The 71,897-nt window shown below is 41.1% G+C and overlaps 6 protein-coding genes across 6 annotated transcripts; all 6 read right to left on the reverse strand.

Annotated features, from left to right (window-relative positions):
* Window positions 1-4,140: 4,140 nt before the first annotated feature.
* LOC134503874 (olfactory receptor 5J3-like) lies at window positions 4,141-5,079 on the reverse strand. The gene has a single exon (XM_063312845.1). The coding sequence runs from the start codon at window positions 5,077-5,079 to the stop codon at window positions 4,141-4,143; it is 939 nt and encodes a 312-aa protein (XP_063168915.1).
* Window positions 5,080-11,017: 5,938 nt separating this feature from the next.
* Window positions 11,018-11,956, reverse strand: LOC134503951 (olfactory receptor 5AP2-like). The gene has a single exon (XM_063312967.1). It carries the CDS (start codon window positions 11,954-11,956, stop codon window positions 11,018-11,020), a length of 939 nt encoding a protein of 312 aa, XP_063169037.1.
* Window positions 11,957-22,411: 10,455 nt separating this feature from the next.
* LOC134504040 (olfactory receptor 5AP2-like) lies at window positions 22,412-23,350 on the reverse strand. Its single transcript, XM_063313083.1, has one exon. The coding sequence runs from the start codon at window positions 23,348-23,350 to the stop codon at window positions 22,412-22,414; it is 939 nt and encodes a 312-aa protein (XP_063169153.1).
* A 16,370-nt stretch (window positions 23,351-39,720) lies between these two features.
* LOC134504127 (olfactory receptor 5AP2-like) lies at window positions 39,721-40,659 on the reverse strand. The gene has a single exon (XM_063313204.1). The coding sequence runs from the start codon at window positions 40,657-40,659 to the stop codon at window positions 39,721-39,723; it is 939 nt and encodes a 312-aa protein (XP_063169274.1).
* A 19,781-nt stretch (window positions 40,660-60,440) lies between these two features.
* On the reverse strand, window positions 60,441-61,379 carry LOC134504197 (olfactory receptor 5J3-like). The gene has a single exon (XM_063313322.1). The coding sequence runs from the start codon at window positions 61,377-61,379 to the stop codon at window positions 60,441-60,443; it is 939 nt and encodes a 312-aa protein (XP_063169392.1).
* A 5,848-nt stretch (window positions 61,380-67,227) lies between these two features.
* LOC134504273 (olfactory receptor 5AP2-like) lies at window positions 67,228-68,166 on the reverse strand. Its single transcript, XM_063313443.1, has one exon. The coding sequence runs from the start codon at window positions 68,164-68,166 to the stop codon at window positions 67,228-67,230; it is 939 nt and encodes a 312-aa protein (XP_063169513.1).
* Window positions 68,167-71,897: the final 3,731 nt, after the last annotated feature.

Below are 71,897 nucleotides of genomic sequence, written 5' to 3' on the forward strand. Positions count from 1 at the left end.
ATGTCTGCTTTTATTCTTTTGTCCATTGTCTCTAACTTATGATCTAACCTTTTTTCAAAGCCATCTATTTTCTCCTCTAATAGTTGCGTTAAATTTTGAGTAATATTTTGAATTGTTTTTTGCGTAAAATCTTCAAACGTAGCTTTCAACCATTCTCCTTCCCCGGTTTCTGAGCCTCTCCTATTCTGTCTCCTTGTGTTCATTTTGTTCATCTTTATTTACTTATCTTAATCACTACACTAATGTTATATTTATCTATATAAAGCAATGTATAATATTTATATCCAAACATACAGAGCATACAATTCAAAATAATCTTATAAACATCTGCAATATAGTCCAATATGGCATTAGAAATCAATTAATTCATTCAGTTCCTTTTAAGTGAGGACTGGCAGTAAAGTTTTTTTTGTCTCCAAAGTATAGAAAAGTTTTTTTTTTTCTTTTTCCCTCCCCTTAGAAAGTTTCTTCTTTTTCACTTTTGTAGTCAAAAGTTGTTGTTTCTTTTACTAGAGATGAAGGGGGCTGCGGAATTGCCTAGATAGTTAGGCTACTCACGCGGGTTCTACAGATGTGCTTTGGCTTCCTGGCTGCTTTGTTGTTGCGGCAAAAGTGAAGTATTGAAACAGAAAGCAAAGCTTTCGCCTGCCGCTCCGAAGCCGCTGGAGTCTTTCGCCGGCAGCGCTCCTTTTCTAGCGCTGCCTACGAGGTCTCTCTCCGACTCCGCAGAACTCTCAACCTCCGCATGGTAGATATTAATTTTTCCGAGCTGTTACAAGGCTCGACCAGCCGCCATACTCCTTCACCGGAAACCCCCGTCTGCCGTATCTTCTGCACTGTTGCTACAGCCTCCCTCCTCAATCTTGGGGTAAAGAAGGCAACGGGGAGGAAATTGTAGGAGGGGCACAGCTATCCAAACCCACCACCTGCTGCTGTTTCCTGTTCAAGGATGATGCGCAACTGGTGCTACCGTTGTGATGCTACAGATTGGTGGAATGCCAGTGTTTTTTACTTGGCAGAGTAGTTATGTTTTTATCCCAATATTGTGAGAATCAACCTCTAAAACAATGTCATCTCGGAACTGTTTTACATAAGAGATGTCTTCTACTTATTGCCAAAAATAAAATACTGATAACGCAATCCTTTAGATCACCTCCTCCAGTGTATGTGAAAGAGCTCAGATGTCCAAGATGGAATTTGTTTCCTCTGAGCTTGCCTCTCACCTCCCCTGCAACCTGCAGAACTATTTCCTGGGTGAGAGACAGCAACTTCAGACAGCCCCCAATTGCTCTGTGAGAGAAATGGCAAGGAATCCAACTATTGTAGAAATGAAACTGGCTTATCTGGCTTTTGTAAGCTGCTGGATCAGCCTATCCTGAAACCGTGGCAGCGTTTTCAGCTAAAAAGTTGGATGGAGAAAAATGGATGAAGAAGGGAAACATTTCTTACTTTAATTCCATTTCAAACTTTAAGTGAGAGTAGAAAAATATTAAACTGATTTCTAGAAAGATTTGTAAATACTATTCCTAAGTAAGTAAGTAAGGAGTAATTATTTTAACCTTAAGGAGAATGAGATATTGGGTGATATCTTAATGGACTTCTTACTTTCTACTAATTTCATTCATTCATTCATTCATTCATTCATTCATTCTTTATTACAGTCATAGACCAGTACAATTAAAAATGCTCAAAAGTGTCCGATAACATTCTCAGACATAATAAACAATACAATCCATATCACAGTTGTAATTTAGCAAGCTCACTATCACTTATAAATAAAATCAAAGGAGCAGCCTATGTTACAATATGTTAATACTTGTTTGATTAAGACATCCTATAATTATTATCAACTACTTAAATCCAATAAATGATAATATCTGAAGTTTGGATACATTAAATTATTTAAAAATGTTTACAATTAGTTATTCACCAGGTTTTGACGAATCTTTAAAGCTGTTGCGCAAAATCTTGCTACCTGTGCTGTGACTGCAGACCTCTCATCTTTAAGCAGAAACAAGATATTCAATGTCAGAACGGCCAGGGTACCTTGTAGTCATCAGGAAGGTAAATTTTGTTCAAATGTCTCTATAAAATGAACATCAAAGAAGGACATGTTCAGTGGTTTCTACCTGTCTGGAATCACAGGGACAGAGCCTTTCAGCCAATGGTTTCTGTTTATATTTGCCCTCTAGGACAGGTGAGGGGAGAACATGACATCGTGCAAGCAAAAAAGCTTTCCGATGGTTCACTTCCTCTAGCTGGCTAAGATATCTAGCAGGGGTGACAGTATATCTAATAAAGTCTGGAGTCAAGAGCGATGGGGCTTTCTCTAATGAAGAGGAGAAATTATCTTGGAGGATTAATGGTGCAAGGCCTTGAGGAAAAAAAATTAAGTTTTAGCCAAAGATTAAAGGAAGCTATACAGATTCTTGATTCAGCTTTTGTCAATCCTGTCTCCAGGTGTAGACATGTGTTTGAGACACAACTAGGCATCTGGAGAATTGCTATAATAAATTTAGATTGTGTTTTTTCCAGCAGTGTAAAACAAGAAGCTGAGGGTCCACGCTGGGTCCCATAAAGAAGCTGTGCTAGCAACTTGGCCTAAAAAAGCTTAATTGCAGCAGGGACATAGTATCCTCCTTTAGAGTGGAAGAATTTGAGGATGGCGTTAGCTGATCTTTGACCTGAGGCAACTGCATATTCACAATGCGCTTTCCTTGAGCCAGTGGCATGTATGATCACACCTAGATACTTAAAGGTGGTCGCTTGTTCTATGTTGTGTCCATTGAGATACCATGGGTGAAGTCCTGGCCTTTTAGCAAAGGCCATAATCTTGGTTTTCTGATGGTATATTTCCAGTTGATTGTAATTACAGTACTGGAGCAAGGCTCGCAAGGCTCTTTTAAGACCTACTGGTGTCTTAGAGAGGACTACTGCGTCATCTGTGTTACTGCGTAAAGCAGCAGGGCAATACTGCGATCTCCTATTTTGTGGGGTTGGTAATTTGGATTGTTTATCCATTTTACCATAAAAATTAAAAAGCATGGGGGCCAAGACTTTCCACTAATATAAAAGATAATGAAATCTGCATGGGGGACTACTAGGGAATCTCAAATAGAAATTAGACTAGGAAGGTGAAAAGCATCTCAGAAAACGACAAGGACAGGCAATTTCTGGATCACACATGGATCCATGAAGTCACCAGTAGTTGAGTTTGACCAGTGGAAGACTTTACCTGAATCTTGTACTTTATTAAATCAATGCTATATGACTTAATATTGGCTTAATATAATTTATTGAGACAAGGAAAAAAAGGTGGATACCAGATGGCTGTTTTTCAGACAGCTTTCTGGAATCAGTGGAACTGTCATATTTTAGTGTTATTATAAAGGGTGGCAAGCTATAGAGTTTCCTGGGTGACACATCAGATTCTCTGAATCGATTGTTACAGAGTTTGGCAAGTGATACTAATAAAAAATAGGACACCTATAATTTGGAACTTTATGGAACCATAAAGGGAATAACCCATCTCTGCTACCTAAACTTGAAGGAATAAACATATGGACACACGATGGAAAAGAAGTAGTAAAGAGAAAAATTTAATTAACTTGTACATATTGCTTAAAAATACAGATTTATATAAATATTTCTCACTGGAATCTATTCAGATTGGAAATCCACATGCACGTAACAGAGACTAGGCAGGTCTGGCATGCTGAATAACTGCTGTCCAGCTAAGGAAGCTAATAAGGAAAGATCAGCCTGGATTCAGCCAGATATGGAGGCTGGCTATCTTTTAACTCTGAAGAACTGGTTCTCTCTGTTCTTCTTCCTCCTTCTCTGCTCTGCCCTTTGGTTTGTAAGCAATTTAAGAGCAGAGCCTTTGCTTCCTAATTGACGGCAATCAATAGGGCATGATAGCTATCTGAGAAATGGCATAACTCTTCTTGAGATTTCAAATTTCATTTTTTGAACTGAAAAGTAAATGGATAGTTAGTACCAGAGCTCTAAGAACTTTATACACCATAATTTTTTTTTTTTTAATTTAATGAAACTCAGTGATATAACCCATTTGCTACTAGAACAGCTTTTGTCTAAAGCTGAATTTTGGTAAAGAGCAATGGCTCTAAAAAAGTATAATCATATATGTTGAACATGAAATGTTCTTGCTAGGACATTTCTGAAAGCACCCCTTACCTCCTGGTTCCTCATGCTGTAGATTAATGGATTGAGCATGGGGGTCACCACTACATAGAACACAGAAGCCATTTGGTCTAGGTGCTGAGACCGTCTAGAGCTTGGCTGTGCATAGATGAAACTACCACATCCATAGAAAATACCAATGACCGTGAGATGAGAGGTACAAGTGGACAGGGCTTTCCTACGGCTCTTGGCAGAGCGGTCCTTTGAAACAGTGACCAGGATGTAAATGTAAGAGGTGAGGATGGTCAGGCTGGTTGTTATTACATTGAACCCAACAAATATAAACCTCAACAGATCATTAAAGATAATGTTGGAACAGGCAAGTTCTAATAGGGGAGGAACTTCACAATAAAAATTCTTAATGACGTTTGGACCACAGTAGGATAACTGAGATGCAGCAGTTGTGTGCACCAAAGCATTTATGATCCCAGCAATATAAGAAAATGCTATAAGCTGGACACACTTTTTTGGGGACATGGTGACCAAGTAGAGTAGAGGATTGCAGATTGCCACATAGCGGTCATAGGCCATCACAGCTAGGATGTAACACTCTGTGGTGGCAAACAGGCCATAAAAGTAAAGCTGAGTAAAGCAACCTGCAAAAGAAATAACTTTATTCCCTTTTAGAAGATTGGATAGGAACTTTGGAGTGACAGACGATGAATAGCAGATATCCAAGAACGATAGGTTGGTGAGGAAAAAGTACATAGGTGTGTGGAGTTGAGGACTGGTCCTGATTAAGGCAATCATGCCCACATTCCCCACCAGAGTGATGGCGTAAACAGCAAAAAAAGTCACAAAGAGGATCAGCTGCAACTGTGGGTCATCGGTCAACCCAGTGAGTACAAATTCTGTCACCTGTGTGCTGTTTCCCATTGAGTCATAATAACGCTGTGGAAACTGAAACATGCAGTAATCAATATTACATGTTCTCTTAATCATTTCAGGTATGAATAGGGTGACAAAATCTTAAGGATCATTGAATCCTACAAACCCAACCCCATGGCATTGTGTCTGAATATCAGGAGAGGTCAAGGAAAGTGAGGTAGATTATTCCTCAGAAATAATGTATGTAGTAGCAGATGTCTCCACTATGAGAAATACCCACAATGGTACAATACTATGTCACAGAAATATATACAAAGGAAGAGAGAGAGACATAGACACGCACATACTGCATTGTGGGAAACGGACTTGAGTTTTAATCCAAACAAAACCAAACTAGACTAAAATACATCCTGAGGTGAAAATGTTCTTGCAGGAAGAGAATGTTGTTACTCTACATTGTAGTAAATGCAAAGAGCAGAGGTCTTCATCTTAGACTTGACCAAAGAGATGAATCAGGTCGACCACCAGGCCAGAAAAAGACGTTGGCTCAGGATGACAAAGGATGAGGAGACTCATATCATGAAGTATCAATATTCTGCTGATCTATTATCATTTCTTCAGTAGTACTACTGGAGGACAAATCAGTAAGTAGACAGTACTCCAGATAGGCAGTGAAATAGATACGAATATACCCTGATCCAAATTAAGGGACCCAAAAATATCTCTTCCAGTGCAGAAATAATAACAACAGTGCTTTCAGCTAAAATGTTGGATGGAGACTCATGGATGAAGAAGGAAAACATTTCTTACTTCAATTCCATTTCAAACTTTAAGTCAGACTAGAAAAATAATAAACTGCTTGTCTTCCACTGCAGTGAAAACCGTTGACAAGCCATTATGCCAGGTCTTGTGTTCTGGAATAAATAGGATGCTTCCTATTTATTCCAGAACACAAGACCTGGCATAATGGCTTGTCAACAGTTATTCTTAGAATAGGATGTATGAGGAAAGAATTTTCAGTCAATCATACAGAGCAGTTCTGTAAATGTCAAATTAATAGAGAGATCCTGTGAAACTTACCCTATTAGACTAAGCTCAATCACAGCTTCAACAGTTTAAGGCATTCTCTTCCTTCAGAGCTTATTTTGGGTTACTTCCATGTGAAACCAACTGCAGAATTCTTTGAGTGTCGGGAGGTAATTCAGATATATTTCAGCTCCAGGTGACTCGAGCTGTTCTTATTACTGTGGTAATCAATTTTCCCATGCGGTCTTTGGGACTATGCAGGAGAACTTAATTCTGCTGAAGAAATCCTTGGTATTCCCTAAGTAGTTCTGATCCCACTATTTGTTCTAATAATTACCAAGGGAAGTGCATCAGAGCGGAATTATAATGTTTTCAGTATATGAGAGAACAAAACACTCATTTTTAAAGCACAGACTTCTCTGTAAAATGTCACCTTGTAGTGACAGGCTGCTTGTCCCACTCAGTTCTGAAATTCCCTGCTGAGTGGGTCTTCTTGCCCCACGAACCCCTGAATGCCAAAAATACGCTTGCAGTTATCAATTTAACCTGATAATCCCCAACTTTCGGTATTCTTTTTTCAGCTCATCCAGCTCCAGTGCAGTGAAGTCTAAGCATGATTGAAGAATTGTGGTTGTTGTTATTATTATTTTTATTATTATTATTATTATTATTATTATTATTATTATTATTTCTGCACTGGAAGAGATGTTTTGCAGTGTTGCCAAAGAGATGCCTATAAATAAATAAGACCACTCCCTCTCCTTCCCCTCTGCTTTTTGCTTTCTCTGCCATCTACTCCCTCCATTCCTTTTGGAAACCAAATATTTATAGCGAAGCCATGATGGAAATCTTTTATCATTTCTTTTCCAGCTCTCGGATCAGATTTGAGCTCAAGAACTCCCTTGGTCATTTTGGTCTCAACAAGGCTACTTCCTTGAACATTCAGAAGTAGATGAACTTTCATCCTCTCCAGTCATCCTGTATTTGAAACATTGCAGCATTATGCCAGATGGTGACTTTTAAAAGCATGGGAAAAAAGACCCCAACAAGAGTGTACTTGTAAAACCCTTCGCATGAATGATTACCTCTGAGTGCTGCGTAGACAACATTTACGTACCATTCAGAAGAGACAAGAGAAAAGCCCATCTACTCTAATAAAGATCAAAAATAAAAAAGCATGTAAATTGTCTGCCATTATAGTTAATAATACAAGAAACATGAATTAATATTATTTTTTAAAAAAAACTTTAGTGATCATAATCCCAATCATTAACAATAAGTAAAGTCATCCAAAGCCAAAAGAATAGCACCTGGAGCTGTCCTCCTTGGCTCTGAAGAGTCCTGGTGCTGCCATCGGGGAGGTGGCTGGACACATAAATCTGCGTGCTAGGTTTTTGTCTACGAATTCCCGTAGTGCCTGCCGCTCTTTTTGTGTCAGTCGGTACAGTCTTCTGTCCTAGGCAGCCTCGCCCCCAGTTCCAGTTCAATGGCACAGTCTGTCCTTCCGGGGTGGGGGGAAGCTGGTTTGATTCTTCCTCCCCAAAAACTCCCTTCAGGTCTCTGTATTGTTCAGGGATGTTGTCAATTTCTGACTCCCCCCCACTCCCCGTGTTTTGTTCTTTTGATCTGAGGCTGCGCCTGCTAGTCCTTGCCTGTTGGTCTATGGGCTGTGCTTCCTCACACTTCCCATCCCTCAACCTCGAATTGCTGTGTATCCAGTCCACTTGGGGGTTCCAGGCTTGCAGCCATGACAACCCCAGGACTACCAGCAGATCTGACACAGGGGCCACTATAAACTGCAGCGCTCCCCGTGCCCCGCTATTTTCATTCAGACTGATTCAGTACAGTCCTTAGCCAGTCCACCCTTCATCTCAGTCCCATCGAGTTGAACAAAGTTGATGCATTCCTTTAGTTTTTCCAGTTTTAATCTCAACTTGTTAGAAGAGTAGGGTGCATGAGGCACTGAGTATACCCCAGTCCAGGAGCCCAGTGAGGCTTACTCTGCTTCTGCCTCCCATTGCATTTTTACCAGCATTGCTGGGCAGTCCCCATTTATCATCCAATTTGCGTGCCCCTTGTGCTCAGTCTGTTCACGGGCGCTCAGAACAGACTTGTGTTGTTTCCCACCCTTTGGTACTCCTCCTCCGTGGAGTCCCCCACATCTGACGGGGTGCCATGGGGTCTGCCCCTTTTGCCACAGCCATGGGTCCCTTGGGCTTTGCTGCTGGGGTCTTGACACCGCCTCCCACCTTGCTCCCTGCAAGGGCTGCATTCTGAGGGCAGTCTGCGATGCGGTGTCCCTCCCCTCCACGCTTAAAGCAAAGTCTCTTCTTTACCCAGCGCTCTTTCTCCTCCCCCCATGTTTTATGAAATCCGTGGTTCTCAGATTGGGGGTTGGGTGCCACTGAACACTTGCCTCCCACCTTGTTTTGCTATTGCTCCTTGACATGCACTTGCAGAGTTTCTATTTCTCCAGCCAAGCAGAGTATGGGGAGTCCTTTTTCTCAGAGGAGTCAAAGATAAACTGCGTGTCAACTTGCTTGGAGGAGGAGGCAGCTGAATGGTTGGTGGGGCTTACAGTCTTTGGGCTGCCCTGCAGTAGTGCCCACTGTACTATTTCCGACTGTAGACCCCCTTGAAAACACTGTACTTTCAGTGACTTGGGCCAACCTGTCAGCCTCCCCACTAGCTTCCTGAATTCCAGCGAGTATTCAGAGACCAATTTGCTCCCCTGTTTAAGGCGCTGCAGGTTCACTTGAGCTTTCACTTTGATCAGAGGGTCCTCAAACCACTCCGTTAGAGTGCTCGTGAATTCGTTAAAGTTTCTCAGTTCTGGGGCTCCTGCATCATGGAGCCCCACCAACCATTCAGCTGCCTCCTCCTCCAAGCAAGTTGACACGCAGTTTATCTTTGACTCCTCTGAGAAAAAGGACTCCCCATACTCCCTCATAAAGCTCCTGATGTGGGTCAGGAAGCAGGCTAGGGTTTTTGGGTCCCCATAAAATTTTGCCTTCAGTTCCTTGGGGCCGAGGGGCCCGTCAGTCCCTCATGCAGGGTTCCCTGTCCCCGCTGCACTCCCCAGGGCAGGGGGGTTAGTGGCTGTATCTTCTGTCACCTGCTGCCCCCCTCTCATTCCAGGACCTCCAAGGTCCCCCTCCAGCATCCAGTGGTTCCCTGTCTCTGCTCTGCCCGGTGCCCATGGATCTAGTTTCCACAATACTCTCTCGAGCATTGCCTGCATGCACTCCATGTGGTCTTCATCTGGCCAAGCCTCCAGCCCACCTCTCTGTCTGCTCCCAGGCCCCTGAGTTCAGGGCTTCCATCCGAAGTGAATGTTCCCATGAGCAATCCCCTTTCAAGGTCTTCCCCGACGTTTCAGGACCACCTCGGATTATACTCTGGCTCCTCTCCGTCTGCACGTTCGCTGGTTGTTGCTGTTTATGGGTTGTTTAACAATCATTCTCCACTGGTGCCATGTCGGAATAACACCTGGCCAGGGGCTATTCATGACACAACTGCTCTTTGGGAAGGGGGTGTTGCCTGCTCAAAAAGCACATCATTTTCATTTCCCTTCTACTTTTCACATATTCCCATGGTCAGTTACTTCTAAGCGTATTCAGAAATTTCCAGTCCAACTGATCATGACAGCATGTCTTGATCTGAGTTTTCAGATTATCTCCCCTTGGAATGGATATAATCTATCTTAAAAATAGATTTCAGCAACCAGAAATACCATATATACCATCTAATATTGGCTCCTCCTTACCGTCCTCTCTCAGACCAAGCACACACAAGTGCACTAAGAGGCAGTTGCAGACTTTTACTAGGTGGGTTTTTAAGCAACCAGCTAGCAGCAAAGGGAAGGTTATGTGCAAATGTACACATGCGCACAAGAGCAATCAAGTTCCCACAAGTCTGGCAAACTTGCCTCAAGAGACAGTCCAAAATTCAAAGGAGCAGGCGCAAGAGTGTTCAGGCAGATGCAGGGGTCCAAACCGTTAGCCAGGTCATCAGCCAGTTCACACTCAAAGTCGTGGCCACATGGGTTTGAGTCCAAAGGCAAGGCGCGCACAGTGTCTGGGTTTGCAAACCGTTCTTTCCAACCAAGAGAGTCGAGCTCGTAGCTCTTCTTAAATTACAGCAGCCCCGGTGTAGCTCATTTAGGAGGGTGATGCACCTTCCTGGTGAGTAATCTCACAGAGCGCCTTGCTCTACTCTCCTGGCCACCCACCGGGCTCCTGCATTGGGAGGGGTTGGTAATTCCATGCCCTCATCTTCAGAGAGCAGCAGCAGCTCTCTCTGCTGATTGCTGGCCTGCCCCGCCTCCTCTGCCTGTTCAAGCGCTGTTCATCTGGTGATACCGGAGCTGACTGCTCTTTATCCGTGGTTACTTCTGGTGCTGGTTGGCCTTCTACATCTGAATCTGACTCCAAATCCGAGCCCACAGTGACACTTGCCATATAGTACATTGGGCTGCTGTAGGCATTTGCTGTGGAAGTCGGGAACACAAAGACCATACATGTCTGAAATGCTTGAATAACTGCTGTCCAGCTGAGAGAGCTAGGAAGTGAAGATGAGCCTGGATTCAAGCAAATACATATAAACATTGGCTTTGTCCTAACTCTGAAGAACTGGTTCTCTCTGTTCTTCTTCCTCCTTCTCTGCTCTGCTCTGCTCTTTGGTTTGTAAGCAACTAAAGAGCAGAGCCTGTCATTCCTTCCTAATTGACAGCAATCATTAGGGCATGATAGCTGAGAAATGGCATAACTCTTCTTGAGATTTCAAATTTCATTTTTTGAACTGAAAAGTAAATGGATAGTTAGTACCAGAGCTCTAAGAACTTTATACAACATATTTTTTTAAATTTAATGAAACTCAATGATATAAACCATTTGCTCCTAAAACAGCGTTTATCTAAAGCTGAATTTTGGTAAAGAGCAATGGCTCTAAAAAAGTATAATCATATATGTTGAACATGAAATGTTCTTGCTAGGACATTTCTAAAAGCACCCCTTACCTCCTGGTTCCTCATGCTGTAGATTAATGGATTGAGCATGGGGGTCACCACTACATAGAACACAGAAGCCATTTGGTCTAGGTGATAATTCTGCCTAGAGCTTGGCCGTGCATACATAAAACTACTACAACCATAGAAAATGGTGATGACCATGAGGTGAGATGCACAAGTGGAGAAGGCTTTCCTACGGCTCCTGGTAGAGTGGATCCTTAAAATGGTGACCAGGATATAAGTGTAGGAAGTGAGAACAGTCAGGCTTGTTGCTATTATATTGAAACCAACAAATACAAATAACAGCAGATCATTAAGACTAACATCTGAGCAGGAAAGAGCTAAAAGGGGAGGACCCTCACAATAAAAATTCTTAATGATATTTGGGCCACAGAAGGACAGTCTAGATGCAGCCACTGTGTGCACCAAAGCATTAATGATCCCAGCAGTGTAGGAAATTGCTATCAGCTGAGCACACTTTCTCTGGGACATGGTGACCAAGTAGAGTAGAGGATTGCAGATTGCCACGTAGCGGTCATAGGCCATCACAGCTAGGAGGTAGCACTCTGTGGTGGCAAAGAGACCATAAAAGTACATCTGTGTAAAACAACCCCCATAGGAAATAATCTTCTTCTCTTTCAAAATATTGGAAAGGAACTTTGGGGTGACAGATGATGAGTAACAAATGTCCAAAAAAGATAAGCTGGTGAGGAAGAAGTACATTGGTGTGTGGAGTTGCGGACTGATCCTGATTAAGATAATCATGCTTACATTTCCCACCAGGGTGATGGCATAAACAGCAAAAAAAGTCCCAAAGAGGATCAGCTGCACTTGTGGGTTAACAGTCAACCCAGTGAGTATGAATTCTGTCACCTGTGTGCTGTTTCCCATGTAGTCACAATACCACTGTTGAACAACACTTCAGTCAATTTTCCTTTGCTTCTCAAATATTGTAATGTAGCCTCAAATATTTACAATTTCAACTGAGATCAGAGTCAATTTTTAACTTTTTAGCCAAGGAAAGAGAAATTGGAAGATTTCTGAGCAAGAGCTTAAGTAGTACAATAATATTTAGTTTAGAGTGAGCAAGATTCAGTCTGCATAAATAATGTTTTCTTCTGAACTGCAACTAGGTTGTCATACTTATAGAATATGGTGCTATGCAGTGAAATAGCTAGGGATATGCATTGTATGAAGTTCCCTAGGCATCTGGACAAGAGCCAAGCCAAGGTAACCATCTTTGTAAAAGGACACATCAGGTATGAGGTATGATATGTGAAAAAAACCCCTGCAAATATTGAGGTCTCCTTGGATTCCTAAGCACCCCCTCTTGCAATCTCAGCTCTGTAAAACACCATATTTAAAACATAAATTGGACCTGGGCACCATTTTGTATGCTTGTCATGCAGGCTTGATCTGGCGTTCTCTGAACATCCAGCCAGATGTTCTCCTTGAAGTAACAATAACTTGTCATCCCATGAACTCCTACAGCATACTCTCACAAGCAACAAAAGACAACAGTCATATAGTTGTCTTTTGATTAGCAAACTCACTTGTATTCTTCCAGCTCAATAGCATCTATCACATTTTAAAATATCGTATTTTTTCAAGCTTCTGATTGCAGGTCTTTGAAGATTATGCCAACATCCTTTTGCTGCTCTGAAGAAAGCCAGATATTTTCCTCCAATCTTCAGCAACTCAACAGCTTTCTACGTTTCTGCAGACAGTAATGATTATTTCAACTCTCTTTGGAATAATGGAGAAGAGAACTCTACTGAGAAAACATGGGTTTGAGGAACATCTCCCTGAAGTGCTTCAGATTGCTCCATCCACTGATTTGTGTTAATTATACAGTCAAGATTCAGTAAACCAACTCACAATTGTTGGAAACATTTACCAACAGAAAATGTAGTATTCAGTAGAGATCACATTTGGTCCTTTTCTTTATTTATTAATATTATTATATCATATCTTTTTGCCACACAATGATGTTCTTCATATGGACACAGGGACCCTTTCAAAAATTATTATTATTATTATTTAAATAGAAAAAAATACATATTAGCAAAACAGTATTCAAAATATCCTAAGATTGTTCACCTGCTTGGTGAAGGCCTCCCAGGAGGTGGCATGTGGCTGAGTCCAAGCAGGGGTGAATTCCTCCTTGAGAGAGGGACTGGTCTCACCAGCACTTAGGGAAACAGTGGTCAGTGCCCTCTTCAGGAAGTCATAATTGCACCCGACTGTGTTGGATGTTGAGGTTTTCCTACTAACAGATTAAGCTGCTGTTGTACCTAGTCATTTTGGCCGGGTGAAAAGGTTGTATTAGATTGTCTCCTCTCAAGTGCTTCATGCAAAATAGCCTGGGGGGAGGAAACCTGCCCGGACTTGTTCTTACTTCCTCTTTTTTTTTTCTCTGCCAGCAATGTAGCCAAGCAAGGCTTGCTCCAAAGGGAGCTAAGTTCTTTAAAATATGTTTTGCTTTTGTTTTTGCTTTCTGTAAATAAATTATTTTTATAGAAATGCTTGATGTGTGACTTTTTTGACCTCTCCTGGGCCAAAGGCTTTCCCAGCATCTGCCAACAGGTTATGGGCCCAGTAAACAACACAGTAAAACCCAGAGAGAAAAGAGAGATCAACTCCACACCTCATGCACAATTTAAAGGCAGGTAGCAAAGACCTGTGAAGATTTTCTTTGGAGCCACCTGGAGATTTTCCAGCAACTGCCGGTCTGCAGGACAAAGAAGTCAGCTGAGGTGATTTGCAAAACAAGGAAGAAACCATGGCTACCTCCCAGCCCTCAGCGATGCCTCTCGAGCGCCTATCAGAGACCAACTATTTGAATTGGGCCCTGAAGATGGAGATGTATCTTCACAGAGAGAATCTTTGGCTGCAAATTGGTGAGCAAAGCCCCCAAAATCCCAGTGCTGAATGGCTGAGACAGGATGAGCGGGCTAGAGCCACCATTATCTTGGGAGTTGAGGACAATCAGCTAGTCCATGTGCAAGGTATGCAGTCTGCAAAGCAACTTTGGGACGCTTTGAGAGACTTATATGTAAAGGCAACAGCAGGGAGTAGTTACCCTGATGAAAAAGCTGTACAGAGCCTACCTTCCAGAAGGAGATAGCCTTCCTGAGCACCTGCATTTTATTCAGCAGCTGTTTGTTGAGTTGCAGGAGAGAGGAATGGAATTTACACCTCTCACAAAATCCTATATCCTCCTGTCCTCACTAAATGCAACGTGGGACACGCTGATTTGTACCCTGGAGGCTATGCCTGAAGCAGACCTCACCCCATCGTATGTTACACAGCGCTTACTCGCTGAATGGGAGAAGAGAGAGGAAAGATTCCCCCCCCCCATCTCTTCTGGAAAGCTGCAATACCAGAAAATGAGGGAAAAGAAGGGAAAGGAACCTGAGGCCACAGCGCTAGCCAGCCAGCGATGCTTCACTTGTGGTTCAGCTGGACATTTGCAAAGAGACTGTGCCATGAGACCCAAGAGTAGAAAGACAGAGAAGAAGAACACAAGGGCAACACAGAAGAAGGCTCTTCAGACAACCCAGATTGCACAGGTTGCTGAGAAGGGTAATTCTGATGTATGGGTGTTAGATTCTGGGGCCAGTTGTCATTTATGTAATTGTAAAAGCTCTTTTGTGTCACTGTCTAAAACTGAAAGACAAAGTGTATCTTTGGCTGATGGGTCTGTGACCAAAATTATGGGACAAGGTGACTTGTATTTATCCTGCTTAGGAGAAACTGTAAAAGGTGTGTTGTATGTGCCAAATCTACAATCAAACCTTTTATCTGTGGCACAATTGGCTGCAACAGGGTATATCATAACATTTAAGAAAAATGGTTGTGAGATACGAAAAGGGAAATTGTGTGCTACTGGTATGTTAAAAGACTCCTTGTACATTGTGCAAAATGCAAGGAAGCCAAGCTGCAAGGCTGCAGTTGGCAACACACCATATCATGACCAATGTGTACACCTGATGCACAGGAAATTTGGTCATGCTAATTTCAAGTATATAGCACAAATGCCACAGCTGTGTGCTGACTTAAAGATAAAACCCTGTGATAAATACTTAGACTGTGTAGTTTGCAAAGAATGCAAAACACTAAAAGCTCCTGTGAGTAAGCACAGTGACAGAGTTACAACTAGACCTTTGGAAATTGTACACTCTGACATTATTGGTCCTTTTGCTCCAAGTCTTGGACAAGCAAGGTATGCAATGACCATCATTGATGATTTCTCAAGATACACATTTATCTACATCTTAAAACATAAAGATGAGGCATTTGAGAAATTTAAAAGTTTTGTGACATGGGCAAATGGAAAATTCCCTAGGCCTGTATCTGCACTCCAATGTGATAGAGGAGGAGAATACCTTTCTCACAAATTCAGAAGGTTCCTAATGGAAAAAGGGATAGAACAAATTCTTTCTAACCCTTACACCCCTCAGCAAAATGGTGTTGCTGAAAGAAAGGGCAGAACCTTGCAAAATGTGATGGAATGCATGTTAAAAGATTCACGATTATGTTTTAAGTTCTGGGGAGAGGCAATATCTACTGCCACTTATGTACAGAACAGGTTGTATAACTCTGTGATTCAGGACACTCCATTCCATTTGTTTTATGGTGTGAAACCAAAGGTAAATCACCTTAGAGTGTTTGGTAGCACTGCATGGGTTCATATTCCAAAACAACAGAGAAGGAAAGGAGGCCCCACAACAAAGAAAGCCATCTTTGTTGGCTATGAACAAAGCCAGAGGAGCTACAGGTTCATAATGGGAGAGAAATTAATAATTAGCAAAAGCGCTTCTTTTGCTGAACAAAACTGGGGGAGATTAAACTCTAGCTCTCCAGTTGATCTGACCACCACAAGAGAACAGCAAGGACTTGCTGATGGTGATCTTTTGCCTGATGAGGACATTAAACCAGAAAAGCAAACTGAAGATCTGTCTGATGAGACAGATGCTTCTCAGGAAAGTGATAGTCAAAATTTAAGCCCTGTATTACCTCGCAGATCTCAGAGGAGCAATAAAGGTGTTCCTCCATCACGTTTTCAGGCTGAAACAGTAAAGGCTTTTCACATATTCACAGAACCTGAGTCTTTAGAACAAGTGAATGCTTTACCACCTGAGATTGCACAAAATTGGCATTCTGCCATGCAACACGAATTAGCATCCTTGAAAGAAAATAAAACATGGAAACTGGTAAATCTACCTCCCAATGAATGCTGTCTGGGTTGTAGGTGAAACTGAAAAGGGATGCTGATGGCAAAATCCAAAAATATAAAGCAAGGTTGGTTGCAAAAGGGTTCACTCAAAGGAAAGATTTAGACTTTGACAAGACTTTTGCACCAGTTACTAAAGGTGAATCAATTAGATTACTGTTAAAAGTTGCTGCACTCAAGGGAATGTCAGTTAACCACTATGACATTCAAACTGCATTTCTCTATGGTGATTTAGACCACAGATTATACATGCAGCAACCCCCTGGCTATGAAAAAGGGGAGAATCTAGTCTGTGAACTGCAGAAGTCAATCTATGGGTTAAAACAAGCTGCTAGATCCTGGAACCAAAAAGTAGATGAAAAACTGCAGAATTTTGGTTTTGAAAAAGGAAAAGCAGATCCTTGTGTATATATGAAGAAGGACAAACAAGGCTGTATGTATCTGTGCATTTATGTTGATGACTTGCTGCTGTTCACATCAACAGAAAAACAAAGGCTTGATTTTGAAGCCTGCATGAAAAGCCATTTCATATTAAAAAGCCTTGGAGTTGTGACCAATTGCCTAGGTTTGGAAGTACACAGAGACAAGGATGGTAGCTTTCTGTTAAACCAACGTAGTAAAATTCAAAAGCTCCTAGAGGATTTTAATATGCAAGACTGTAAACCAGTCTCTACTCCAATGATAATAGATTTTCAGAAAGATATCGGAGAAACTCAATTAACTGAGGCAGAGAACTATAGATCTGCAATTGGAAGTTTACTGTACATTGCAAATCATTCTCGCCCAGATATCTCAAATTCTGTGGCCATTTTAAGTAGACAGGTAGAGAAGCCTACATCTACTGGAAAAGCAGCATTGAAGAGGTTCATGAGGTATTTGCAAGGAACAAAGAATTATTGCCTGAAGCTAAATGCCTCTGGAACTGAGAAATTGCAGGCTTTTGCCGATTCTGACTGGGGAGCAGATGTCAGTGACAGAAAATCCACTTCTGGGATTTTAATTCAATTTGCTGGATCTAGCTTAGGCTGGCATTCTAGAAAACAAACACTTGTTGCTCTTTCCACTGCAGAAGCAGAGTTTTATTCTCTAACACAAACCTGTAATGAGGTTACATGGTTTAAACATTTGTTTAAAGACATAGGCATGGAAGTGAACCAGCCTATAACTGTTTATGAGGATAATCAAGCTTGCGTTGCTATGGCAAAATCTGAAGCCTGCAGAAATAGAACAAAACATATCGATATTAGATATCAATATATCAAAGATATGATAAGCAAAGGAGAAATAATGTTAAAATATTGTGAATCAAAAGACATGATTGCTGATATTTTAACCAAACCTCTTCCTGTACCAAGACACACAGAGTTGTCAGAGAAGATTGGTTTGCATCTTAATCTGTAGTGTAAAAAGGGGAGTGTTGAGGTTTTCCTACTAACAGATTAAGCTGCTGTTGTACCTAGTCATTTTGGCCGGGTGAAAAGGTTGTATTAGATTGTCTCCTCTCACGTGCTTCATGCAAAATAGCCTGGGGGGAGGAAACCTGCCCGGACTTGTTCTTACTTCCTCTTTTTTTTCTCTCTGCTGGCAATGTAGCCAAGCAAGGCTTGCTCCAAAGGGAGCTAAGTCCTTTAAAATATGTTTTGCTTTTGTTTTTGCTTTCTGTAAATAAATTATTTTTATAGAAATGCTTGATGTGTGACTTTTTTGACCTCTCCTGGGCTAAAGGCTTTCCCAGCATCTGCCAACATTGGATAATTTCCAGCAGTTCCAAAGGGGCTTGGATCAAGCAGATTATCTGCACTCCTTTCAGTCAGGTTTCACACCTAGGCACGGTATAGAAACAGCATTCATCGTGTTAGTTGGACCAAGATGGAGGTAGTGCACCCTTCCTGGCCCTCCTTGATCTCTTGGCTGCCTTAGGTACCATCAACCATGGTAACCTCTTGGCAGCTCAGGGGTGGGGAGTGAGAGAAAGAGAGAGAGATCTTGCCCAAGACCCTTACTTTGTAATGTGCCTCAGCGACTCACAGAGTGTTGGGTCCAGAAGTGGTACAACCCCTTGGATGAACTTTTTCTGGGATTTATGTCTTTGTATGTTGTTGCTTTATTATTTTTTTAAATATTTTGTTTTACTATTTTTAATCGATTCATTATTGTTATAGAATTATTGTTATTGTTATTGAAGATGCACCCTGCCTGAGTTGTGCACTAATTTGGGTGGCTGTATAAGTCAGTTAAATAAATAAAATCTTAAATCTTACCTTTTTAAAAATTGGGGAACAGTCCTAACAGCCAAGCTTTTACCTGATCAAGCACTCATGAAGAAGACCCAATTTATATCAGAAGGTTGGATAAAATTTGCCCCATACTGATTGGCAGTATGCACTACTACTGTGCAAACTGCATCCAGATAGGGAATATTTTGATGCTCAATTGTGTGATGACACAGTTTACTGAAGAGAAAGCAGGTGTCATGAGTAAGGATGGCGAGCAGGGGGCTCCCATCCAGACTGTCAAGTGCATGCGTAGCACTGATGAATTGTTCAGCCATTCAAAGAGACACAGATCAGGACCGCCTTAAACCTTGGGGGTTATATGTCTGGGTTTTTCCCACGCTTCTTCAGTTTGTTAGGATTCCTTTAAGTACTAGCAATAAATATTAGAGACCAGTTCATTGTCTCAGTGTGTTTCCTGGTTGTTAGGACAGCAGGGATTTGTACAACCCAAGTGACTTCATTCCTCCTATTTACCGCAGGACCAGAAAATTATATTATCTTTGTTAGTATTAACTTGGGAAACATTCAGTTGTCTGTCCGAAGCTGTACTGAATCTTTGAGAATTCTTATATCAACTAATCTGACTTGCTCCTGCTAAACATATGTACTGACTGGAACATAACATCAGCCCTACAAGGGAGACCAGATCAAAAAGCAGACACCACATAGGCCTAAAAAACTACTTTTATTATAATGGCTAGAGTGACAGAATCTTGCAAGTCTGAATGTGCTTCCCGTCCTCCCTCTTTTATCTTCATGTAAACTAGGGGGGTTCCTGCCTTAGGCAGTTCCATAAATCTCTACCTTTGTGTGGGCTTAAGCCATGTTTATCTCTTTGTTGTCTTGCTAACAGATCTTTCTTCTCTCTGTGAAGGCCATCTTCTCTACTCTCCATAAATAATCTGTTTACTGGATTTCACAGTTCCATGAAGGTTCAGACAGATTCAGCCCCAAAACTAAGTAAAAATGTATTCTAAATAAATATATAAACTTTTCCAGTATCATGGAAATGTGTCCTAACAGTCAGGAATCACGCTGAGACGAGGAGTAGGTCTCTAGTGTTTATTACTGCTACATAAGACAGAAAATCCTAACAAACTGACGAAGCGTGGGAAAACCCAGACAGATAAACCCCAAAAGATAAGGCGGGTCTGATCTGTGTCTCTTTGAATGGCTGCTTAATTCCTCAGTACTACACATGCATTTTTCCCCCTGGATAGAGGCCCCCTCCTGCTCGCCATCAGTACTCGTGACAAAATGTTACATTCATGTAATTACTAATCCTAAGGCTCACCACCTAAAAGTAGTCCTCAGTTGATGACTGCCCTGTTTAGCGATCATTCCAACTTATGATGGTGCTGAAAATGTAGCTCTGCAACCAGTTCTCAAATGTACAACCATCTCAGTGTCCTGCAGTCATGTGATTGCCATTTGCGAACTTCACTGCTGATGCCACCACCTGGGAGGCCTTCACCAACCAGGTGAACAATCTCAGGATATTTTGAATACTGTTTTGAATACTGTTTTGTTAATATGTATTTTTTTCTATTTAACAACAAGCAAAGGCAATGGAGATGCTGGCAGTAAGTCCCAAGTTGAGGTCATGAGATGTTGTGCTGAACAACCAAGGGTGATTCACTTAACGACCACAGCAGAACTGACATTGTAGGTTGCGAGGTACTCCAGACAAGAAGCACACCCAGAAATACTAGCCCTAACTTTATTCTAAGGTTACATCAACAGAATCTTGCCAAGTCTGAAAGTACATCTCTCCCCCCTCAGCTTTACAGTCGAAGAAACTACGGAGGGTCCCTCCTGTGATGTCTGCCACGTCCACATTCCTCCTGCAGGCTCAGCTGCCGCTGGCCTGACCATTGTGTAGTCTGCCGTATCTTCTGCACTGTTGCTACAGCCTCCCTCCTCAACCTTGGGGTAAAGTAGGCAACGGGGAGGAAATTGGAGGAGGGGCACAGCTATCCAAACCCACCACCTGCTGCTGTTTCCTGTTCAAGGATGATGCGCAACTGGTGCTACCGTTGTGATGCTACGGATCGGTGGAATGTCAGTGTTTTTTACTTGGCAGAGTAGTTATGTTTTTATCCCAATATTGTGAGAATCAACCTCTAAAACAATATCATCTCGGAACTGTTTTACATAAGAGATGTCTTCTACTTATTGCCAAAAATAAAATACTGATAACGCAATCCTTTAGATCACCTCCTCCAGTATATGTGAAAGAGCTCAGATGTCCAAGATGGAATTTGTTTCCTCTGAGCTTGCCTCTCACCTCCCCTGCAACCTGCAGAACTATTTCCTGGGTGAGAGACAGCAACTTCAGACAGCCCCCAATTGCTCTGTGGGAGAAATGGCAAGGAATCCAACTATTGTAGAAAGGAAACTGGCTTATCTGGCTTTTCTAAGCTGCTGGATCAGCCTATCCTGAAACCGTGGCAGCGTTTTCAGCTAAAAAGTTGGATGGAGAAAAATGGATGAAGAAGGGAAACAGTTCTTACTTTCTAGAGTCCTTGGTGGTCTCTGAGTTTGGTTGTTTGCTTACAGATGTTTAGTTGCCCGACTAGGCAACATCTTCAGTGATAGAAAGGAGTGGGGTTTGCTCTCTGTTTATATACAGTAGCTTGCCCTGACAGTGTTGATGTGGGTGTTTACAACTACATGGCATCGCTGTAGCATGCACACAAACCAACTAAAGCCCTCCAAAACATCTTTGGTAAACCAAAATACCCAGTAGCCCAAGAAGTAAAAACAGGAGTCATCTACAACATACAGTGTATGGGCTGTAACAGCCACTATGTAGGACAGACAGACAGAAGACTAGCTGAACTCATCCATGAACACCAACTAGCAGCCAGAAGACACAAAGAAAAATCTGTCCATGTGTTGGAGATGGATGGACAAAGATGTCTGTCCATCTCACAACACATGGAGAGACTCGACCATACTTTCAACTGGGAAACTGCGAGCATCCTAAACCAAGCTAAATCCAAAAACACTAGGGAATTCCTGGAAGCTTGGCATTCAGACGAAGCAGCCATCAACAGACACATAGAGGTAAACAACATTATATACCATTCAAAAGAGACAATAGAAAAGTCAAAAGACCAGTACACTCCCTGGCCAGCAATCAACACCCAGATAAGCAAAAATTAACACCAGGATTAACACCAGATGAACAATCAAGCAGTAAGCAATACCCTAATCAAGGAACTACCAAGGAGAGAATAATGTCCCCACCAACACTGTCAGGGCAAGCTACTGTGTATAAACAAAGAGCAAACCCCACTCCCTTCTAGCACTGAAGATGTTGTCTAGTCAGGCAACAAAGCTTTTTAATGAAACACAATGACATAAACCATTTGGTACTAGAACACCTTTTATTTAAAGCTGAATTTTAGTAAAAAGGAAGACAGAAGGATATAAACCACTTGATAAAGCTGAATTTTGGTAAAGAGTAATGGCTTTAAAGGGATGCGGTGGCGCTGCGGGTTAAACTGCTCAGCTGCTGAGCTTGCCGATCAGAAGGTCGGCGGTTCGAATCTGCATGACGTGGTGAGCTCCCGTTGCTAGTCCCAGCTTCTGCCAACCTAGCAGTTTGAAAACATGCCAATGTGAGTAGATTAATAGGTACTGCTTCGGCGGGCAGGTAACGGCGTTCCATGTAGTCATGCTGGCCGCATGACCACGGAAGTGTCTACGGACAAACGCCGGCTCTTGGGCTTTGAAACGGAGATGAGCACTGCCCCCTAGAGTCGGACACGACTGGACTTAATGTCAAGGCAAACCTTTACCTTTACCTAATGGCTTTAAAAGGTATAATCATGTATGTTGAACATGAAATGTTCTTGCTAGGATATTTCTAAAAGCACCCCTTACTTCCTGATTCCTCATGCTGTAGATTAATGGATTGAGCATGGGGGTCACCACTACATAGAACACAGAAGCCATTTGGTCTAGGTGATAATTCTGCCTAGAGCTTGGTCGTGCGTACATAAAGCTGAGACATCCATAGAAGATGGTGATGACCATGAGGTGAGATGCACAAGTGGAGAAGGCTTTCCTACGGCTCTTGGCAGAGTGGATCCTTAAAATGGTGACCAGGATATAAGTGTAGGAAGTGAGAACAGTCAGGCTTGTTGCTATTAAATTGAAGCCAACAAATACAAATACCAGCAGATAATTAAGACTGACATCTGAGCAGGAAAGAGCAAAAAGGGGAGGACCCTCACAATAAAAATTCTTAATGATGTTTGGGCCACAGAAGGACAGTCTAGATGCAGCCACTGTGTGCACCAAAGCATTAATGATCCCAGCAGTGTAGGAAATTGCTATCAGCTGAGCACACTTTCTCTGGGACATGGTGACCAAGTAGAGTAGAGGATTGCAGATTGCCACGTAGCGGTCATAGGCCATCACAGCTAGGAGGTAGCACTCTGTGGTGGCAAAGAGAATATAAAAGTAAAGCTGAGTAAAACAACCCCCATAGGAAATAATCTTCTTCTCTTTCAAAAGATTGGAAAGGAACTTTGGGGTGACAGATGATGAGTAACAAACGTCCAAAAAAGATAAGCTGGTGAGGAAGAAGTACATTGGTGTGTGGAGTTGTGGACTGATCCTGATTAAGATAATCATGCTTACGTTTCCCACCAGGGTGATGGCATAAACAGCAAAAAATGTCCCAAAGAGGATCAGCTGCACTTGTGGGTTAACAGTCAACCCAGTGAGTATGAATTCTGTCACCTGTGTGCTGTTTCCCATGTAGTCACAATACCACTGTTGAACAACACTTCAGTCAATTTTCCTTTGCTTCTCAAATATTTGTAATGTAGCCCAAGATCAGAGTCAATTTTTAACCTTCTAGCCAAGGAAAGGGAAATTGGAAGGTTTCTGAGAAAGAGTTCAACTAGTAGAATAATAGTCAGTTTACAGTGAGCAACATTCAGTCTGCATAGATAATGTTTTCTTCTGAATTACAGCTAGGTCATCATACCTATAGAGTTAGGTGCTATGCAATGAAATAGCTGGGGTTATGTATTTTATGAAGTTCACCAGGCATCTTGACAAGAGCCACGCCAAGGTAACCATCTGTGTAGAAGGACACGTTGGGTATAACCTACAAGTTGTGATTAAAATAGTTCCAGTCCATGAATAAATTTCTCCACTGGATTATTAAAGACAATTGATAACCATAAGAGTGCAACTGAAATCTTCAAGCAGAGCAACTCTCCTTTAAACCTGGAAAGAGATCAAACAAGTATCAGAGCAAATACCATTTGTACTTACTTTACTTTCACAGGATGGCTGGACCAGCTGCAGTAAAGAATTAGCAAGCCAAACTAACTGAAGGAAGGCTCTTATCCCTTTCAACTGTGTATATTGCTCTGTTTGTGCATGCTGGATCTCCATGCTCTATGACTTGTAGAATCTGATCTTTGGACTAGAAGGGCTCCTCATTTCTAGAGATGATCCAATGAATTCTGAATAGCAAAAGCCACACTGATTCTCATATTGTATTTGTATGTGTTGGCTTGAATATAACACTTGTCTTGTTTCATCTCAAAATACCTATATATCTCAAAATATATTTATTCCTCACTGATCTTTTAAATTTCCTGATCTATTAAGGGTTTTTTGTTTTTTTTTAAACATTCAAATCTTCTTAGATTCCCAAGTAGCCCCTGTTGTTTCTGATGCAATCTGATTTATGTAAAACACCATATTTAAAAAATAAATGGGCCCTGTGCATCATTTTGTATGCTTACCATGCAGGCTTGATCTGGCCCTTCTCTGAACATCCAGTGTCTTTGAAGTAACAATAACCTGTCAGCCCTTGAACTCTTAAAGCATAATCTCACAAGCAACAAAAGACAACAATCGTACGATTAGCAAACTCACTTGTTTCCTTCCAGCTCAATAGCATCCATTACATTTTAAAGTATTGGTAATTTTTCAAGCTTCTGATTGCAGGTCTTTGAAGCTTATGCTAACATCCTTTTGCTGCTCTGAAGAAAGCCAGATATTTTCCTCCAGTCTTCAGCAACTCAACAGCTTTCTACGTTTCTGCAGACAAGAATGTTTCCTTCAACTCTCTCTGGAATAATGGAGAAGAGAACTCTACTGAGAAAAACATGGGTTTGGGGAACTTCTCCCTGAAGTGCTTCAGATTGCTCCATGCACTGATTTGCATTAATTATACAGTCAAGATTCAGTAAACCGAATCAGAATTGTTGGAAATATTTACCAATGGAACATGTAGTATTCAGTAGAGATCATATTATTTCCTCTTCTTTATTTATTAATAGTCCTTTTTCCACACAATGAAGTTCTTCATATGGAGACAGAGAGCCTTTCAAAAATAAGATTCTTCTTCTTCATGTTATTTTTTATTAGTAGTAATACTATTTAAATAGAAGAAAATATTAACAAAACATTGTTCAGACTTGTTCAGGGGATATATAAAGAAGTGATATAAAGTTGTCAAGCAGTGATTTTCAGGACTATTAAAGACAGTACGATCTTGTTGGCATGATTTCAGTCAGAGTTGAACTGTGGTCGGGCAGGTCTGGTGGAGTTGGTTGAGGCACAGTCTCATGTGATTATCTGGATAGAGTTTGATCCTTTTGGCCCCGAGGAACTGAATAGCATCTTTAGTGCTCCAGATGTGTCCACCTGCATTTTAGACCCATGCCCCTCCTGGTTGATGAAGACCTCCCAGGAGGTGGCATGTGGCTGAGTCCAAGCAGGGGTGAATTCCTGCCTGCATTCTGCACTAATGTGGGTGGCTGTATAAGTCAGTTAAATAAATGAAATCTTAAATCCTGCCCTTTTAAAAATTGGGGAACACTCCTAACAGCCAAGCTTTTACCTGATCAAGCACTCTTGAAGAGGGCCTAATTTAAATTGGAAGATTGGATTGGAAATATGCCCCATACTGATTATGCAGTATTATTATGCAAACTGCATCCAGATAGGTAATATTTTGGTGCCTAATTGTTTAATGATAATGTTTTCAAGTTTGTATGGATTATGCCATGTTTATCTCCAAAACTATGTAAAATGTATCCTAAATAAATATATAAACTTTTCCATTATCATGGAATTAAAACAGTCATGTAATTACTAATTCTAAACCTCATTACCTTCAGGTAGTTCTCAGCTAACGACTGCTCTGAGAAAGTAGCTTTGTGACCGGTCCTCAAACTTACAACCACCTCAGGGTCCCACAGTCATGTGATTACTAACAAATAGACAACATAGTCCAATCAAATTAGAGACAACACCATTCCCAGAAACCAATGAATCAATACCACCCAGGAAACCTCCAGTTACTAACCACCACCACCTCCACCTGGAGTTCAATTATTATTCAGACTGGAAACACTGCAAGGCAACCCTCATCTTTGAACCATTGCCCTGAGGAAGCCTCACTGAGACATGGGTGAAAATCTGCTCACACACACACACAAAAAGCAAACTGATCAAGACCTCAGTATTGATCTCCCAAAGGCTAGAAAACTCAACTACTAAAATTGCACAGCAAACCTGGGCAACCTCTATTCCTAGAAATCCATAGAAACCTGTATTTTGAACATCTGTATAATATTATAATATTATTGTATTTTGAACATCTATCAACCAATACAATAATAGGTTGTATTGAAATTCAAAACTTTGAGGACTTCCGGTGTGGACAATGGTGCATTGAACAAGTTTTCCCCCAAGCTTTGTGCGCTGATCTGAGAGCGTGGCATTTTTGCAAGGGGGGAGGAGCTCAGGCAGGCTTCCTTGGAGCCCAGAAGTGTTCTCTGGATCAAGGAGAACCCCAGGAATCATCCCTTCATGTCCTCCAGAAAGCTGGTCACAGCCAGAAGATTGCAAAATGGGGTTTTGAGTTCGACTGGTGAGTGATCAGCGGGGAGGCAGGGTTGTCATCCTTTCCCAAGCTGCGCTGAAGCCAAAAATGGACTTTAAAACCAACCACCCCATTTCTAAAACACCAAGGTTTTCTGTATATTTGTTACCTAAGAGAGGCTTTTTACAGCTGCTGTACAAAGAAATGAGGAATCTCCTGGCGATTTTCATTATGTTTTTCATTATTTTGGGGATTTATTAATTTGGAAATTCGGCTTTTATGTATATGTATATGTATATGTATAAAGTGTAATGCTGGGAATTAAGATCTTTGTTTTTCTATTGCCATTTTTTAAAATAAACAAAGGTTTGTGGATTATAAAAGAGCTTTCCTACTTCAATGAATCTGTGGAGTTGAATTTCAACCTACCTCTTTTTACCTTCCTGTGGGAACAGTCTTTGTTTTTGTTTTTTACCATGCTGATTGGTTCTTTCCAAAGATAAAGAGGCATATATTTATATATGTTTATATATTTCATACGTTATATCTCCACCATTTTATATTTAAACAATAATCTTATTAATATCCTTTTACCCAAGTTAAATTCATTATCCCAAAAGTGAAAACATCTGTCTAAACCTTTGAAAGACCATCCTAATAAATGCAATTAAACAGTTAACCCACTTCAGAGTAAACTAAGGCATGTATATATCTCAATGTTACACACAAGCTGTTCTCCTTGCAATCCTCAACCTGCCTTGTAAAGTCCAACTCATCTTCAAGGACCTTCCATCCTTTGAGGCTTAAATCTTGTGTTTGATCTTGATACACCAAGAATGCAGCCATTTCCGTTCCTTTTACACTCAAAGCTTTTCCTTCTTCAAAATTAACATTCCAGAGGTGAAGGTTCTTCCCTTCGCTTTTTGGCTTTGGGATGTTACTCCTCATTTTTTTCTTTGAGAGCAGGGCCTTATTTCCCAAATAACTCTCTAAGAGATGGTCCAAAGCATAAATAACCTTGACATACAGCTCCTTAAAAGTATCTTTAAAATCTTCTATATCCCTCCACAGAATGTTATGACGCCCTCTTGTGCCTTAGGATATTAGACCAAAGGCTTCCTTTCAGAAAGAAAATGTTACTTAGTAGGAGTGGAATAATAAATGTAGATTTCTCACAGGAAAGCAGATACATCAAAGCTAGGCTGACCATATGTACCGTTTTGAATGGGACCGTCCCGTTTTTTTTATTTCCCAACCATCCCAATGTTTTAATATAAATGTCAATTTATAACCGTTTTTTAAAAATGTTGGAGCCGTTATTGGGAAAAGTGGGAAAAAATTGAAACTGAAATTGAAAAGGAGGCTGACTTGGCAGTAGTTCTCAATCCAGTGGGGAACCTAGAGCAGGAGCTGCAGAAACAGCTGATTGGCGGTGAGCAAGAGGAAGAGTCGCTGCCGCCAATCAGTGCAGTGGAAGACGGTCAGAAAAGCGCGCCCAGCAGAAAAGAAGCCGATTGGCTCTCAGGCCAAAATGGCGGGAAGAAAATAAAATAAAAGGGAGCACCAGAGAAGAACAGGTTGTTGGGACAACCATTCACTAGACTCCTCCGTTCCTGCTCTTCTGCCCCAGCTTGCTGCCGCCTTCAGCTCTCCTGCACTTCTCCAGCCTGCTGCCGCCTCCATTTAACCCTGTCCCGTTTTGCCATCCCAATGTCCCGTTTTTGTCTCAAGGAAATATGGTCAGCCTAATCAAAGCTCAACTCTCTCCTTAATAATAATTTAAAAAGAACAAAAATGCTGTTTTAAAAATCGTGTGGGCAGCTTTTGAGTCCATTTAAGGCTTCGAGACAGCTTAGGAAATGATGGCAATCCCTGCCTCCCAGATGCTAGCTTACCAGTCGATCGCGAAATGCTGTTTTGCAGTATTCTGGCTGCTGGAACATCAAGATCAAGAAGGAGAATTGGGCTTCCAATGCTGGAAGCTTTTTGAAGAATATTCGGACTTTTCAAGGCAGGCGGCAAAATTGGAGACTTCTAGGGGGAAAGCTCTATGTATGTCGTGAGTACTGATGGTGAGCAGGAGGGGGCCCCTATCCAGGTGGGAAAACGCATGCGTAGTACTGAGTAATTAAGCAGCAATTCAAAGAGACACAGATCAGACCCGCCTTAGCTTCTGGGGTTTATCTGTCTGGGTTTTTCCCATGCTTCTTCAGTTTGTTAGGATTTTCTGTCTAATTAGCAGCAATAAACATAGAGACCTAATCCTCATCTCAACGTGTTTCCTGATTGTTAGGACATCAATCCTAACAAACTCCTACTCCCATCGAAAGAGGGAGGAACAAGGAAAATAAAGGACAGAAATTTGGAAAATGTCTTCGGAAAATCAGGAAATTCGACAAGCCATCCAACAATTAGCAGCCGCCCTGCAACAACACCAACAACAAGTAGATCTCCAGATCAACACCTTACAGGCAGCCATGCTACAGCAGCTACAACAACCAGCTCTGATTAACCTACAACCGGTGCCAGCAGCAGCAGCAGCAGCCCCACCAATAGTCTTGAGATCCCAGGGCAGTCTACCAGAGAAGTTTGGAGGAGAAGCAGGACAGTTGAGAACCTTTCTCACACAGTGCACTATGTTTTTCGACAGCAGACCGGCAGAGTTTCCCACAGACAGAACCAGAGTCACCTTCATTCTAAGTCTGCTAAAGGGACCAGCAGCCAAATGGGCTATTCCCATGGTGGAGAACAACGAACCAATTCTCAATGACTACCAGAATTTTCTGGCAGGATTCTGAGTGCACTTTGACGACCCAATCAGAGAGGTCACTGCCAGCCGTGAGATTCGGAAGCTCAAGCAAGGCAACAAGAGAGTGGGAATCTTTGTTGTTTATTCGTTTAGTCGCTTCCGACTCTTCGTGACTTCATGGACCAGCCCACGCCAGAGCTTCCTGTCGGTCGTCAACACCCCCAGCTCCCCCAGGGACGAGTCCGTCACCTCTAGAATATCATCCATCCATCTTGCCCTTGGTCGGCCCCTCTTCCTTTTGCCTTCCACTCTCCCTAGCATCAGCATCTTCTCCAGGGTGTCCTGTCTTCTCATTATGTGGCCAAAGTATTTCAGTTTTGCCTTTAATATCATTCCCTCAAGTGAGCAGTCTGGCTTTATTTCCTGGAGGATGGACTGGTTGGATCTTCTTGCAGTCCAAGGCACTCTCAGAATTTTCCTCCAACACCACAGTTCAAAAGCATCGATCTTCCTTCGCTCAGCCTTCCTTATGGTCCAGCTCTCGCAGCCATATGTTACTACAGGGAACACCATTGCTTTAACTATGCGGGCCTTTGTTGTCAGTGTGATGTCTCTGCTCTTAACTATTTTATCGAGATTTGTCATTGCTCTTCTCCCAAGGATTAAGCGTCTTCTGATTTCCTGACTGCAGTCAGCATCTGCAGTAATCTTTGCACCTAGGAATACAAAGTCTTTCACTCCTTCTACATTTTCTCCCTCTATTTGCCAGTTATCAATCAAGCTGGTTGCCATAATCTTGGTTTTTTTGAGGTTTAGCTGCAAACCAGCTTTTGCACTTTCTTCTTTCACCTTCATCATAAGGCTCCTCAGTTCCTCTTCACTTTCGGCCATCAAAGTGGTATCATCTGCATATCTGAGATTGTTAATGTTTCTTCCAGAGATTTTAACTCCAGCCTTGGATTCCTCAAGGCCAGCTTGTCGCATGATGTGTTCTGCATACAAGTTGAATAGGTAGGGTGAGAGTATACAGCCCTGCCGTACTCCTTTCCCAATCTTAAACCAGTCTGTTGTTCCGTGGTCTGTTCTTACTGTTGCTACTTGGTCGTTATACAGATTCTTCAGGAGGCATACAAGATGACTAGGTATCCCCATACCACTAAGAACTTGCCACAATTTGTTATGGTCCACACAGTCAAAGGCTTTAGAATAGTCAATAAAACAGAAATAGATGTTTTTCTGAAACTCCCTGGCTTTTTCCATTATCCAGCGGATATTGGCAATTTGGTCTCTAGTTCCTCTGCCTTTTCTAAACCCAGCTTGTACATCTGGCAATTCTCGCTCCATGAATTGCTGAAGTCTACCTTGCAGGATCTTGAGCATTACCTTACTGGCATGTGAAATGAGTGCCACTGTTCGATAGTTTGAACATTCTTTAGTGTTTCCCTTTTTTGGTATGGGGATATAAGTTGATTTTTTCCAGTCTGATGGCCATTCTTGTGTTTTCCAAATTTGCTGGCATATAGCATGCATTACCTTGACAGCATCATCTTGCAAGATTTTGAACAGTTCAGCTGGGATGCCGTCGTCTCCTGTTGCCTTGTTATTAGCAATGCTTCTTAAGGCCCACTCAACCTCACTCTTCAGGATGTCTGGCTCTAGCTCACCGACCACACCGTCAAAGCTATCCCCGATATTGTTATCCTTCCTATACAGGTTTTCTGTATATTCTTGCCACCTTTTCTTGATCTCTTCTTCTTCTGTTAGGTCCTTGCCATCTTTGTTTTTGATCATACCCATTTTTGCCTGGAATTTACCTCCAATGTTTCTAATTTTCTGGAAGAGGTCTCTTGTCCTTCCTATTCTATTGTCTTCTTCCACTTCCGCGCATTGCTTGTTTAAAAATAATTCCTTATCTCTTCTGGCTAACCTCTGGAATTTTGCATTTAATTGGGCATATCTCCCCCTATCACTGTTGCCTTTTGCTTTCCTTCTTTCTTGGGCTACTTCTAGTGTCTCAGCAGACAGCCATTTTGCCTTCTTGGTTTTCTCTTTCTTTGGGATGTATTTTGTTGCCGCCTCCTGAACAATGCTGCCAACTTCTGTCCAGAGTTCTTCCGGGACCCTATCTACTAAGTCCAGTCCCTTAAATCTATTCTTCACCTCCACTGCATATTCCTTAGGAATATTAGTGAGCTCATATCTATCTGATCTGTGGGTCTTCCCTAATCTCTTTAGTCTGATCCTAAATTGTGCAAGAAGAAGTTCGTGATCTGAACTACAGTCAGCTCCAGGCCTTGTTTTTACCGACTGTACAGATGTCCGCCACCTTTGGCTGCAAAGGATGTAATCAATCTGATTTCGGTGTTGTCCATCTGGTGAAGTCCATGTATAAAGCCGTCTCTTAGGTTGTTGGAAGAGAGTGTTTGTTATGCAGAGTGAATTGTCTTGGCAAAATTCTATCAGCCTGTGTCCTGCTTCGTTTTGTTCTCCCAGGCCATACTTACCTGTAATTCCAGGTGTCATTTGACTGCCCACCTTAGCATTCCAGTCTCCTGTGATGAAAATAACATCTCTTTTAGGCGTGTTGTCCAGTAGGTGCTGCAGATCCTCATAGAACTGCTCTACTTCAGCTTCTTCAGCATTTGTGGTTGGGGCGTATATATGGATCACTGTGATGTTAGATGGCTTGCCCTGAATTCGAATTGAGATCATTCTGTCGTTTTTTGGGTTGTATCCAAGCACTGCTTTAGCCACTTTACTATTAATTATGAAGGCTACTCCATTTCTTCTGTGGTCCTCTTGTCCGCAGTAGTAGATCTGGTGGTCATTTGATGTGAAGTGGCCCATTCCAGTCCATTTCAGTTCACTGACGCCCAGAATGTCTATCTTTAATCTTGACATCTCACCAATAACCACATCCAATTTGCCCTGGCTCATAGATCTTACATTCCAGGTTCCGATGGTGTGTTGATCCTTAGAACATCGGATTCGCCGTTCACCACCAGCACCGTCGGCCGCTAGCCGTCCTTTCGGCTTTGAGCTAGCTGCGTCATCACGTCTGGGGCTAGTTGAGCTCATCCTCTGTTCCTCCCCAGTAGCATTTTGACCATCTTCCGACCTGGGGGTCTCATCTTCCGATGGTATACCGACATATCTCTGGTTGTACTGATCCATTTAGTTTTCACGGCAAGAATACTGAGGTGGGTTGCCATTACCTTCCCCAGGGATCGCATTTAGTCTGACCTCTCTGTCATGACCTTCCCGTCTTGGGTGGCCCTTCACGGTTTAGCTCATGGCATCATTGAGGTGCTCAAGCTCCAGCACCACGACAAGGTAACGATCCTTTGCTGAAGGAGTGGGAATCTACATTGCTGATTTCAAGCTGCTAGCAGGAGACCTGGACTGGAATGAGAGTGCCTTGAAAGACCAATTCAAACAGGGGCTGGCTGAAGAAATAAAAAATGAATTACTGCACCAGAGAACACCAGCTACCCTAGAAGCCTTATATCAGTTGTCTGTGGTCATAGATGCCAGGCTAGAAGAGCTCAGACAGATGCAGCCAGGGAGAGGCAGAGCCCTCGGGGCGCTTCCAGGATTTCTAGCTCTCTCCGCAACATCTCTTTACTCAGGGCCAGAAGAGCCAATGCAGATCGGGGCAAGCAGGAGGCTTATTTCTGAGGCTGAGAGACAGAGAAGGAGAGAGAGAGCCCTCTGTTACTACTGCAGAGTCCAGGGGCACATGGTGACAGCTTGCCCAGGGAGAAGCCAAGCAAGTTCCCTAAGAGCCCCGGGGCAAGCAGCTGAAACAAGAACCACCTCCTCCTCTGCTTCCGGCCAGGGAAACACCGTTGGTCTCCCTCCACAGAGCTCACCAGGGAGACCATCAATCAATTAAGAAGGGCTCATTCTGAGGATTCCAGGCAGTCCTTTTACCACTTACCAGTAATACTGCACGTAAACCCAGAGCACCAGGTCAAGCTAGAAGCCCTCATGGATTCCGGAGCTTCCACCAATTTCATTGATGTACAGACCGTACACGACTTCAACATCCCGACCATAGAATTGCCACATCCCATAGAAGTGGAGACCATTGACGGCCAGCCCCTCAAGGCAGGGCCGATTATGAGGTGCACAGAACCTTTGCAACTAACAACGGGAGACCATACTGAGTGGATCCAACTTTATGTTACGGCATCACTTAATGTGCCTATAGTCCTGGGCACACCTTGGCTGAAGATCCACAACCCATTGGTGAACTGGACTATGGGAGCAATCTCCTTTCCAGCTAAGGAATGCCAGCACCACAAGATTCAAGCCGCTCTCCTCTCTCCAGCAACCAACGAAGCCACAGAAGCAGGGGGGGTCCAGCTGCCAGCCAAGTATGCAGATTTCGCAGACGTTTTCAGTGAACAAGAGGCCACAGCACTACCCCGCCATAGGGACTGTGATTGCACCATTGAGTTGATACCAGGAGCCAAGATTCCAGCAAGGAAACAATATCCCATGTCCCCCAAGGAACTAGCCACCTTAAAGGATTACTTGGATTCTAATCTCCAAAAAGGGTTCATCCAACCATCTACTTCCCCAGCGTCTGCCCCTACCTTCTTCGTACCAAAGAAGCCTGACCCGTTGGCACCAGCAAACCAGGAGGCACCCATGAGAGTGGTCCACGATTTCAGTTTTTAAAATAAACTCACAATAAAGGAAAATTATCCTCTACCGTTAATATCTGATCTCCTGGATCGATTACAGAAAGCACGCATTTTTACTAGGTTGGACCTCAGGAATGCATACAATCTGATCCAGATGAAAGAGGGGCATGAATATCTGACTGCCTTCAACACCAGGTTTGGTAAATTTGAGTACCTTGTTTTGCCCTTTGGCTTGTCTAATGCAGGAGCCATATTTTCCCGCTTTATGAATCAAATTTTCTCTGATTTACTAGATAAGTATCTGGTCATTTATCTAGATGACATATTAATATTCTCTGAGAATATTACAACTCATGTAACCCATGTACGTAATGTCTTGCAAAGACTGAGAGAGAACAAATTGTTCGCCAGCTGGAGAAGTATGCCTTCGATTTAACTGAATTACACTTCCTGGGCTATAAAATATCAACAGAAGGCATATCCACGGACCCTTCTAATGTCCAGGCAATCCTCTCTTGGCAAGCCCCCTGAAATGTGAAAGATGTACAATGGTTTCTTGGATTTTGCAATTTTTACAGACGGTTTATAAAGAAATTTAGTGACAGGGCTAAACCCCTCACACGGCTTTTGAAGAAAGGGTCGAAATTCATTTGGGGGGAGAGGGAGCAAGCAGCATTCCGAGAATTCAAGCAACTCTTTGCATCCCAGCCCCTGTTAAAGCACCCTGATCCCACGAAGCAATTCATAATGCATTCAGATGCTTCCGATATTGCCATTGGGGCGGTGTTATTGCAATATACAAACCAAGCCAAGAATACATTGCTTCCTTGTGCATTTTTCTCCCGCATGCTCTCACCAGCAGAGAGAAACTATGATGTTTTTAACAAGGAGTTGCTAGCAATTAAAGCAGCATTCCAAGAGTGGAGGCACTGGCTAGAAGGTGCAGCCCTTCCTGTGAAAGTTTGCACCGATCACACAAATTTACAACTTCTCCAAAACACCAAATCCCTCACCCCACGCCAAATCAGATGGAGCCAGTTTTTCTCCCGTTTTAATTTTGTTATTTCCTATGTTCCTGGGGCGCAGAACTGTTTGGCAGATGCCCTTTCTCGATCCATTCAGGCAACCCCCACCACTCACCAGGAGGTACAGGCTACTATATTACAACCTCACAACTTCGATCAGTCTATGAGGGGGAACCAGACAGAGATTTTAGCAGCAGGCAGACAAGCAGAGGACCTATTTACAAAAGTCAGAGCTCAGCAGCAACAGGACCCATATGCCAGGGCCAGGATGGATGACCTCCAGAGGGACCCGCAAGACACTGCCTCCCCATTTAATGTGGAAGCAGGAATCCTCTGGCATAGCAGGCAATTATACATTCCCCCCTCATTGAGGGAAGAAGTACTGAGACTTTGCCATGACCATCAAATGGCAGGCCACGGAGGTGTTTTCAAAACTCTCCATAGAGCTCTGAGAGACTACTGGTGGCCTAAGATGACTGCAGACATAAAGGGTTACGTGGCTTCTTGTCATACCTGTAGACAAGACAAGCCTCTCCCAGGGAGGCCCACAGGACTCTTGCAACCCCTACCCACCACCAACCAGCCTTGGGATACAATCTCCATGGATTTCATCACTGATTTACCCCTGATCCAGGGGCTGACTTCCATACTAGTGGTGGTGGACCTTTTCACTAAAAGGGCACATTTTATTCCTTGCAAGGGCCTCCCATCTGCGCAAGCCACAGTGCAGTTGTTCATGGACCATGTTTTTAGGTATAGAGGCATGGTAAATCACTTGGTGAGTGACAGAGGCCCTCAGTTCACTTCCAGGTTCTGGAGGGCCCTTTTCCAGTCATTAGGGGTCCAGATCCACCTCTCATCATCACACCATCTGGCTAGTAATGGGCAAGCTGAGAAAATTAACCAATGGTTACAGCAGTATCTCAGGTGTTACACCACTTATCAGCAAGACAATTGGCCAGCCCTGCTCCCCATGGCAGAATTTACATATAACAACTCTGTGCAATCCTCTACCAAGATGTCTCCTGTCCAAGCCTCGGGTGTTGCCCACCTCCTCCCAGCAGGGAGCTGTTCCAGCTGCGGCTGATTTTCTTAAAGAGCAACAAGCTGCATAGGAGTTGTTAAAGGAGCAGCTGAACAGGGCAAAGAGTGCTTACAAGAGAGCTGCAGATGCTCACGGACAAGAGGGGCCAGCAATTGCAGTAGGAGACAAAGTGTGGCTCCCTACCAAGTTTTTGACCTCTACTAGACCCCCCAAGAAGTTGGACTTTAAGTTTGTGGGCCCTTTCATTGTGGTACAGCAGATAAATCCAGTGGCTTATCGCTTAAAGCTGCCAGCATCCATGAAAATCCACCCAGTCTTTCACAGAGACTTGCTAGCCAAGGACCCTCCCCCAAGTGCCTTACAATTGCAACTGCCCTCCCCCACCTCCAGTAATTGTGGAGGGGGAGGAGGAATACGAACTTCATAAAGGCCGGAGCATTTCCCAGGGGGGAGGGGGGACGACTCTTCTAATCATCTAGCTATTTTCCAGACACAGCCACCTGGGCCGGAAGCATAATCAGACCTGGAGAGCAGCACTGCTTCATCCTTGGAGGAGTTTTCCTTTGAAGACTTTCCATCATTGCCTAGTTCCCATGGGAGCTTGGCAGGGGAGATGGCCTCTTATCCATCTTCGGGAAGGGAGGGGACTGAAATGGAATGTGAATCTGGAGGGGTGGGTGATGTCGTGAGTACTGATGGCGAGCAGGAGGGGGCCCCTATCCAGGGGGGAAAACGCATGCGTAGTACTGAGGAATTAAGCAGCCATTCAAAGACACACAGATCAGACCCGCCTTAGCTTTTGGGGTTTATCTGTCTGGGTTTTTCCCATGCTTCTTCAGTTTGTTAGGATTTTCTGTCTAATTAGCAGCAATAAACATAGAGACCTAATCCTCATCTCAGCGTGTTTCCTGACTGTTAGGACAGTGTATAATGATGAGATATATAAATACATTGCTTTATTTTGAAGTGGGATAATTGCTCAAATATGTTTATCAGGATGGCTCTTTAAGGGTTTAAATAGATGCTTCTGTTTTTTGTATAACACTCTCATCTTTGGTAAAAGGATATTAACAAAATTACCTTTTTACACAGTATATATAATAGTAATGAGATGTATGCAGGTTATTTTTTGTTAGTTTAGTTGGCAAAGAGGAATACAATTATACTGAAGAAAGATAATATTTAACTGTTTGCTTATTGGGTGAAAAAACATGTTTGAAGGGGATTTTCTATGTTCTTTAAGTGGGAAGGAAAATTTGTTTTAGAGGAGAATGCTGTATTGAGAATTGAAAGGCTCTATAGAAATAATGTTTATCATAGTTTAAAAAGGGATTGATATTGATTTACGTATATCTTTGCTGTAGAAAGTCGGAAGTCACTCTGTAGTAGTTTTCACTGTATTTTTACACCTTTCTAGTTTCTTTTTCTTCTTTTGTAAGTTTTTTTATTAATGCTTTTTAATTTTTACCTATATGTTGAAAATTTAATAAAATTTAAATCCCCCCCCCCAAAAAAAATCTGTCGCAGGGAGGACAGGGTCTTGAAATACTTGATTCAGTAGAGGACCGGTCAGCCCTCAAAACAGAGGGGCCCTGGCTATCTGATTACTCACTGATAAACACAGAGTCTTTGAGATCATATAGAGAGAACCTGAGGGAGAATCCCAAGTTTAGTCAATTGCTGACTTCACTGTTTTCCACCGCTCATGTATAGAAGTTGTAGGTCAGCCTTGCGAGGTACTCCAGGCAAGAAGCACACCCGGGAATACTAGCCCTAACTTTATTCTAAGGTTACATCAACAGAATCTTGCCAAGTCTGAAAGTACATCTCTCCCCCCTCAGCTTTACAGTCGAAGAAACTACGGAGGGTCCCTCCTGTGATGTCTGCCACGTCCACATTCCTCCTGCAGGCTCAGCTGCTGCTGGTCTGACCATTGTGTAGTCTGCTGTATCTTCTGCACTGTTGCTACAGCCTCCCTCCTCAATCTTGGGGTAAAGTAGGCAACGGGGAGGAAATTGGAGGAGGGGCACAGCTATCCAAACCCACCACCTGCTGCTGTTTCCTGTTCAAGGATGATGCGCAACTGGTGCTACCGTTGTCATGCTACGGATCGGTGGAATGTCAGTGTTTTTTACTTGGCAGAGTAGTTATGTTTTTATTCCAATATTGTGAGAATCAACCACTAAAACAATGTCATCTCGGAACTGTTTTACATAAGAGATGTCTTCTACTTATTGCCAAAAATAAAATGCTGATAACGCAATCCTTTAGATCACCTCCTCCAATGTATGTGAAAGAGCTCAGATGTCCAAGATGGAATTTGTTTCCTCTGAGCTTGCCTCTCACCTCCCCTGCAACCTGCAGAACTATTTCCTGGGTGAGAGACAGCAACTTCAGACAGCCCCCAATTGCTCTGTGAGAGAAATGGCAAGGAATCCAACTATTGTAGAAATGAAGCTGGCTTATCTGGCTTTTTTAAGCTGCTGGATCAGCCTATCCTGGAACCGTGGCAGCATTTTCAGCTAAAAAGTTGGATGGAGAAAAATGGATGAAGAAGGGAAACAGTTCTTACTTTAATTCCATTTCGAACTTTAAGTGAGAGGAGAAGAGTAATCAATTGCTTGCTAGAAATATTTGTAAATACTATTCCTAGGTAAGTAAGGAGTAATTATTTTAACCTTAAGGAGAATGAGATATTGCGTGATATCTTATCGGACCTCTTACTTTCCACTAATATAAAAGATAATGAAATCTGCATGGGGGACTACTAGGGAATCTCAAATAGAAATTAGACTAGGAAGGTGAAAAGCATCTCAGAAAACGACAAGAGCAGACAATTTCTGTATCACACATGGATCCATGAAGTCACCAGTAGTTGAGTTTGACCAGTGGAAGACTTTACCTGAATCTTGTACTTTATTAAATCAATGCTATATGACTTAATATTGGCTTAATATAATTTATTGAGACAAGGAAAAAAAGGTGGATACCAGATGGCTGTTTTTCAGACAGCTTTCTGGAATCAGTGGAACTGTCATATTTTAGTGTTATTATAAAGGGTGGCAAGCTATAGAGTTTCCTGGGTGACACATCAGATTCTTTGAATCGATTGTTACAGAGTTTGGCAAGTGATACTAATAAAAAATAGGACACCTATAATTTGGCACTTTATGGAACCATAAAGGGAATAACCGATCTCTGCTACCTAAACTTGAAGGAATAAACATATGGACACACGATGGAAAAGAAGTAGTAAAGAGAAAAATTTAATTAACTTGTACATATTGCTTAAAAATACAGATTTATATAAATATTTCTCACTGGAATCTATTCAGATTGGAAATCCACATGCACATAACAGAGAATAGGCATGTCTGGCATGCTGAATAACTACTGTCCAGCTAAGGAAGCTAATAAGGAAAGATCAGCCTGGATTCAGCCAGATATGAAGGCTGGCTATCTTTTAACTCTGAAGAACTGGTTCTCTCTGTTCTTCTTCCTCCTTCTCTGCTCTGCCCTTTGGTTTGTAAGCAATTTAAGAGCAGAGCCTTTGCTTCCTAATTGACGGCAATCAATAGGGCATGATAGCTATCTGAGAAATGGCATAACTCTTCTTGAGATTTCAAATTTCATTTTTTGAACTGAAAAGTAAATGGATAGTTAGTACCAGAGCTCTAAGAACTTTATACAGCATATTTTTTTTTTTAAATTTAATAAAACTCAGTGATATAACCCATTTGCTACTAGAACAGCTTTTGTCTAAAGCTGAATTTTGGTAAAGAGCAATGGCTCTAAAAAAGTATAATCATATATGTTGAACATGAAATGTTCTTGCTAGGACATTTCTGAAAGCACCCCTTACCTCCTGGTTCCTCATGCTGTAGATTAATGGATTGAGCATGGGGGTCACCACTACATAGAACACAGAAGCCATTTGGTCTAGGTGATAATTCTGCCTAGAGCTTGGTCGTGCATATATAGAACTACTACATCCATAGAAAATGGTGACGACCATGAGGTGAGATGCACAAGTGGAGAAGGCTTTCCTACGTCTCTTGGCAGAGTGGATCCTTAAAATGGTGACCAGGATATAAGTGTAGGAAGTGAGAACAGTCAGGCTTGTTGCTATTATATTGAAGCCAACAAATACAAATAACAGCAGATCATTAAGACTAACATCTGAGCAGGAAAGAGCTAAAAGGGGAGGAACCTCACAATAAAAATTCTTAATGATGTTTGGGCCACAGAAGGACAGTCTAGATGCAGCCATTGTGTGCACCAAAGCATTAATGATCCCAGCAGTGTAGGAAATTGCTATCAGCTGAGCAGACTTTCTCTGGGACATGGTGACCAAGTAGAGTAGAGGATTGCAGATTGCCACGTAGCGGTCATAGGCCATCACAGCTAGGAGGTAGCACTCTGTGGTGGCAAAGAGAGCATAAAAGTACATCTGTGTAAAACAACCCCCATAGGAAATAATCTTCTTCTCTTTCAAAATATTGGAAAGGAACTTTGGGGTGACAGATGATGAGTAACAAATGTCCAAAAAAGATAAGCTGGTGAGGAAGAAGTACATTGGTGTGTGGAGTTGCGGACTGATCCTGATTAAGATAATCATGCTTACGTTTCCCACCAGGGTGATGGCATAAACAGCAAAAAATGTCCCAAAGAGGATCAGCTGCACTTGTGGGTTAACAGTCAACCCAGTGAGTACGAATTCTGTCACCTGTGTGCTGTTTCCCATGTAGTCACAATACCACTGTTGAACAACACTTCAGTCAATTTTCCTTTGCTTCTCAAATATTTATAATGTAGCCCAAGATCAGAGTCAATTTTTAACCTTCTAGCCAAGGAAAGGGAAATTGGAAGGTTTCTGAGAAAGAGCTCAACTAGTAGAATAATAGTCAGTTTACAGTGAGCAACATTCAGTCTGTATAAATAATGTTTTCTTCCAAATTACAACTAGGTTGTCATACTTATAGAATTCGGTGCTATGCAGTGAAATAGCTGGGGTTATGTATTTTATGACGTTCACCAGGCATCTGGACAAGAACCATGCCAAGGTAACCATCTGTGTAGAAGGACACGTTGGGTATAACCTACAAGTTGTGATTAAAATAGTTCCAGTCCATGAATAAATTTCTCCACTGGATTATTAAAGACAATTGATAACCATAAGAGTGCAACTGAAATCTTCAAGCAGAGCAACTCTCCTTTAAACCTGGAAAGAGATCAAACAAGTATCAGAGCAAATACCATTTGTACTTACTTTCCTTTCACAGGATGGCTGGACCAGCTGCAGTAAAGAATTAGCAAGCCAAACTAACTGAAGGGAGGCTCTTATCCCTTTCAACTGTGTATATTGCTCTGTTTGTGCATGCTGGATCTCCATGCTCTATGACTTGTAGAATCTGATCTTTGGACTAGAAGGGCTCCTCATTTCTAGAGATGATCCAATGAATTCTGAATAGCAAAAGCCACACTGATTCTCATATTGTATTAGTATGTGTTGGCTTGAATATAACACTTGTCTTGTTTCATCTCAAAATACCTATATATCTCAAAATATATTTATTCCTCACTGATCTTTTAAATTTCCTGATCTATCAAAGGTTTTTTTTAAAAAAAACCAACAAGGTTCAAATCTTGAGGTCTTCTTAGATTCCCAAGTAGCCCCTGTTGTTTCTGATGCAATCTGATTTATGTAAAACACCATATTTAAAAAATAAATGGGCCCTGTGCATCATTTTGTATGCTTACCATGCAGGCTTGATCTGGCCCTTCTCTGAACATCCAGTGTCTTTGAAGTAACAATAACCTGTCAGCCCTTGAACTCCTAAAGCATACTCTCGCAAGCAACAAAAGACAACAATCGTACGATTAGCAAACTCACTTGTTTCCTTCCAGCTCAATAGCATCCATTACATTTTAAAGTATTGGTAATTTTTCAAGCTTCTGATTGCAGGTCTTTGAAGCTTATGCCAACATCCTTTTGCTGCTCTGAAGAAATCCAGATATTTTCCTCCAGTCTTCAGCAACTCAACAGCTTTCTACCTTTCTGCAGACAATAACGTTTCCTTCAACTCTCTCTGGAATAATGGAGAAGAGAACTCTACTGAGAAAATCATGGGCTTGGGGAACTTCTCCCTGAAGTGCTTCAGATTGCTCCATGCACTGATTTGCGTTAAGTATACAGTCAAGATTCAGTAAACCGAATCAGAATTGTTGGAAATATTTACCAACGGAAAATGTAGTATTCAGTAGAGATCATATTATTTCCTCTTCTTTATTTATTAATAGTCCTTTTTCCACACAATGAAGTTCTTCATATGGAGACAGAGAGCCTTTCAAAAATAAGATTCTTCATGTTATTTTTTATTAGTAGTAATACTATTTAAACAGAAGAAAATATCAACAAAACATTGTTCAGACTTGTTCAGAGGATATATAAAGAAGTGATGTAAAGTTGTCAAGCAGTGATTTTCAGGACTATTAAAGACAGTACGATCTTGTTGGCATGATTTCAGTCAGAGTTGAACTGTGGTCGGGCAGGTCTGGTGGAGTTGGTTGAGGCACAGTCTTATGTGATTATCTGGATAGAGTTTGATCCTTTTGGCCCTGAGGAACTGAATAGCATCTTTAGTGCTCCAGATGTGTCCACCTGTATTTTAGTCCCATGCCCCTCCTGGCTGGTGAAGGCCTCCCAGGAGGTGGCAAGTGGCTGGGTCCAAGCAGGGGTGAATTCCTCCTTGAAAGAGGGACTGGCCTCACCAGCACTTAGGGAGACAGTGGTCAGTACCCTCTTCAGGAAGTCATAATCGCACCCAACTGTATTGGATATTTTCCAGCAGCTCCAAAGGGCCTTGGATCAAGCAGATTATCTGCATTCCTTTCAGTCAGGTCTCACACCTAGGCACAGTATAGAACCATACTGGTCATGTTAGTTGATGACTTGTGGTAGGACCAAGATGGAGGTAGTGCACCCTTCCTGGCCCTCCTTAATCTCTTGGCAGCCTTCAATACCATCAACCATTGTAACCTCTTGGCACTGAGGGAGTTCAATATCAAGTGTTGCAGTGCTATTCTACTTTCCTCCATGGCCAGTTCAGTCAGTGTTGGGGGTGAGGAGTGAAAGAGAGAGAGAGATTGCCCAAGGCCCTTACTTTGTGATGTGCCTCAGGGTTCAGTTCTCTACCACTCCGGACTGATATCTACATGAGACCACTGGGTAAGGTCATGCATTGGCCTGGGGCAATATATCATCAGGATGCCAATGATACTCAATTCTACCTCTCAACTCCAGGCCCTCCAAGTGATGTTGTCAAAGTTCTGTCTTGGTATCTAGAGGCTGTCGGTGGGAGTAATGAGGGTCAGACATAACCTTCATAAGGCCAAGTGACTGTGGATTATGGGACCCTCTGCATCTGGAGACTTTCCACCTTTAATTCTGGGGGGGATTACACTACCTCAAACTGACCCACCATGCAATTTGGGGTTTCTCCTGGACTGACAAAGGAGATGGCAGCTGTAACTCAGAGGGCCAGCTCATCTTGGGTGTAAACTTTTTCCATTATCGTGGAATTATAACAGACATATAATTACTATTCCCAAACCTCACTATCTACAGGTAGTCCTCGGTTAACGACTGCCCTGAAAAAGTAGCTTTGCGACCGGTCCTTGAACTTACAACCATCTCGGGGTCCAACAGGCGCATGATCACTAACAAACAGACAATGTAGGCCAATCAGATTAGAGACAACACCATTCCCAGAAACCATTTAATCAATACCACCCAGGAAACCTCCATTTACTAACCACCACCACCACCTCCACCTGGAGTTCAATTATTATTCAGACTGGACACACTGCAAGGCAACCCTCATTTTTGAACCATTGCCCTGAGGAAGCCTCACTGAGACATGGGTGAAAATCTGCACACACAAAAAAAAGCAAACTGATCAAGACCTCAGTATTGATCTCCCAAAGGCTAGAAACCACAACTACTAAGATTGCACAGCAAACCTGGGCAACCTGTATTCCTAGAAATCCATAGAATCCTGCATTTTGAACAGCTATATAAAGTAGGTTGTATTGAAATTCAAAACTTTGAGGACTTCCAGTGGGCACAATGGTGCATTGAACAGGTTTTCCCACAAGCTCCATGGGCTGACCTGAGAGTGTGTTTTTGTTTTTGTTTTTGCTTTTTTGCGTGGGGGGGAGCTCAGGGAGGCTTCCTTGGAGCCCAGAACTGTTCTCCGGATCAAGGAGAACCCCAGGAATCATCCCTTCATGTCCTCCAGGCAGCTGGTCACAACCAGAAGATTGCAAAATGGGGTTTTGCATTCGACTGGTGAGTGATCAGTGGGGAGGCAGGGTTGTCATCCTTTCCCAAGATGCGCTGAAGCCAAAAACTGACTCTAAAACCAGCCACCCCATTCCAAAAGACCAAGTTTTTTTGTATATTTGTTTCCTAAGAGAGGCTTTTTATAGCTGCTGTACAAAGAAATGCGGAATCTCCTGGTGATTTTCATTACGTTTTTCATTATTTTGGGGATTTATTAATTTGGAAATTTGGCTTTTATGTATATGTATATGTATAAAGTGTAATGCTGGGAATTAAGATCTTTGTTTTTCTATTGCCATATTTTAAAATAAACAAAGGTTTGTGGATTATAAAAGAGCTTTCCTACTTCGATGAATCTGTGGAGTTGAATTTCAACCTACCTCTTTTTACTTTCCTGTGGGAACAGTCTTTGTTTTTGTTTTTGTTTTTTACCATGCTGACTGGTTCTTGCCAAAGATAAAGAGCTAGAGGGTTTTTTCAACTAAAGCTTTATTAAGTTTTTCAACAAATACATAAAAACTACAAGAAGCGAAATACAGTATACTGCAAGAGAGAAAAGGAACTAAAAAGTGTGAAAATACAAAAATGGCTACTACGTACTACATACTGCATGCATACTAACTTCCAAATCTCTACACCAAAGCTATAAATAAGTCAGTATCAATCCCTTACTCTAATTCAGACTGGAGTAAGCATTACTTCTATAAAACATTTCCATTCTCAATATAACATTTCCTCTAAAACACTATGTTCCCTTGAAGTGTGTGTGTGTGTATAAAACATTTGTATAACATAAAAATATTCCCCCTTTAATAGACAGATAATCAAATATTATCCTTCCTCATTACAATTTTATTCCTAACCAAAATATTTATATAGTTAAACATATTAACCTTCTTCGTTACAATTTTACGGCTAACCAAAGCATTTATATATGTTATACATTATATCTCCACCATTTTATATTTAAACAATAACCTTATTAATATGCTTTTACCCAAGTTAAATTCATTATCCCAAAAGTGAAAACATCTGTCTAAACCTTTGAAAGACCATCCTAATAAATGCAATTAAACAGTTAACCCACTTCAGAGTAAACTAAGGCATTTATAGATCTCAATGTTACACACAAGCTGTTCTCCTTGCAAAGCTCAACCTGCCGTGTAAAGTCCAACTCATCTTCAAGGACCTTCCATCCCTTGAGGCTTAAGTCTTGTGTTTGATCTCGATACACCAAGAATGCAGCCATGTCCGTTCCTTTTACACTCAAAGCTTTTCCTTCTTCAAAATTAACATTCCAGGGGTGAATCTTCTTCCCTTCGCTTTTTGGCTTTGGGACATTACTCCTCATTGGTTTCTTTGAGACCGGGATCTTATTTTCCAAATAACTTTCTAAAGGGATGGTCCAAAGCACAAGTAATCAGCAGGGGTGGAAAGATAAAGGTAAACAAAGCCATTACCCACAGGAAAACAGATAGAGTAGGTCAAAGCTCAACTCTGCAAATTCAACGAAGTGGATAATCCTTTTGTAATCCTTCAAACTTTGAAAAAAGTAACAGTAAACAGGCAAAAGTCTTTAAATCCAACAATTCGATTTAAAAAGAAAAAGGAGAGAAAAATGTGTATTTAGAAGAAAAGCCAAATTATCTAATTAATGGCTTTCAAAACTAATGAAAACCATGAAGAGATTCTGCATTTCTTGGTTGCAAAGAGCCTCTCCTTAATAATAATTTAAAAAGAAAAAAATTGGTGTTTTAAAAATCAGGTGGGCAGCTTTTGAGTCCATTTAAGGCTTCAAGACAGCTTAGGAAATGATGGCAATCTCTGCCTCCCAGATGCTAGCTTACCAGTCAATCGTGAAACACTGTTTTGTGGTATTCTGGCTGCTTCCAGCCACCCAGAGGACAAATGGTGTAATTCCTGGAGTTCTCCTTAATCCAGAGAACACTTTGAGGATCTAGGAAATCCTGCCCAAGCCCAAAAAAGTCCGTGTTGCCAGGTCAACTGCGGAGGTCACAGAGACACGTCTCAAGGTGCCAGTCTCCCACTGGAACTTGAGCTAGAGGATCTTTTTAATACAACTGCCTTAATGGACTTTACCTTCTTGAGTCACTAGAGGAAAGAATTTTATCTTGAAGTCACTCAAGGTCTGGATCATGTTTCAGAACATCTGGAATTTAAATTGTGCCAACAAGTGGAAGAAGCTGATACGGTTGACAATTACCCTAAGTACAAAGCTGCTTCTCCAAAGAAGAAGAGGAGGATTAGTGACTTGGAGTCAAAAAGAGAAGGGGGGAAAATTGAATTGTGGAGATCTGAAGAAGAAAGAGATCTGGATTTAAAAAGAGAGCTGGGAAAGACTGCTGCTTGAACATCAAGATCCAGAAGAAGATAATTGATTTATATATGTCTTTGCTATAGAAAGTCGGAAGTCACTCTGTAGTAGTTTTCTCTGTATTTTCACACCTTTCTAGTTTGTTTTTCCTCTTTTGTAGTTTTTTTGATTAATGCTTTTTCATTTTTACCTATATGTTGAAAATGTAATGAAGTTTTAAATCCAAAAAGAAAAGAAAAGAAATGGAAATCTTTGTGCAGAATTTTATTTTATTTGCTTCTCAATGTTGAAAAGGGGCAGAACAAACTTATGAGTGAATTCATGGAAGAAAGATCAGAAATTAGGGGTCTATTCCAAGTTCAAAGTTACAATTTAGAGATACAGTTTATAATAATCCTAAACCAAGCCAAATCCAAAAACATCAGAGAATTCCTGGAAGCCTGGCACTCAGACAAAGCAGCCATCAACAGACACATAGAGGTAAACAACATTTACATCCCATTCAAAAGAGACAATAGAAAAGCCGAAAGACCAGTACACTCCCTGGCCAGCAATCAACACCCAGATATGCAAAAATCAACACTAAGATTAACACCAGATGAACCATCAAACAGCACAATACACCCTAATCAAGGAACTATTAACTCAGGCAATCAACCAAGCAGCAAACAACAGCCTAATCAAAGAACTCCCAAGGAGAGAACAACACCCCTACCAGCACAAGCAGGGCAAGCCACTGAGTATATAAACTGAGAGCAAGGCCCACTCTTTTGCACTGAAGATGTTGCCTAGTCTGGCAATGAAACATCTGCAAGAAAACAACAAGGCTCAGAGAGCACCAAGGACTCCACAGTTTATAATATTTTTAGCTCCCTTGGTGCAAAATAGAAGTATCTTCTTCTTTCCTGTTCAAAATTACTCCTGACCTGATATGTAGTTCGGCCAGCAAGAAAGTATAGTATTATACCAAAAAGGATGAAAAGGGATTTTTTTAAGCTATCTTTTGTAGGGATATGCAAAATTCATTGATAGGGAATGGGATATTCCATTGTCTCTCCAGACCATGCTGAACCTTCTCCAGATCACAGAGTTTACTTCCAATTCTTTGAACCGGAAGCGATTCAGGGTATTCCAGGTGATGAAAGTGGGAATCAAATGCTCCAGACTGCTCCACAATAGTCCAGTCCTGAACTCGTGAGTTTTGATTATTTTCTGGTATTCGCTAGCATACTAAAATTCTGTCGCAGGGAGGACAGGGTCTTGCAATACTTGATTCAGTAGAGGACCGGTCAGCCCTTAAAACAGAGGGCCCCTGGCTATCTGATTACTCACTGATAAACACAGAGTCTTTGAGATCATATAGAGAGAACCTGAGGGAGAATCCCAAGTTTAGCCAGTTGCTGACTTCACTGTTTTCCACCGCTCATGTATAGAAGTTGTAGGTCAGCCTTGCGAGGTACTCCAGGCAAGAAGCACACCCGGAAATACTAGCCCTAACTTTATTCTAAGGTTACATCAACAGAATCTTGCCAAGTCTGAAAGTACATCTCTCCCCCCTCGCCTTTACAGTCCAAGAAAATAGGGAGGGTCCCTTCTGAGATGTCTGCCACGTCCACATTCCTTCTGCAGGATCAGCTGCTGCTGGTCTGACCATTGTGTAGTCTGCCGTATCTTCTTTTTTTTTTATCTCAGAATTTTTATTAATTTAAATAAACATAAAATTACATACAAACAATAATATCTTGCAATACAAAAAAGAAAAGAAGAGAGAAGAAAAAGAAAAAAAGAGAAGAGGAGAGGAGAAAGAAAAAAAAGAAATAAATGAAATATAAATAAATAAATAAATAAATAAAAATAAAAGGGGGGTAAAATGAAAAATAAATAAATAAATAGAAAGATTAGGGTTTCCAACTTTCTAGACGGTACAGCTTAGTATCCTAATGTGTTATTTTTTTTCCTTAATTCTCTAAATTGCCTTCATTAATTCTAATAAGAAATTAAACAATTAAAGTAATTTGCTATTTATATACTATATATTCATATTAACTTTTTGAGTCCATTCCACATATTTGAAAAAAGGTGTCCAGTCCTTTTGAAAATCTTCCATAGTTTTATCGTTTAGTTGGTCCGTTAGTTTTGCCATTTGTGCCAAGTTTAGGGATTTAAGTATCCATTCTTCCACAGATGGGATTAATTCTTCTTTCCACTTTGCAGCATAGAGAATTCGGGCCAAAGTAATCAAATACAGTAGAAGTTTTCCATAGTTTTTTTCCAAATCTTTGTTCATAAAGCCCAATAAATAGAGTTCCGGTAATTTATCAATCTTAACTGCCAACATTTTACAAATTATATTATGTATAGATAACCAAAAAAATTTCGCTTTTTTACAGGTCCACCACATATGGTATAAAGTTCCAATTTCTTTTTTACATTTCCAACAAACATTTGACGTATTTCGAAACATTTTCAATAATTTTTCAGGGGTAGTATACCACATGTACATCATTTCATAAAACTTTTCTTTTAAATTATAATTTAATGTAAATTTTAATCCCTCAGTTCACATTCTTTCCCAAACATCGTATTCAATACTGTATCCAAAATTTTTCTCCCATTTATTCATAAATTGCTAAATTTGTACATTTAGTATTCTCATTTGTAATAACATTTTATATATTTTAGAGATCATGTGGTCATTATTAGCATAGATTTGTGCATCCCACCAAGATAGTTTTTTTGTAAATTTGTAACTTTTGACATCTATTTTAAATTGTTCTTTTAATTGAATATATGTAAACCATTGACATAAATATCCTTCATTTTCCAGTTCTTCTCTTGTTTTCATTGTAAATTTGGTCCCTTCAAATTTTATTAAATCCAAATATTTTAACCACTTATGGTTTCCTATTGTTTCTCCCCTTACAAAAGCTTCTTGTGGGGAATCCATAGTGGTATTGTCGATGTTAAAATAGATTTATATTTTCCCAAATTTTAAGAATAGACGATCTAATACAATGATTGTTAAATGATGTATTTACTTTCAATTTGCTATACCGTAAGAAGCCGTGCCATCCAAATTTTAAATCATGCCCTTCTAAATTTAGTAATTTATGATCTTGTAGGGTGATCCATTCTTTTAACCATAATAAACCACATGCCTCATAATATAGCCTGAAATCGGGAAGACCCAAACCTCCTCTTTCCTTATCTTCTTGAGGTAATTTAAATTTAATTCTTGGTCTTTTCCCTTGCCAAATAAATTTTAAAAGATCTTTTTGGCATAATTTAAAATTTTTATCGGTTATAAATATTGGAATAGTTTGAAATAAAAATGGCATCTTCGGCAGAATATTCATCTTAATTGCAGAGATTCGTCCCATAAGTGATAAATTTAATTTTTCCCACCTCAATAAATCTTGTTTAGTTTCCTTCCATATTTTAACATAATTATTTTGGAATAAATCACTAGTATTGGCTGAAATCTCTATCCCTAGATATCTAACTTTTTTGACACTATTAAATCCTGATTTAATTTCTAATACATTCTGATTATTTTGTGGGATATTTAAATTTATCATCTTCATTTTTTGATTATTTATTTTAAAACCAGCTAATTCTCCATATTCTTGTAGTGTCTTTAATAAGTAATCAATTGATATTAACGGGTTTTGTAATGTAATAACTAAATCATCCTCAAAGGCTCTTAATTTATATGTTTCTTGTTTAATCTTTATCCCTTCAATTCGATGATCCTTTCTGATAGCTTCTGTTAGAACCTCCAATACCAATATAAATAATAAAGGAGATAGCAGACAGCCTTGCCTTGTTCCTTTTTCTATTTGACATTCTTGTGTTATCTCTTCATTGATCACAATTCTGGCTTTTTGAAATGTATAAATTGCTTTTATTGCTTTTATAACTATATCACCAAAATCCATCATTTCTAAAGTCTTAAACATAAAATTCCAATTTAGGTTGTCAAAAGCTTTTTCAGCATCTAAAAATAACAACATAATCTGTTTTTCATTATGAAATTGAGCATACTCTATTATATTTAAAACCGTCCTTATATTGTTTTTTATGTATCTTTGGGGTAAAAAACCATTTTGGTCATAATTAATTGTTTCTTGAAGTATTGTTTTTAATCTTTCAGTTAAAATTAAAGTAAATATTTTATAGTCATTGTTTAATAACGACATAGGTCTATAATTTTTGCATAGTGACGGGTCTTGTTTTTCTTTTGGGATTAGTATGATATTTGCCTCTGACCAAGATTTTGGGATTGGATTTCCTAACAGAATCGCATTCATTAAATCTTTAAGTGGTAACAAAATTTGATCTTGAAAATATTTATAATAACCTGCTGAAAATCCGTCTGGACCTGGAACTTTGCCTATTTTCAATTTTCTAATTGCCTCTAAAATTTCCTGGGTTGTAGTGGGATTATTAATTAATGCTTTTTGTCCTTTAGTTAATTTCTTTAAATTTTGTTTTAATAAATAGTTCTCAATTTTATCAATTGAAATTTCTTGTTTCTTATATAAATTTGTAAAGAAATTATGAAATGCCTTTTTAATTTTTTCATTGTCAACTAATTCTTTCCCATTTTCTCAAATTTTAGTAATAATTTTTTTTATTTTATTTTCTTAATTTGTATGCTAGCCATTTTCCAGCTTTATTAGCATATTCAAAATTTCTTTGTTTAATATATCTCAATTTTCTTTCAATTTCATCTGTTGTCAGTATTTTTAATTGCTGCTGTAAAATTCGTATTTGATGGTTTATACCTTCATCTGATGGTCTTATTTGAAGATTTTTTTCTTTTATCTTAATTTGATCAAGAACTGTTTGAATTTTTTGTTGTGTTTTCCTCTTTAAGCAACTATTTAAATACATAAAATATCCTCTCATATATGCCTTGCTAGTATCCCATACTGTCCCAATACTCACTTCGTTATTTAAATTCCATTCAAAGAATTCTTTTAATTTCTTTTGGCAATCTTCTACAAGTTCTTTATTTCTCAACAAAGTTTCATTTAATCTCCACCTATAACTTTTTGGGTGGAGTTTTATAGCCAATTGAACTGCATTATGGTCTGAGAAGGATCGGGGGAGAATTGATACATTTAAAATTTTATTTGCCAAACTTTTAGATACCCATATCATATCGATCCTGGAGAACGATTTGAATCTGTCTGAATAAAATGTATAATCTCTAGCCATACCATTTTTATATCTCCAGGCACCTACAACAGCCCAATTTTCTGACATATCAAAAAAAGATTGGGGCAATTTTCCTTGATTTTTTTTTATTTGTTGTTCAGATCTTCTGTCAATAATTGGTAAGGTAACTCCGTTCCAATCTCCCATCATAATCCAATTGTTATAAGATAATTCAGAAAGTTCATTTAATACATTTTGATAGAATTTATTCTGATGATCATTAGGGGCATATACTTCAACCAATATTGCTTTAGAGTTTTGTAGTTCTAATTCTATTATTAAATATCTCCCATTTTTATCAACACTTATTAATTTAGGGTTTAGATGGGGCTTTACATATATTGCAATTCCATTTATTTATTTATTTTCATTTGCTGCTATAAATTCATTTTCTAATTTGTTATTTACCAGATGTTTACTATCTTTTTTCACAATATGAGTTTCTTGAAGACATATTATATCTTGTTTTAATTTGTATAAATAGTGAAAGACTTTTTTCCTTTTAGCTGGGTTATTGGCTCCATTTATATTCCAGGAAAGGCATTTTAATTCACTCATTGGAGAGGAGTATTGCAAATTCTTTAGAACTTGAAGCTAGTTCCTCTGCACTTTGTTCCTCTATATTTAAACGTTTCACTTTACTTGCTTTACTTTCTGGCCTTTCCCTTCTATCTGTTTCTGGTTCTAAATCTTTCTTATATTTTCTGAGAAATTCTTGAGCCTTAAAAATAGTATTCAATTTATATCTTTGTTGTTGGAATGTGACATTCACTCCTTCCAATACTTCCCACCTAAAGGGGATTTTATTTTGTTTAAGGACTTCAGTGAGAAAGAAATATTTTTTTTTAATATTCTCAGTGGTATGTCTTTCAGTATCATAATCTCCTCCTTCGATATTAATGTTTTTCCCCCAGGAGGCCTGTATTATCAATTCTTTGGTCTTCTTCCTCACAAATTCAATTATTATATCCCTTGGTTTCCGGTTAATTTTTGCATATTTCGAATTAACTCTGAATATTTTTCCTATATCTTCTTCTAGCCTTTCTTCCTCCCATTCAATTAAACTTGCAAGCATTTGAACCACTATTTCTCTTATTTCTGCCTCTTTTTTTTCAGGTACACCTCTACGTCTAACACAATGTTCTTTTTCTTTTAACTCTAGCTCAGTTAATCGGTCTAATTCTATATCATTTTCTACTTCTAATTTCTCCACTCTTTCTCTTACTTCTTGAATGTCTGCTTTTATTCTTTTGTCCATTGTCTTTAACTTATGATCTAACCTTTTTTCAAAGCCATCTATTTTCTCCTCTAATAGTTGCGTTAAATTTTGAGTAATATTTTGAATTGTTTTTTGCGTAAAATCTTCAAACGTAGCTTTCAACCATTCTCCTTCCCCGGTTTCTGAGCCTCTCCTATTCTGTCTCCTTGTGTTCATTTTGTTCATCTTTATTTACTTATCTTAATCACTGTTGTTGTTGTTTATTCGTTTAGTCGCTTCCGACTCTTCGTGACTTCATGGACCAGCCCACGCCAGAGCTTCCTGTCGGTCGTCAACATCCCCAGCTCCCCCAGGGACGAGTCCGTCACCTCTAGAATATCATCCATCCATCTTGCCCTTGGTCGGCCCCTCTTCCTTTTGCCTTCCACTCTCCCTAGCATCAGCATCTTCTCCAGGGTGTCCTGTCTTCTCATTATGTGGCCAAAGTATTTCAGTTTTGCCTTTAATATCATTCCCTCCAGTGAGCAGTCTGGCTTTATTTCCTGGAGGATGGACTGGTTGGATCTTCTGGCAGTCCAAGGCACTCTCAGAATTTTCCTCCAACACCACAGTTCAAAAGCATCGATCTTCCTTCGCTCAGCCTTCCTTATGGTCCAGCTCTCGCAGCCATATGTTACTACAGGGAACACCATTGCTTTAACTATGCGGGCCTTTGTTGTCAGTGTGATGTCTCTGCTCTTAACTATTTTATCGAGATTTGTCATTGCTCTTCTCCCAAGGATTAAGCGTCTTCTGATTTCCTGACTGCAGTCAGCATCTGCAGTAATCTTTGCACCTAGGAATACAAAGTCTTTCACTGCTTCTACATTTTCTCCCTCTATTTGCCAGTTATCAATCAAGATGGTTGCCATAATCTTGGTTTTTTTGAGGTTTAGCTGCAAGCCAGCTTTTGCACTTTCTTCTTTCACCTTCATCATAAGGCTCCTCAGTTCCTCTTCACTTTCAGCCATCAAAGTGGTATCATCTGCATATCTGAGATTGTTAATGTTTCTTCCAGAGATTTTAACTCCAGCCTTGGATTCCTCAAGACCAGCTTGTCGCATGATGTGTTCTGCATACAAGTTGAATAGGTAGGGTGAGGGGATACAGCCCTGCCGTACTCCTTTCCCAATCTTAAACCAGCCCGTTGTTCCGTGGTCTGTTCTTACTGTTGCTACTTGGTCGTTATACAGATTCTTCAGGAGGCATACAAGATGACTTGGTATCCCCATACCACTAAGAACTTGCCACAATTTGTTATGGTCCACACAGTCAAAGGCTTTAGAATAGTCAATAAAACAGAAATAGATGTTTTTCTGAAACTCCCTGGCTTTTTCCATTATCCAGCGGATATTGGCAATTTGGTCTCTAGTTCCTCTGCCTTTTCTAAACCCAGCCTGTACATCTGGCAATTCTCGCTCCATGAACTGCTGAAGTCTACCTTGCAGGATCTTGAGCATTACCTTACTGGCATGTGAAATGAGTGCCACTGTTCGATAGTTTGAACATTCTTTAGTGTTTCCCTTTTTTGGTATGGGGATATAAGTTGATTTTTTCCAATCTGATGGCCATTCTTGTGTTTTCCAAATTTGCTGGCATATAGCATGCATTACCTTGACAGCATCATCTTGCAAGATTTTGAACAGTTCAGCTGGGATGCCGTCTTCTCCTGCTGCCTTGTTATTAGCAATGCTTCTTAAGGCCCACTCAACCTCACTCTTCAGGATGTCTGGCTCTAGCTCACTGACCACATCGTCAAAGCTATCCCCGATATTGTTATCCTTCCTATACAGGTCTTCTGTATATTCTTGCCACCTTTTCTTGATCTCTTCTTCTTCTGTTAGGTCCTTGCCATCTTTGTTTTTGATCATACCCATTTTTGCCTGGAATTTACCTCCAATGTTTCTAATTTTCTGGAAGAGGTCTCTTGTCCTTCCTATTCTATTGTCTTCTTCCACTTCCGCGCATTGCTTGTTTAAAAATAATTCCTTATCTCTTCTGGCTAACCTCTGGAATTTTGCATTTAATTGGGCATATCTCCCCCTATCACTGTTGCCTTTTGCTTTCCTTCTTTCTTGGGCTACTTCTAGTGTCTCAGCAGACAGCCATTTTGCCTTCTTGGTTTTCTCTTTCTTTGGGATGTATTTTGTTGCCGCCTCCTGAACAATGCTGCCAACTTCTGTCCAGAGTTCTTCCGGGACCCTATCTACTAAGTCCAGTCCCTTAAATCTATTCTTCACCTCCACTGCATATTCCTGAGGAATATTCGTGAGCTCATATCTAGCTGATCTGTGGGTCTTCCCTAATCTCTTTAGTCTGATCCTAAATTGTGCAAGAAGAAGTTCATGGTCTGAACTACAGTCAGCTCCAGGCCTAGTTTTTACCGACTGTACAGATGTCCGCCACCTTTGGCTGCAAAGGATGTAATCAATCTGATTTCGGTGTTGTCCATCTGGTGAAGTCCATGTGTAAAGCCGTCTCTTAGGTTGTTGGAAGAGAGTGTTTGTTATGCAGAGTGAATTGTCTTGGCAAAATTCTATCAGCCTATGTCCTGCTTCGTTTTGTTCTCCCAGGCCATACTTACCTGTAATTCGAGGTGTCATTTGACTGCCCACCTTAGCATTCCAGTCTCCTGTGATGAAAATAACATCTCTTTTAGGCGTGTTGTCCAGTAGGTGCTGCAGATCCTCATAGAACTGCTCTACTTCAGCTTCTTCAGCATTTGTGGTTGGGGCGTATATTTGGATCACTGTGATGTTAGATGGCTTGCCCTGAATTCGAATTGAGATCATTCTGTCGTTTTTGGGGTTGTATCCAAGCACTGCTTTAGCCACTTTACTATTAATTATGAAGGCTACTCCATTTCTTCTGTGGTCCTCTTGTCCACAGTAGTAGATCTGGTGGTCATTTGATGTGAAGTGGCCCATTCCAGTCCATTTCAGTTCACTGACGCCCAGAATGTCTATCTTTAATCTTGACATCTCACCAATAACCACATCCAATTTGCCCCGGCTCATAGATCTTACATTCCAGGTTCCAATGGTGTGTTGACCCTTAGAACATCGGATTCGCCGTTCACCACCAGCACCGTCGGCCGCTAACCGTCCTTTCGGCTTTGAGCTAGCTGCGTCATCACGACTGGGGCTAGTTGAGCTCATCCTCTGTTCCTCCCCAGTAGCATTTTGACCATCTTCCGACCTGGGGGTCTCATCTTCCGATGGTATACCGACATATCTCTGGTTGTACTGATCCATTTAGTTTTCGCGGCAAGAATACTGGGGTGGGTTGCCATTACCTTCCCCAGGGATCGCATTTAGTCTGACCTCTCTGTCATGACCTTCCCGTCTTGGGTGGCCCTTCACGGTTTAGCTCATGGCATCATTGAGGTGCTCAAGCTCCAGCACCACGACAAGGTAACGATCCTTTGCGGAGATCTTAATCACTACACTAATGTTATATTTATCTATATAAAGCAATGTATAATATTTATATCCAAACATACAGAGCATACAATTCAAAATAATCTTATAAACATCTGCAATATAGTCCAATATGGCATTAGAAATCAATTAATTCATTCAGTTCCTTTTAAGTGAGGACTGGCAGTAAAAAAATTTTGTCTCCAAAGTATAGAAAAGTTTTTTTTTTCTTTTTCCCTCCCCTTAGAAAGTTTCTTCTTTTTCACTTTTGTAGTCAAAAGTTGTTGTTTCTTTTACTAGAGATGAAGGGAGCTGCAGAATTGCCTAGATAGTTAGGCTACTCACGCGGGTTCTACAGATGTGCTTTGGCTTCCTGGCTGCTTTGTTGTTGCGGCAAAAGTGAAGCATTGAAACAGAAAGCAAAGCTTTCGCCTGCCGCTCCGAAGCCGCTGGAGTCTTTCGCCGGCAGCGCTCCTTTTCTAGCGCTGCCTACGAGGTCTGCCCGTCTCTCTCCGACTCCGCAGAACTCTCAACCTCCGCATGGTAGATATTAATTTTTCTGAGCTGTTACAAGGCTCGACCAGCCACCATACTCCTTCACCGGAAACCCCCGTCTGCGGTATCTTCTGCACTGTTGCTACAGCCTCCCTCCTCAATCTTGGGGTAAAGTAGGCAACGGGGAGGAAATTGGAGGAGGGGCACAGCTATCCAAACCCACCACCTGCTGCTGTTTCCTGTTCAAGGATGATGCGCAACTGGTGCTACCGTTGTCATGCTACGGATTGGTGGAATGCCAGTGTTTTTTACTTGGCAGAGTAGTTATGTTTTTATCCCAATATTGTGAGAATCAACCTCTAAAACAATGTCATCTCGGAACTGTTTTACATAAGAGATGTCTTCTACTTATTGCCAAAAATAAAATGCTGATAATGCAATCCTTTAGATCACCTCCTCCAGTGTATGTGAAAGAGCTCGGATGTCCAAGATGGAATTTGTTTCATGTGAGCTTGCCTCTCACCTCCCCTGCAACCTGCAGAACTATTTCCTGGGTGAGAGACAGCAACTTCAGACAGCCCCCAATTGCTCTGTGAGAGAAATGGCAAGGAATCCAACTATTGTAGAAATGAAACTGGCTTATCTGGCTTTTCTAAGCTGCTGGATCAGCCTATCCTGAAACCGTGGCAGCGTTTTCAGCTAAAAAGTTGGATGGAGAAAAATGGATGAAGAAGGAAAACATTTCTTACTTTAATTCCATTTCACACTTTAAGTGAGAATAGAAAAATATTAAACTGATTTCTAGGAAGAGTTGTAAATACTATTCCTAGGTAAGTAAGGAGTAATTATTTTAACCTTAAGGAGAATGACATATTGGGTGATATCTTAATGGACTTCTTACTTTCTACTAATATCATTCATTCATTCATTCATTCATTCATTCATTCATTCATTCATTCTTTATTACAGTCATAGACCAGTACAATTAAAAATGCTCAAAAGTGTCCGATAAAATTCTCAGACATAATAAACAATACAATCCATATCACAGTTGTAATTTAGCAAGCTCACTATCACTTATAAATAAAATCAAAGGAGCAGCCTATGTTACAATATGTTAATACTTATTTGATTAAGACATCCTATAATTATTAATTATCAACTACTTAAATCCAATAAATGATAATATCTGAAGTTTGGATACATTAAATTATTTAAAAATGTTTACAATTAGTTATTCACCAGGTTTTGACGAATCTTTAAAGCTGTTGCGCAAAATCTTGCTCCCTGTGCTGTGACTGCAGACCTCTCATCTTTAAGCAGAAACAAGATATTCAATGTCAGAACGGCCAGGGTACCTTGTAGTCATCAGGAAGGTAAATTTTGTTCAAATGTCTCTATAAAATGAACATCAAAGAAGGACATGTTCAGTGGTTTCTACCTGTCTGGAATCACAGGGACAGAGCCTTTCAGCCAATGGTTTCTGTTTATATTTGCCCTCTAGGACAGGTGAGAGGAGAACATGACATCATGCAAGCAAAAAAGCTTTCCGATGGTTCACTTCCTCTAGCTGGCTAAGATATCTAGCAGGGGTGACAGTATATCTAATAAAGTCTGGAGCCAAGAACGATGGGGCTTTCTCTAATGAAGAGGAGAAATTATCTTGGAGGATTAATGGTGCAAGGCCTTGAGGAAAAAAAATTAAGTTTTAGCCAAAGATTAAAGGAAGCTATACAGATTCTTGATTCAACTTTTGTCAATCCTGTCTCCAGGGGTAGACAGGTTTTTGAGACACAACCAGGCATCTGGAGAATTGCTATAATAAATTTAGATTGTGTTTTTTCCAGCAGTGTAAAACAAGAAGCTGAGGGTCCAAGCTGGGTCCCATGAAGAAGCTGTGCTAGCAACTTGGCCTAAAAAAGCTTAATTGCAGCAGGGACATAGTATCCTCCTTTAGAGTGGAAGGATTTGAGGATGGCGTTAGCTGATCTTTGACCAGAGGTAACTGCATATTCACAATGTGCTTTCCTTGAGCCAGTGGCATGTATGATCACACCTAGATACTTAAAGGTGGTCGCTTGTTCTATGTTGTGTCCATTGAGATACCATGGGTGAAGTCTTGGCCTTTTAGCAAAGGCCATAATCTTTGTTTTCTGATGGTATATTTCCAGTTTATTGTAATTACAGTACTGGAGCAAGGCTCGCAAGGCTCTTTTAAGACCTACTGGTGTCTTAGAAAGGACTACTGCGTCATCTGTGTTACTGCATAAAGCAGCAGGGCGATACTGCGATCTCCTATTTTGTGGGGCTGGTAATTTGGATTGTTTATCCATTTTACCATAAAAATTAAAAAGCATGGGGGCCAAGACTTTCCACTAATATAAAAGATAATGAAATCTGCATGGGGGACTACTAGGGAATCTCAAATAGAAATTAGACTAGGAAGGTGAAAAGCATCTCAGAAAACGACAAGGGCAGACAATTTCTGTATCACACATGGATCCATGAAGTCACCAGTAGTTGAGTTTGACCAGTGGAAGACTTTACCTGAATCTTGTACTTTATTAAATCAATGCTATATGACTTAATATTGGCTTAATATAATTTATTGAGACAAGGAAAAAAAGGTGGATACCAGATGGCTGTTTTTCAGACAGCTTTCTGGAATCAGTGGAACTGTCATATTTTAGTGTTATTATAAAGGGTGGCAAGCTATAGAGTTTCCTGGGTGACACATCAGATTCTTTGAATCGATTGTTACAGAGTTTGGCAAGTGATACTAATAAAAAATAGGACACCTATAATTTGGAACTTTATGGAACCATAAAGGGAATAACCCATCTCTGCTACCTAAACTTGAAGGAATAAACATATGGACACACAATGGAAAAGAAGTAGTAAAGAGAAAAATTTAATTAACTTGTACATATTGCTTAAAAATACAGATTTATATAAATATTTCTCACTGGAATCTATTCAGATTGGAAATCCACATGCACATAACAGAGAATAGGCATGTCTGGCATGCTGAATAACTGCTGTCCAGCTAAGGAAGCTAATAAGGAAAGATCAGCCTGGATTCAGCCAGATATGAAGGCTGGCTATCTTTTAACTCTGAAGAACTGGTTCTCTCTGTTCTTCTTCCTCCTTCTCTGCTCTGCCCTTTGGTTTGTAAGCAACTAAAGAGCAGAGCCTGTCATTCCTTCCTAATTGACGGCAATCATTAGGGCATGATAGCTATCTGAGAAATGGCATAACTCTTCTTGAGATTTCAAATTTCATTTTTTGAACTGAAAAGTAAATGGATAGTTAGTACCAGAGCTCTAAGAACTTTATACAGCATAATTTTTTTTAATTTAATGAAACTCAATGATATAACCCATTTGCTACTAGAACAGCTTTTGTCTAAAGCTGAATTTTGGTAAAGAGCAATGGCTCTAAAAAAGTATAATCATATAGGTTGAACATGAAATGTTCTTGCTAGGACATTTCTGAAAGCACCCCTTACCTCCTGGTTCCTCATGCTGTAGATTAACGGATTGAGCATGGGGGTCACCACTACATAGAACACAGAAGCCATTTGGTCTAGGTGCTGAGACCGTCTAGAGCTTGGCTGTGCATAGATGAAACTACCACATCCATAGAAAATACCAATGACCGTGAGATGAGAGGTACAAGTGGACAGGGCTTTCCTACGGCTCTTGGCAGAGCGGTCCTTTGAAACAGTGACCAGGATGTAAATGTAAGAGGTGAGGATGGTCAGGCTGGTTGTTATTACATTGAACCCAACAAATATAAACCTCAACAGATCATTAAAGATAATGTTGGAACAGGCAAGTTCTAATAGGGGAGGAACTTCACAATAAAAATTCTTAATGACGTTTGGACCACAGTAGGATAACTGAGATGCAGCAGTTGTGTGCACCAAAGCATTTATGATCCCAGCAATATAAGAAAATGCTATAAGCTGGACACGCTTTTTTGGGGACATGGTGACCAAGTAGAGTAGAGGATTGCAGATTGCCACATAGCGGTCATAGGCCATCACAGCTAGGATGTAACACTCTGTGGTGGCAAACAGGCCATAAAAGTAAAGCTGAGTAAAGCAACCTGCAAAAGAAATAACTTTATTCCCTTTTAGAAGATTGGATAGGAACTTTGGAGTGACAGACGATGAATAGCAGATATCCAAGAACGATAGGTTGGTGAGGAAAAAGTACATAGGTGTGTGGAGTTGAGGACTGGTCCTGATTAAGGCAATCATGCCCACATTCCCCACCAGAGTGATGGCGTAAACAGCAAAAAAAGTCACAAAGAGGATCAGCTGCAACTGTGGGTCATCGGTCAACCCAGTGAGTACAAATTCTGTCACCTGTGTGCTGTTTCCCATTGAGTCATAATAACGCTGTGGAAACTGAAACATGCAGTAATCAATATTACATGTTCTCTTAATCATTTCAGGTATGAATAGGGTGACAAAATCTTAAGGATCATTGAATCCTACAAACCCAACCCCATGGCATTGTGTCTGAATATCAGGAGAGATCAAGGAAAGTGAGGTAGATTATTCCTCAGAAATAATGTATGTAGTAGCAGATGTCTCCACTATGAGAAATACCCACAATGGTACAATACTATGTCACAGAAATATATACAAAGGAAGAGAGAGAGACATAGACACGCACATACTGCATTGTGGGAAACGGACTTGAGTTTTAATCCAAACAAAACCAAACTAGACTAAAATACATCCTGAGGTGAAAATGTTCTTGCAGGAAGAGAATGTTGTTACTCTACATTGTAGTAAATGCAAAGAGCAGAGGTCTTCATCTTAGACTTGACCAAAGAGATGAATCAGGTCGACCACCAGGCCAGAAAAAGATGTTGGCTCAGGATGACAAAGGATGAGGAGACTCATATCATGAAGTATCAATATTCTGCTGATCTATTATCATTTCTTCAGTATTACTACTGGAGGACAAATCAGTAAGTAGACAGTACTCCAGATAGGCAGTGAAATAGATACGAATATACCCTGATCCAAATTAAGGGACCCAAAAATATCTCTTCCAGTGCAGAAATAATAACAACAGTGCTTTCAGCTAAAATGTTGGATGGAGACTCATGGATGAAGAAGGAAAACATTTCTTACTTCAATTCCATTTCAAACTTTAAGTCAGACTAGAAAAATAATAAACTGCTTGTCTTCCACTGCAGTGAAAACCGTTGACAAGCCATTATGCCAGGTCTTGTGTTCTGGAATAAATAGGATGCTTCCTATTTATTCCAGAACACAAGACCTGGCATAATGGCTTGTCAACAGTTATTCTTAGAATAGGATGTATGAGGAAAGAATTTTCAGTCAATCATACAGAGCAGTTTTGTAAATGTCAAATTAATAGAGAGATCCTGTGAAACTTACCCTATTAGACTAAGCTCAATCACAGCTTCAACAGTTTAAGGCATTCTCTTCCTTCAGAGCTTATTTTGGGTTACTTCCATGTGAAACCAACTGCAGAATTCTTTGAGTGTCGGGAGGTAATTCAGATATATTTCAGCTCCAGGTGACTCGAGCTGTTCTTATTACTGTGGTAATCAATTTTCCCATGCGGTCTTTGGGACTATGCAGGAGAACTTAATTCTGCTGAAGAAATCCTTGGTATTCCCTAAGTAGTTCTGATCCCACTATTTGTTCTAATAGTTACCAAGGGAAGTGCATCAGAGCGGAATTATAATGTTTTCAGTATATGAGAGAACAAAACACTCATTTTTAAAGCACAGACTTCTCTGTAAAATGTCACCTTGTAGTGACAGGCTGCTTGTCCCACTCAGTTCTGAAATTCCCTGCTGAGTGGGTCTTCTTGCCCCACGAACCCCTGAATGCCAAAAATACGCTTGCAGTTATCAATTTAACCTGATAATCCCCAACTTTCGGTATTCTTTTTTCAGCTCATCCAGCTCCAGTGCAGTGAAGTCTAAGCATGATTGAAGAATTGTTATTATTATTATTATTATTATTATTATTATTATTATTATTATTATTATTATTATTATTATTTCTGCACTGGAAGAGATGTTTTGCAGTGTTGCCAAAGAGATGCCTATAAATAAATAAGACCACTCCCTCTCCTTCCCCTCTGCTTTTTGCTTTCTCTGCCATCTACTCCCTCCATTCCTTTTGGAAACCAAATATTTATAGCGAAGCCATGATGGAAATCTTTTATCATTTCTTTTCCAGCTCTCGGATCAGATTTGAGCTCAAGAACTCCCTTGGTCATTTTGGTCTCAAAAAGGCTACTTCCTTGAACATTCAGAAGTAGATGAACTTTCATCCTCTCCAGTCATCCTGTATTTGAAACATTGCAGCCTTATGCCAGATGGTGACTTTTAAAAGCATGGAAAAAAAGACCCCAACAAGAGTGTACTTGTAAAACCCTTCGCATGAATGATTACCTCTGAGTGCTGCGTAGACAACATTTACGTACCATTCAGAAGAGACAAGAGAAAAGCCCATCTACTCTAATAAAGATCAAAAATAAAAAAGCATGTAAATTGTCTGCCATTATAGTTAATAATACAAGAAACATGAATTAATATTATTTTAAAAAAAAACTTTAGTGATCATAATCCCAATCATTAACAATAAGTAAAGTCATCCAAAGCCAAAAGAATAGCACCTGGAGCTGTCCTCCTTGGCTCTGAAGAGTCCTGGTGCTGCCATCGGGGAGGTGGCTGGACACATAAATCTGCGTGCTAGGTTTTTGTCTACGAATTCCCGTAGTGCCTGCCGCTCTTTTTGTGTCAGTCGGTACAGTCTTCTGTCCTAGGCAGCCTCGCCCCCTGTTCAATGGCACAGTCTGTCCTTTCGGGGTGGGGGGAAGCTGGTTTGATTCTTCCTCCCCAAAAACTCCCTTCAGGTCTCTGTATTGTTCAGGGATGTTGTCAATTTCTGACTCCCCCCCACTCCCCGTGTTTTGTTCTTTCGATCTGAGGCTGCGCCTGCTAGTCCTTGCCTGTTGGTCTATGGGCTGTGCTTCCTCACACTTCCCATCCCTGAACCTCGATTGCTGTGTATCCAGTCCACTTGGGGGTTCCAGGCTTGCAGCCATGACAACCCCAGGACTACCAGCAGATCTGACACAGGGGCCACTATAAACTGCAGCGCTCCCCGTGCCCCGCTATTTTCATTCAGACTGATTCAGTACAGTCCTTAGCCAGTCCACCCTTCATCTCAGTCCCATCGAGTTGAACAAAGTCGATGCATTCCTTTAATTTTTCCAGTTTTAATCTCAACTTGTTAGAAGAGTAGGGTGCGTGAGGCACTGAGTATACCCCAGTCCAGGAGCCCAGTGAGGCTTACTCTGCTTCTGCCTCCCATTGCATTTTTACCAGCATTGCTGGGCAGTCCCCATTTATCATCCAATTTGCATACCCCTTGTGCTCAGTCTGTTCACAGGCGCTCAGAACAGACTTGTGTTGTTTCCCACCCTTTGGTACTCCTCCTCCGTGGAGTCCCCCACATCTGACGGGGTGCCATGGGGTCTGCCCCTTTTGCCACAGCCATGGGTCCCTTGGGCTTTGCTGCTGGGGTCTTGACACCGCCTCCCACCTTGCTCCCTGCAAGGGCTGCATTTTGAGGGCAGTCTACGATGCGGTGTCCCTCCCCTCCACGCTTAAAGCAAAGTCTCTTCTTTACCCAGCGCTCTTTCTCCTCCCCCCATGTTTTATGAAATCCGTGGTTCTCAGATTGGGGGTTGGGTGCCACTGAACACTTGCCTCCCACCTTGTTTTGCTATTGCTCCTTGACATGCACTTGCAGAGTTTCTATTTCTCCAGCCAAGCAGATCCACTCTCTTACAGTCTTTGGGCTGCCCTGCATTAGTGCCCACTGTACTATTTCCGACTGTAGACCCCCTTGAAAACATTGTACTTTCAGTGACTTGGGCCAACCTGTCAGCCTCCCCACTAGCTTCCTGAATTCCAGCGAGTATTCAGAGACCAATTTGCTCCCCTGTTTAAGGCGCTGCAGGTTCACTTGAGCTTTCACTTTGATCAGAGGGTCCTCAAACCACTCCGTTAGAGTGCTCGTGAATTCGTTAAAGTTACTCAGTTCTGGGGCTCCTGCATCATGGAGCCCCACCAACCATTCAGCTGCCTCCTCCTCCAAGCAAGTTGACACGCAGTTTATCTTTGACTCCTCTGAGAAAAAGGACCCCTCATACTCCCTCATAAAGCTCCTGATGTGGGTCAGGAAGCAGGCTAGGGTTTTTGGGTCCCCATAAAATTTTGCCTTCAGTTCCTTGGGGCCGAGGGGCCCGTCAGTCCCTCATGCAGGGTTCCCTGTCCCTGCTGCACCCCCCAGGGCAGGGGGGTTAGTGGCTGTATCTTCTGTCACCTGCTGCCCCCCTCTCATTCCAGGACCTCCAAGGTCCCCCTCCAGCATCCAGTGGTTCCCTGTCTCTGCTCTGCCCGGTGCCCATGGATCTAGTTTCCGCAATACTCTCTCGAGCATTGCCTGCATGCACTCCATGTGGTCTTCATCTGGCCAAGCCTCCAGCCCACCTCTCTGTCTGCTCCCAGGCCCCTGAGTTCAGGGCTTCCATCCGAAGTGAATGTTCCCATGAGCAATCCCCTTTCAAGGTCTTCCCCGACGTTTCAGGACCACCTCGGATTATACTCTGGCTCCTCTCCGTCTGCACGTTCGCTGGTTGTTGCTGTTTATGGGTTGTTTAACAATCATTCTCCACTGGTGCCATGTCGGAATAACACCTGGCCAGGGGCTATTCATGACACAACTGCTTTTTGGGAAGGGGGTGTTGCCTGCTCAAAAAGCATATCATTTTCATTTCCCTTCTACTTTTCACATATTCCCATGGTCAGTTACTTCTAAGCGTATTCAGAAATTTCCAGTCCAACTGATCATGACAGCATGTTTTGATCTGAGTTTTCAGATTATCTCCCCTTGGAATGGATATAATCTATCTTAAAAATAGATTTCAGCAACCAGAAATACCATATATACCATCTAATATTGGCTCCTCCTTACCGTCCTCTCTCAGACCAAGCACACACAAGTGCACTAAGAGGCAGTTGCAGACTTTTACTAGGTGGGTTTTTAAGCAACCAGCTAGCAGCAAAGGGAAGGTTATGTGCAAATGTACACATGCGCACAAGAGCAATCAAGTTCCCACAAGTCTGGCAAACTTGCCTCAAGAGACAGTCCAAAATTCAAAGGAGCAGGCGCAAGAGTGTTCAGGCAGATGCAGGGGTCCAAACCGTTAGCCAGGTCATCAGCCAGTTCACACTCAAAGTCGTGGCCACATGGGTTTGAGTCCAAAGGCAAGGCGCGCACAGTGTCTGGGTTTGCAAACCGTTGTTTCCAACAAAGAGAGTCGAGCTCGTAGCTCTTCTTAAATTACAGCAGCCCCGGTGTAGCTCATTTAGGAGGGTGATGCACCTTCCTGGTGAGTAATCTCACAGAGCGCCTTGCTCTACTCTCCTCGCCACCCACCGGGCTCCTGCATTGGGAGGGGTTGGTAATTCCATGCCCTCATCTTCAGAGAGCAGCAGCAGCTCTCTCTGCTGAGTGCTGGCCTGCCCCGCCTCCTCTGCCTGTTCAAGCGCTGTTCATCTGGTGATACCGGAGCTGACTGCTCTTTATCCGTGGTTACTTCTGGTGCTGGTTGCCCTTCTACATCTGAATCTGACTCCAAATCCGAGCCCACAGTGACACTTGCCATATAGTACATTGGGCTGCTGTAGGCATTTGCTGTGGAAGTCGGGAACACAAAGCATGTCTGACATGCTTGAATAACTGCTGTCCAGCTGAGAGAGCTAGGAAGTGAAGATGAGCCTGGATTCAAGCAAATACATATAAACATTGGCTTTGTTCGAACTCTGAAGAACTGGTTCTCTCTGTTCTTCTTCCTCCTTCTCTGCTCTGCTCTGCTCTTTGGTTTGTAAGCAACTAAAGAGCAGAGCCTGTCATTCCTTCCTAATTGACAGCAATCATTAGGGCATGATAGCTATCTGAGAAATGGCATAATTCTCCTTGAGATTTCAAATTTCATTTCTCGAACTGAAAAGTAAATGGATAGTTATTACCAGAGCTCTAAGAACTTTACACAACATATTTTTTTTAATTTAATGAAACTCAATGATATAAACCATTTGCTCCTAAAACAGCTTTTATCTAAAGCTGAATTTTGGTAAAGAGCAGTGGCTCTAAAAAAGTATAATCATATATGTTGAACATGAAATGTTCTTGCTAGGACATTTCTGAAAGCACCCCTTACCTCCTGGTTCCTCATGCTGTAGATTAATGGATTGAGCATGGGGGTCACCACTACATAGAACACAGAAGCCATTTGGTCTAGGTGATAATTCTGCCTAGAGCTTGGCCGTGCATACATAAAACTACTACATCCATAGAAAATGGTGATGACCATGAGGTGAGATGCACAAGTGGAGAAGGCTTTCCTGCGGCTCTTGGCTGAGTGGATCCTTAAAATGGTGACCAGGATATAAGTGTAGGAAGTGAGAACAGTCAGGCTTGTTGCTGTTATATTGAAGCCAACAAATACAAATACCAGCAGATAATTAAGACTGACATCTGAGCAGGAAAGAGCTAAAAGGGGAGGACCCTCACAATAAAAATTCTTAATGATGTTTGGGCCACAGAAGGACAGTCTAGATGCAGCCACTGTGTGCACCAAAGCATTAATGATCCCAGCAGTGTAGGAAATTGCTATCAGCTGAGCAGACTTTCTCTGGGACATGGTGACCAAGTAGAGTAGAGGATTGCAGATTGCCACGTAGCGGTCATAGGCCATCACAGCTAGGAGGTAGCACTCTGTGGTGGCAAAGAGAGCATAAAAGTAAAGCTGAGTAAAACAACCCCCATAGGAAATAATCTTCTTCTCTTTCAAAAGATTGGAAAGGAACTTTGGGGTGACAGATGATGAGTAACAAATGTCCAAAAAAGATAAGCTGGTGAGGAAGAAGTACATTGGTGTGTGGAGCTGTGGACTGATCCTGATTAAGATAATCATGCTTACATTTCCCACCAGGGTGATGGCATAAACAGCAAAAAAAGTCCCAAAGTGGATCAGCTGCACTTGTGGGTTAACAGTCAACCCAGTGAGTATGAATTCTGTCACCTGTGTGCTGTTTCCCATGTAATCACAATACCACTGTTGAACAACACTTCAGTCAATTTTCCTTTGCTTCTCAAATATTGTAATGTAGCCTCAAATATTTACAATTTCAACTGAGATCAGAGTCAATTTTTAACTTTTTAGCCAAGGAAAGAGAAATTGGAAGATTTCTGAAAAAGAGCTTAAGTAGTACAATAATATTTAGTTTAGAGTGAGCAAGATTCAGTCTGCATAAGTAATGTTTTCTTCTGAACTGCAACTAGGTCGTCATACTTATAGAATTCGGTGCTATGCAGTGAAATAGGTAGGGATATGCATTGTATGAAGTTCCCTAGGCATCTGGACAAGAGCCAAGCCAAAATAACCATCTTTGTAAAAGGACACATCAGGTATGAGGTATGATATGTGAAAAAAAACCCTGCAAAGATTGAGATCTCCTTGGATTCCTAAGCACCCCCTCTTGCAATCTCAGCTCTGTAAAACACCATATTTAAAACAAATTGGACCTGGGCACCATTTTGTATGCTTGTCATGCAGGCTTGATCTGGTGTTCTCTGAACATCCAGCCAGATGTTCTCCTTGAAGTAACAATAACTTGTCATCCCATGAACTCCTACAGCATATTCTCACAAGCAACAAAAGACAACAGTCATATAGTTGTCTTTTGATTAGCAAGCTCACTTATATTCTTCCAGCTCAATAGCATCTATCACATTTTAAAATATCGTATTTTTTCAAGCTTCTGATTGCAGGTCTTTGAAGATTATGCCAACATCCTTTTGCTGCTCTGAAGAAAGCCAGATATTTTCCTCCAGTTTTCAGCAACTCAACAGCTTTCTGTGTTTCTGCAGACAGTAATGATTCTTTCAACTCTCTCTGGAATAATGGAGAACTCTACTGAGAAAACATGGGTTTGAGGAACATCTCCCTGAAGTGCTTCAGATTGCTCCATCCACTGATTTGTGTTAATTATACAGTCAAGATTCAGTAAACCAACTCACAATTGTTGGAAACATTTACCAATAGAAAATGTAGTATTCAGTAGAGATCACATTTGGTCCTTTTCTTTATTTATTAATATTAGTATATCATATCCTTTTTCCACACAATGATGTTCTTCATATGGACACAGGGACCCTTTCAAAAATTATTATTATTATTATGTAAATAGAAAAAAATACATATTAGCAAAACAGTATTCAAAACAGTATTCAAAATATCCTAAGATTGTTCACCTGCTTGGTGAAGGCCTCCCAGGAGGTGGCATGTGGCTGAGTCCAAGCAGGGGTGAATTCCTCCTTGAGAGAGGGACTGGTCTCACCAGCACTTAGGGAGACAGTGGTCAGTACCCTCTTCAGGAAGTCATAATTGCACCCGACTGTGTTGGATAATTTCCAGCAGTTCCAAAGGGGCTTGGATCAAGCAGATTATCTGCACTCCTTTCAGTCAGGTTTCACACCTAGGCATGGTATAGAAACAGCATTCATCGTGTTAGTTGATGACTTGTGGTAGGACCAAGATGGAGGTAGTGCACCCTTCCTGGCCCTCCTTGATCTCTTGGCAGCCTTCAGTACCATCAACCATGGTAACCTCTTGGCAGCTCAGGGGTGGGGAGTGAGAGAAAGAGAGAGAGATCTTGCCCAAGACCCTTACTTTGTAATGTGCCTCAGCGACTCACAGAGTGTTGGGTCCAGAAGTGGTACAACCCCTTGGATGAACTTTTTCTGGGATTTATGTCTTTGTATGTTGTTGTTTTATTATTTTTTTAAATATTTTGTTTTACTATTTTTTAATTGATTCATTATTGTTATTGAATTATTGTTATTGTTATTGAATATGCACCCTGCCTGAGTTGTGCACTAATTTGGGTGGCTGTATAAGTCAGTCGATAAAATAGTTAAGAGCAGAGACATCACACTGACAACAAAGGCCCGCATAGTTAAAGCAATGGTGTTCCCTGTAGTAACATATGGCTGCGAGAGCTGGACCATAAGGAAGGCTGAGCGAAGGAAGATCGATGCTTTTGAACTGTGGTGTTGGAGGAAAATTCTGAGAGTGCCTTGGACTGCAAGAAGATCAAACCAGTCCATCCTCCAGGAAATAAAGCCAGACTGCTCACTTGAGGGAATGATATTAAAGGCAAAACTGAAATATTTTGGCCACATAATGAGAAGACAGGACACCCTGGAGAAGATGCTGATGCTAGGGAGAGTGGAAGGCAAAAGGAAGAGGGGCCGACCAAGGGCAAGATGGATGGATGATATTCTAGAGGTGACGGACTCGTCCCTGGGGGAGCTGGGGATGTTGACGACCGACAGGAAGCTCTGGCGTGGGCTGGTCCATGAAGTCACGAAGAGTCGGAAGCGACTAAACGAATAAACAACAACATAAGTCAGTTAAATAAATAAAATCTTAAATCTTACCTTTTTAAAAATTGGGGAACAGTCCTAACAGCCAAGCTTTTACCTGATCAAGCACTCATGAAGAAGACCCAATTTATATCAGAAGGCTGGATAAAATTTGCCCCATACTGATTGGCAGTATGCACTACTACTATGCAAACTGCATCCAGATAGGGAATATTTTGATGCTCAATTGTGTGATGACACAGTTTACTGAAGAGAATGCTGTTTTGCAGTATTCTGGCTGCTGGAACATCAAGATCAAGAAGGAGAATCGGGCTTCCGATGCTGGAAGCTTTTTGAAGAATATTCGGACTTTTCAAGGCAGGCGGCAAAATTGGAGACTTCTAGGGGGAAAGCTCTGTGTATAATGATGATATATATAAATACATTGCTTTATTTCGAAGTGGGATAATTGCTCAAATATGTTTATCAGGATGGCTCTTTAAGGGTTTAAATAGATGCTTCTGTTTTTTGTATAACACTCTCATCTTTGGTAAAAGGATATTAACAAAATTACCTTTTTACACAGTATATATAATAGTAATGAGATGTATGCAGATTATTTTTTGTTAGTTTAGTTGGCAAAGAGGAATACAATTATACTGAAGAAAGATAATATTTAACTGTTTGCTTATTAGGGGAAAAAACATGTTTGAAGGGGATTTTCTATGTTCTTTAAGGGGGAAGGAAAATTTGTTTTAGAGAAGAATGCTGTATTGAGAATTGAAAGGCTCTATAGAAATAATGTTTATCATAGTTTAAAAAGGGATTGATATTGATTTACGTATATCTTTGCTGTAGAAAGTCGGAAGTCACTCTGTAGTAGTTTTCACTGTATTTTTACACCTTTCTAGTTTCTTTTTCTTCTTTTGTAAGTTTTTTTTATTAATGCTTTTTATTTTTTACCTATATGTTGAAAATTTAATAAAATTTAAATCCCCCCCCCCCAAAAAAAAATCTGTCGCAGGGAGGACAGGGTCTTGAAATACTTGATTCAGTAGAGGACCGGTCAGCCCTCAAAACAGAGGGGCCCTGGCTATCTGATTACTCACTGATAAACACAGAGTCTTTGAGATCATATAGAGAGAACCTGAGGGAGAATCCCAAGTTTAGTCAATTGCTGACTTCACTGTTTTCCACCGCTCATGTATAGAAGTTGTAGGTCAGCCTTGCGAGGTACTCCAGGCAAGAAGCACACCCGGAAATACTAGCCCTAACTTTATTCTAAGGTTACATCAACAGAATCTTGCCAAGTCTGAAAGTACATCTCTCCCCCCTCAGCTTTACAGTCGAAGAAACTACGGAGGGTCCCTCCTGTGATGTCTGCCACGTCCACATTCCTCCTGC

This window comes from Candoia aspera, chromosome 1 (assembly GCF_035149785.1).
Source record: "Candoia aspera isolate rCanAsp1 chromosome 1, rCanAsp1.hap2, whole genome shotgun sequence".
Taxonomy (NCBI): domain Eukaryota; kingdom Metazoa; phylum Chordata; class Lepidosauria; order Squamata; family Boidae; genus Candoia; species Candoia aspera.

What these genes read in the sequence shown, in the direction of transcription:
- LOC134503874 (XM_063312845.1), bottom strand. Translation starts at nt 5,079, where the DNA reads ATGGGAAACAGCACACAGGTGACAGAATTTGTACTCACTGGGTTGACC.
- LOC134504040 (XM_063313083.1), bottom strand. Translation starts at nt 23,350, where the DNA reads ATGGGAAACAGCACACAGGTGACAGAATTCATACTCACTGGGTTGACT.
- LOC134504273 (XM_063313443.1), bottom strand. Translation starts at nt 68,166, where the DNA reads ATGGGAAACAGCACACAGGTGACAGAATTCATACTCACTGGGTTGACT.
- LOC134504127 (XM_063313204.1), bottom strand. Translation starts at nt 40,659, where the DNA reads ATGGGAAACAGCACACAGGTGACAGAATTCGTACTCACTGGGTTGACT.
- LOC134504197 (XM_063313322.1), bottom strand. Translation starts at nt 61,379, where the DNA reads ATGGGAAACAGCACACAGGTGACAGAATTTGTACTCACTGGGTTGACC.
- LOC134503951 (XM_063312967.1), bottom strand. Translation starts at nt 11,956, where the DNA reads ATGGGAAACAGCACACAGGTGACAGAATTCATACTCACTGGGTTGACT.